Source organism: Odontesthes bonariensis, chromosome 8 (genome assembly GCF_027942865.1).
Source record: "Odontesthes bonariensis isolate fOdoBon6 chromosome 8, fOdoBon6.hap1, whole genome shotgun sequence".
NCBI lineage: Eukaryota > Metazoa > Chordata > Actinopteri > Atheriniformes > Atherinopsidae > Odontesthes > Odontesthes bonariensis.
Window position 1 is genome coordinate 3,625,728 of NC_134513.1, and position 71,052 is coordinate 3,696,779.

Below are 71,052 nucleotides of genomic sequence, written 5' to 3' on the forward strand. Positions count from 1 at the left end.
TTCGATTTTTTATCACGATCTTCCATCCAAAAAAAAAAAAAAAAGACCAATTACAGTAGAGTTAAGTCGACATGCTGAACCACAGAAGAGCTAAGGAGTAAAAGAAAGAATTTGGCAATCAACACATTGTAATTCAACTGTAAGCCAATTCAAGATGAAAAATAATGATCTAAATGACATCTGACACAGTGAGAGTGAAGCAACCGGAACTAGAAAAACGAACCACTGATGACGACTTGACTCCACCTGTAAGAAAGCCCATGTTGTTTGGTTATTTTCAGTTAAATACATTAATTACCTCCGCCAAGGAGGTTATGTGATCACCCGAGTCTGTTGGTTGTCTGTCTGGATGTTCGTCTGTTCGTGCTGCAATCTTGCGACCTGCCACAAGGTGGCGCGACCTGGCGGAGGTCTGCACTCTCTGAGTGCATTTCTAGTTTATATTGTGTTTTACGGTGAGTTTTCATACGTCCAACGTTCATGAACGCACCATAGACGTTCCGATGTTCCTGAATGTACCGCACCTGTGCGTGAGACGATGTCGCTGTAAAGTTTCGTTTCTCCTCCCGATGCAGCAGTGAACAGCTTGTAATTTTCCCTTTGCTGTTTTCACCTAACATTAGCCTGTACACCCTGGGTTTATTGTGTGTAAATGCCAAATAAATCCACCACAAACTGGACATCTGTATCCGTGTCTTTTAACAGACACACACACCATACACCAGCATTAAAAAAATAAAAAATAAAAAAAAATAAATAAATAATCATTGCGCTGATTGGCAAAGGCGATCTATACGGTTTCTCTAATTTGGTAGATCGCCTGCGATTCTCCACTCTTCCTTGCCAGTCACAATTTTATATCGTCAGATCGCGCACCCCTAATCAGAAGCCTATGAGGCCAATGGCAACACCTTTAAGCCTGCACCTGTTGAGGTGGTCAACTGTGGCTTTGGGCAGAGGCATTCCTCTGTTCTTTCTCCAAATGTACCTTTAGGAATTGTGGCCAGAAAGTCCAACCTTGGTCTCATCAGACCAGAACACACTTTCCCACAAGCTTTGGGGGGACTTGATGTATTTCTTTTGGAAATCAGTCTTGAACCCCCCCCCCCAGGACCAGGACTTCCTGCAGCTGCTTCGGTGCTGCTGTAGGTCTCCTGGCAGCCTCTCTGACCAGTTTTCGTCTCGTCTTTTCATCAGGTATCCAGTTATTTTTGCAGTGTCACTGTTGTTCCATGTTTTGTCCACTTTTTGATGACCATCTTCGGTATATCCGATGCTGTGGAAAGGTTTTGTTGCACCCTTCTCCTGACTTTCAGCCATGAGATCAGTTGATGCTCTGTGAGCTCTCTGTGAAACTTGAGGTAACTGAGTAAAATGTCAGGAAAAATCCAACAGAATTGTTTATTTTTCAGTTGAATTGTAAAGGTTATAGGTCACAATAAAGGTGGGAAATGTTTTGAAATGATTTATCGCAGTCTCATTTTTCAACATGACAAAAACCTGCTATTTTACTCCACTTCTTACATCCACTGTTTTTGTGAACTTTACTTCTTCCTCAGCATAAGTGTGGTTTATAAATCTGAAACCCAGGCTGTGAAACAGAACAAGAGGATTCTTACTTTTATCTGAGGAGAGTAATTACAATTATGTGCTTCAAGAAGAATTTGTCCTATTCTGAGTTTCAGAAGTCAAACAGAAACGTGCACCAGATACCTGAGAATACAGACGCTTTGGTTACTGCAGTGCGTGTGATAATAGCTCATTTGTTCATTCAGTGGGACAGCTTTTCTTCATCACTGAGTGACTGGATATCGGCCTCCTCTTTGCCAACTGAAAAACAAGCAGACCACTTCATACAACCACACAAATAGCTTAAAGTAGGAGTGGGTTTTCTTTCTTTCTTTGCAAAGTGGTTGCAGTAGTTAAATCGATCTTAATTATCTTTATGCAAGTAATTCCACTTAATGAGCTACATCATGCACAACTGCTACCTTTTTCTCCAACTCTATTAATCAATATTTCCACTAAAGACCTTTCCTTCACTAATTTCCACAAATGTCTTCCATTCGTTTCTCAAAAATAATGTAATGCTGGATATTGTCAGCCAACGCTATCGTGTGCTGAAACGCAGGACAGCACGAGCTGTTTCCTGCACTTTGGTGACAGGAGCTTCATTTCTGGACTCCTGGAAGGCGTGTCTGCAGATGAAATCATAGCTGACGTTAATAGGTAAACAAAGTCCATTAAAACCCTGACATGTTTCATTTCCCTGAGCTTTTTGGCCTTACTGGCTGGGCTGTAAGCTTTGTTTAAGATGGGGGGAGTGGGGGTGTTCTGTGATGGGATGCGAGGAGAGAGACCACTGCAGGTAATTACACTCCACACACTTAGAATCTGGGGGGGAAGCCAGAGTCCCTCTCCTTTTTTCTACAATCAATACCCTCAAAGGAGATGGTGAACGAGCGAGAAACTGAGCGGGCTCCTATATGGAGCATTAATTATTTAACAGTACACGTGTGGGCAGGTGGGAGCACAAAAATGTGGCCAAACGCTCACATTTAAGGAATCAGACGCACCTGGGAAATACCAGGAGGCTTTAAGGGGTCCATGAAGTGAAAACAGGGGCTCTGCTCTGCAAAGGGAGTGGGCGGAGGACATTCACTTTGGCTTAATCGAATAGAAAAATACTTTATTCATCCAACAATGGGGGAAATTCAAAATCCCAAAAATTCATAATCCAGCAATCTGTGCCAAAATAAAATTAAGAATATCGTGGCCACGTGACGGGAGAGTTGTGCCAGATCTGATTTATTTAAAGAAAAAAAGACCCTGATGGGAACTAATCTCTATCAAAAGTCCTTTATTTGGTTGCTCGAGACAGAGAATACTAGCTTTGAGCTTTATAGGACTTGTGTTTTGTATGTATAAAGTGTGTAAAATGTATCCATTGCTTGTATTTATAAAATTTTGACCACTTCCATGAATTAGAACATTTTTAATGACTTATTTGTTTTAATGTCCCATTGGCTCGTGTTTCTTCCAACTAAATGCGTGAAGCCCAGAACTGTTCCTCCTCCAACCGGTTAGATAGACCGTCTTCTTCTTCTTAAACAGTATCTGACCCGGGACCCGCACTCGCCTGCAGCTGCATCTACAACACAAACTACGGCTGGATACAGGGTGTACACAGGTATAAACAAGTTAAATTTAAGACTTTTTAAGACCTTTTAATACCACTTCTAAATGAAATTTAAGACCAAACGTACGATGGAAATACCAAGTATTTCCAAGTAAACACACTGACAGTAAAACGGTAAAATGACAAATGACGGTTGAGTTTAAGAATATCGACTAAATGTGTGTCATGCGAAAAGATCACAAAAATGTCATCACTGTCCTAAATTAAATTTATTACAATATTTTCAGAACATTTAAGTCCCATGAACAAATGCTTATAAAATCAATTAAATATATATTTTTTAAAAATACTGTTCCTTTAGAGCAAAAACAAAAACACACAAATATTTAAGACCCATGCAATCTGAATTTAAGACAATTTAATACTTTTTAAGGTCTTATTTTCAGGAAAATCGATTTACGACTTTTTAAGACTTTTTAAGGACCCGCGGCCACCCTGTGGATATCGGGGTGAACTCTGGCCTTTCCAAAATAAGGTCTTCGCTGTGAGGGGCAGTTTCTAGATGATGTCGAGTCTGCTTCCAAAAGTCCCCTGAGCATTTTTCTAAGAATTCTTTTAATCTTGTTCTTTTCGGACAAACTGTGACACCTTCGTGAGTAACTGCCAAGTTATGGTTTTTGTTTCTCCATTTGTCTTTTACAAAGGGAAAGCAAAAAGTAGAGAGATTATTTTCCTTAAACTAAGTGGAGAAGTGAAGCTTGGGCTGAGGAGGAAATAATAGTCTTTCTCTGACATCAGTTTGTACCACGTTAGATTTATGAGGATACAAATTGTTTCCAATCCTCATTAAAACCGCCACAGATTATCTTCAGACAAGGTCTCACAGGAGTTACCAGGACTCCTGGTCAACTTGAAGTCCTTCGATTTAATTAAAATCAATCAAACTGTTCCAGCAGACATGCAGTTCTCTGGGAATTTGTTCAATATCTATGAAGCATTGAAGCTAAAAGCAGCTTCAAGTTTATTTAGAACTGAAGAAAATCTGTTCCAGATGACCCACGACGCCATGAAGAAGAGATGTGAAATGTATTTCAGCCCTAAACCATTTAAAGCTTCATAAAACCAACAGCAGCATTTTCCAATCAACTCTGAAAACAGACCGAGGCTTCAGAAGTGGTGCGATACGATCCACAATTCTGGTCTGGGAGCTTGATGACAGCATTCTCAATCAGCTGCAGCCGTCTGATCGATCATTTAGGGAAGATAATACATACAAACTACAGTAATCAAGTCTACTAAAGATGAATGCAGGACCCAGCCTCCTAAATCATTCTAAGATGCTGTGATTTCATCTCCACTCAGATCTGAGTCCATAATTACACCCAGATTTCTGACTTGGGTTAAGATCTTGAACATTAAAGAAGGAGCTTGAGCTCAGATATTCAAAGACAACCATCTCTTTGTTTAACTGAAGGAATTTCTGGAACATCCAGCTGCAGCACTTGTATGACATTTCAGGTTGGAAACAAATAGCCTGCGGGGCGCAATCACAGATTAAAAACAGCAGATCACACAGTGTTCGTATGAATAGATATAGGATGGCACTTCAGCGGTGCCTCCACATGAATCCCAGATAGAAAGCCATTGTTTCCCCTCTCAGCTGAAACAGTAATCTGTCTTGGACCGCCTCACAAACAGACCAAGATAAGGGGTGTGTGGGGGGGGGGGGGCTATTGCAGTAATGTCAGTCTTCAACCAAACGGATAAACCTGGATGGCAGGCTTTTTGCTCAAGATAAGGATGTTAAAGCCAAAGATCTGCGAGAAGAATGAAGAAAGAATCTAAACAGCTACACTTTAAAGCTAAGCTAACTGATGCTAACTGTAGTTCTGCATGCTTTAATCTCTTTAAAAACTGTGGAATGAGCTCCCTCTTCATATCCGCCTGGCTCCCACCTTAGCTGTTTTTAAAACAGATCTTAAAACCCATCTTTATGCCCAGGCTTTTATTTCTTTATGATCCTAGTCTTTTAATCTCATCTGAGTCTTATCTATTTATTTTTAACCCCTTCTCTTTTATCCTTCTTATGTTTTGACATTCTTGTTGCCTTCTGTTATTCCATTAGTTTAGCTTTACTTTATTGTAACTTTTTTATTGTGTGTTTTATGGGTGTCTTCTAGTCTTATTGTCTGTGTTGTTCATGTTCCTCAAGGCGTTCCTGTTAGGCCTTCCTGTTAGCACTTTGGTCAGCTGTTATTGTTGTTTTAAAAGTGCATTATAAATAAACTTTGACTTGACTTGACTTGACTTTAGCTAATGTCACGGAAGTTTTGGCCTTTATGTGTGCGGGTGGGCAAAGTTTTTTGCGGGTTATGTAACCGTGGGCTCCCGGACTGAGCGGGGTGTGGCGTTCCAGACAAACCTGCCACAAATCATTGTCGTGTTTCATCTCATCAGCGCTTTGAAGCGTGAGGCGCCAGCAGGAGAAGCGAGATAATTCAGCTAAATTCTGCAAGGGAAATTACAACTGTGTGGAAGCAGGTGCGTGGAAAATTACCCCCTCCCACCTCAGGCACAAACAGGACAGCAGACAAAAGCACGTATGCCAAAACGCCCGTACACCTGTACATAAAACACTGAAGCAGCTTTCTTTTTGTTTTCGTGCGTCTTTCAGATGCACAAATCCTCAGTGACACAGATCCACGCATGATCCCGCCACAATGCAGCGAGCAAGCAGGCAGAAGGTAATTTTCTTTCTGTTTGTTCGACAGAGGAAAGGGGAGGGGAAGGTAGGAGTCGAGTGTGAAGGGGGGAGTGGGGTGTAAATCTAACATACAGGCCCCGTGGCAGAGCCCCCAGGATCAAATTCAATTCTGGCAAGATACACATTAAGCCCCGTCAATCACAGAAGTGTCCTTGGAATGTGGCAGAATGGCGATGAGAGCAGCAGGGGAGTCTCTTCCACGATAGCAGGGATGAACCCTCTTAAATCTGTTCAGGCACAAACGAACACTCACATCATCCTGTAGGGTCTCCACACGGAGCTCCACTTGCATATACCGACACGGAACTGCATTTGCTTTCAATAAAATTACATTTCCCCTTCCTCAGGCTGTGTGTAGATGAAGTTTAAGCATCATTACACCATCCAAAAATATTATACAACAGCTATACTGGGCTGTGGCTCAGACCTCCTCCAAAGCAGATACTCGTTTCCTAAGCTACCTATGAGTTATATCATCTTTTGTTCCATTTAAAGTTTTTCTTTTTGCATTCAATGTCTGCATAAAAACAAAGACAATAAACCAAAAAAAACAGCACTAAACTGATTTAGCATCACGGTCTTAGAGCAATGAAACAAAAGGGACAGTTACCAAACTAAATACATGGGGTGGAGCCTAAAAACGTACACTGCATTACAAAAACATGACTCCACTGCAGGTGTGGTGTGGTTTTTCAGCCCGCAGGTTTGTATGTTCTGCTGAAACATCACATTTCACACAAGTCCTACAAGCACAGTATCAAAAAAGAACCCAATTTACACAAAAATATTCAACAAATACTTCATTGTATAATTGTAAATTAATTTTGTAGGATTAAAAGGTGATTTGACATTGAAACTTTTTCCATCAGTGGGACTGTAATCAGGTGTTTTAGAGGGGTAAGATACCCGTTTTCTTTTTGGGATCAAGCAATAGTGGTTGTGTATTTGGATTGGTCAAGGACTATATGTGCAGAAGAAATGGAAAGTGTCGGGGGCAAAATCAAGGTAGATTTAAGAGTCGCTCAGAGAAATTTGTTGATGCTCTTAAGCATGGAAAAGGGAACAAAACCATTTTTAAAGTCAAACAGACTTCATAGAAGTGAAAGAGGATGTGGACTGCCAATAAACGCCCTAGTAGCAGTTGACCAACAGAAATCCCTCCAACGACCAAGAGTAGCTGTTAAGCGTCTCTAACTTTGACTTATGTTGATAAATCCACCATCAGGACAAAACTGAACAAGAATAGTTTGTAAATAGGCAGGAAAGCCTTTGGAAAAAGAAGTTTTATGGACAGATAACAAAAGAAAAAAACTTAACTGAGGAGTGTTTTTGGAAAGAGGAAACTAGAGACTAAAACACAGTGGTGGTAGTGTCATGATCTGGGCCCCATTTTGCTGCATCTGACACATCACAGAACGATGAACTCTGGATCTTACCTAAAAATCTGTCCATGAAATGAATGCTAAGGAGAAATTTGCTCGTACAGAAAGACATTTATCCATGACCATTAAACCGTTTTTCCAACACAGAAAACGGTTAAATGGCCATTAAAATGTAAAGGGCCGTGTATACTCTCGCAGCAGTGTGTCGCAGTGAGCTTGTCGCAGACACGACGCAGTTATTTTTGATTTATGCCCAATTTTGAAGCGCGGTCTGCGCTATGTTAATCCCACGCCACAACGCAAGAGGGACAATCACTAACAAGCTAGGATTGTGGGTGTGGTGGGTGGCGTGTTTCTCTTCCAGTTACGGAGGTCATTCAACAACAATGGCGACTGGACGAATGCGCACTTTGATTGAGATGCAGCTGATCGATCTAGAAATAGAAGAAATATTGCTACTACTGGAGCTGGCAGAGAGGGAAAGAATCGTCACGGTTAGCATGCTTAGCGTCACCATTAGCCGGTTAGCAAACCGGAAATACGCATAGTGTAGAGCGGATGTAGAGTTGACCAATCAGAGGCCTCCTTTCTCTCCTCCCTGCGACGATATCTGCGGCACTGTCTGCGTTGAGTTACAATTTTGGGGAGGCGCACCAGAGTGTCTGCGTAAGGGGGGGGCATGTCTGCGTTAACTGCGACACACACGCAGACGACCTGGTTTCCGACCATAAACCGCCCTTAATGTTTTGATAGTCTTCATCAAACAGACACATTGTGGGCATATCTATCAGTATCAACGAGTGAATGGGCTAAAATTTCTTCAATTTAACCTCACTTATATGTCAATGTATGTTTTTGATTCATATTTGTATCCGATTTCTCCTTTTAGGATGTGTGAGGTCTCATTTATGCAGAAATTGAAAGAAAAACCTAAAAACTACTGTATCATACAACACCAAAAATCCCCATCCTCTATCTTATTTCACTCTGAGCAGACAGGAAAATGGCATGCTGTGTGACTCGCAGCTTGAGTTAATTCGGGCTGCAGTGGAAGCGACAGTTAGCCTATTTACTTTTATTCTGGACTTGTGCTAATTATCTTAACTACACAAGTAATTATCTTTCACATCAAAGGACCTTGCTCTGAGCCCTGCTGATCCCCCCCCCCACCCCCCACCCCCCACACACACACAAACACACAAACACACACACAACCAGCCAGCCCCCGACATACACCACCATCATCACGTTTTCCGGAGCCAGCTGAATCATGACATTAGCGGATAATTAGACGATCGCCTGACTGGGTTTGATGAGGGCGACATGTGACGACGAGGAGACGTCTGCCAGCTCGAGGATCCAGAGAGTTATCAGACCCAGATTTAACGGCAACTTTTAAATATCACATGTTCAGCTGCAGCCTGCATTTTACAGATTGACAACCTTCTTTGGCATCATCCGCACAGAGCGGAGCAGTTTCTGATCAGACTCCACTCTGATCAATTGAATAATGTAGCTGCCATTTTGATTGTTGCCCAAAGGCCATGACCTCAAAGCAGAGCTTCGTGACTGGGAATTTACAGTCCATATCTGTGTGCATATGCTTTTACTCCCTTCATCTGCTACATCCGCCAATGCCTCTGGGCTCCTGTTTCTGCAAACAGGCAATAATCAGGTCATCTGGCATCAGGCGCGAATCCTTCATTAACTGTATAACGGTAATCTCTGCAGAAAACACGTGACTGCAGAGGAAGATTTTCACGAACCGCATTTAAATTCCTTTGAAGTTGTTTGTTTTGCTCACCTTGGAAACACACTATTTCTACTTCTCCTCTGTGGTGAGAAGTAAACGCACCCCATAAATATTTATCTACCTTGGGCCTGTGCTATTCTGGCCCAGCGTTTTCAACGTATCCACTGGAGATCGGGCCTATCAGGGACCCGCCACGAGAGAGACGGAAAAAGAGGAAGAGAGGGAGGAAAAAAGAGAAAAAAAGAAAAAGGATCATATTTTTGAGTGCGTTCCAAAATGGAAAGTGGATGGTTTGTGAGATGTTTAATGCAGGAGGATCGGGCCACGGTTCAGAGTCACCTCACACACCTTCGAACTTTCACTCACACGAGTCTCGGCTGCATTTTTTAAGAGTTTCGGCTCACGTGGGAAGGTTCTTTTTTGGTCTAAACTTTTGGGTGAAAACATGAAAAGATGACTCAACGCGATGCTCCTCGATACAATTCAGCTGGTATTTAAATCCAAAGAACTAAAGCGTGGATTGATGGGTATGTATATATTAATAAAGAGCTGAAATACACTCAGTACAGTTTGCACAATGACACAATAAATTCAACCGCTCACAAAAACATACTCATGGTAAGGTTAGATACTGAAAGTGGACATGAAGTGATGGCTTTGAGCTTTAATTCTGGGGAGTTTCAGCCCTTTAATATGTAAAACCCTCTTTTTTAGGCACTTGTATGCATCTGATTATGAATCAACTTTTGGTTTCTTAGAGTCATCTGTAAAAAGATTGCCTTTCCAGATCTTAGAGCTCCTTTGACCTGATGTTGCAGGTTCACAACAACAGCTTCGGACTCCAGATAGTAAATAATGAATATTGGAAAACTGAACGTACACACAGCTATGAACAGTGGAGTATGCATCTGTGTGGGAGCGATCCCGGTGACACCTCCATGCAGGCGGGTTGGATTATACATCCAGGGCCCTATCACACGCACACACTCACCTGTTAACTGCTCCACAGGCTTCCGTAGCATCCGAGCCCTCCACCTGGATGTCATTGCCGCCCGCAGCACCCTAATGAGAGCCCCTAAACTCAGTCAAAGTCATCTGATGACACTGATGTGGGGAGATTGATATTCACGCTTGACTTGGCGTCCTCTCCACTTGACTGCTGTGTTTACCTCCCCACACAATTAGTATCTGTTGAAGACAGACAGACAGAGAGGGGATGTAGACAGGGGTATGCTGTGTGTCTGTGTGACTACATTAACTCCAATTGTTTATGAAGATGGGAGATGTCTTTCAAACTGGCTTGAAGGTGGCTTTCAATTCCACAGAAGCATTACTAGCTCATTTAATCCTCATAAAGCCGCTTTACCTCTCCGAATGTTGTAAATAAAAGTTGTATTGGCTTAAGTAAAATGCATATTTCAACAGATTTCTGCCAATTGTGCATCAGAGATGTGCTTTGGCCTGTTAGTACGCACTCACCATTGACGCCAAAAAGGCTAACTTGAGGTTTAACACCTGCTCACACAGCGCAGGTGCCTCTCCGTTGACTCATTTTCACCTGGAAATTAGCATATAAACAAATTAAATACTAAAGAGGGCAATCGTCTGCCCACTCTCTGTGATAAAATAGCATTATTGTGGGGTTTGAGGTGGTTGGTTGACTGGCAATAGCAGACGTTTGGCCTGGGTGAGGCATCAAATCAACGGCCAACCCTTCCAACGGATTTAGCAATAATTGACATTCTATCTTATCAACACAAAAAAAGGGTTTTCACACTGAATGTAAATGCCTACCTGAGAGGAGGAATGTGCAGGGCTGAAGAGGGCAGGTGGACACTCAGGTGGCTGGGTTTATTAACGACGTCTTGGCAAACATGGAAGAGATATTGTCGAGTGGAGCAACAGCGCCTCCGTGTTGACAGAAACAAAATGGCGGCCTTTTTCCTGGGTAACGGTTGGGGAACAAACGGTCCTGTTAGCTCGAGACCAACCGCGACGTACTTCTTCTTCGTTAATGCTTTAATTGGACAGACAATGTTGTATTTCAACCTACAACGTTTATTTTTAGGGTATATTTTCAGTTGTAACTGTGAAAACAACTTTTTTTTTAGTCTATTATTCACAACTGAAGGAGTCACTTGATTCGCCATTTTGCACCTTGCCTGCTTTTAAACGTTTGGATCAATAAACACAGTGAAAGGGGTTGATAAATCTGTCTGTGATTCTTTTTGTAGAACAGTTTAATACACTGCTCATCTCAAAACTAATGTAGATGGAGAAGAAGAGAAGCTATGCTTACTCAATTATCCTTTAGCAGACTAATAATCCCATCCATTGGTAAAGGAGACAGAATCGAGGAGAGGCCACTAATGGAGGACCAGAACCTCAATTTGAGTTGATTAACAATTATTTTTACATGTCATTAAAGTACAAAAATATCCAAAATGACTACTTCTTTCACTCCGTTTCTAAAATTTTAGCCAACTCTATGGAGTGGATTAATTCTGAGGTCAGGAAGCAAGCAGAAGACCTAAAGTAATTCACACAAAAATACCTTAAATGTCCACACAGCTTCAAACACAACCACTTACTGAGTCAGAACACAGCTATATAGACTATAATTGTGTTAGTCCTCTATCTGGTTGTTTTACTTCTGTTAGACGACCAACAATCTTGCTCCAACATGATCCATTTTAAGGGCTTTAGGCAATACTTTAGTGCTTAAACTAAATTTAACACTTCTTAATCATCTTTAGACTGAATTTGATCTGCTGAAACTCAATAATTACACCTATCAGTCCCCATCAGCATTGCAGCATGCCAGATAAAGAAAGGAAAACAAGCACAAATGTTAATATTTGTATTTTAATTTTTGCTTTGCTACAAAAAAGTCCCAGCAATATCTTTTGACCCCATTAAAAAAAAACAAAAAAACACTTAGGTACAAAATGAGGTTTACCAAAAACTACCCAGAAAAAATAGGGAATCGTATAAAAATGAAATGCTTTGAAGTCTACAGCTACAAAAAAAGTTAGAAAAAGGGCTACTTAAAAAAAAAAAGGCAAGTATCCACCACAAAATGTGCCATTTTACAACAATCGGCTTGTAAGTCTGTCCTCTAATATAAAGTAACGGAAATACTTTACAATAATATCGCAGGCACATCTCCTCACAGCTACGGCAAAACGAAAGTAACAGTCAAAGTATCACATAAAAATACACTTCACTTTTTTTTCTTTTTTGGCAACAATTTCTCACATCAACAAGGAAAAAAAAAAGAAACAAAAAGAAAAATCGGCAAAAACTTCCAGGTAGCAACATTTTTGGTTTTTTGGGGGGAAACATACTGTATACTGTGTATTCAAATGATATAAATATATATGAACAAAAATAGACTAAAACTTATCAATACAAAGGATTAATGCAAAATAAAAGCTTACAGTATAAACTTTAATAACTTAAACAATAAAAAAAGGAATACTTTCATACTTTTCAGGGAAAAAAAAAGAAAAACATAAACCTCGAGCCCTCTTTTACTTATTTCATCTTTTCTTCTTGATCATACAGCACTCACACCCTCATGTCAAGAAGTATAAATACTCAGAAAAAAGCTGAACAAATACCCATGTTTGTCCAAACTACAAAATAAGTTAGTGTCAGGCAACTATACAGATTATATACAGTTTAAATACAAAGGAGGGGATTAGTAAATTAGGTCGATTTGAGAACGTAAATGTGATCCCAGCTGAGGTTGCATTTTTTTATTTAATTTTTTTAAAGAGATTCAAGCTGGAAAACTTCTCAGCCTAAATTCAACAGTTGGTGTCCCGACACCCCTGACAGACTCACTAAGGCTACCAAAACATCAGGAAATTGGTCATTCACACGTTTGCCTTGAAAGGATAAAGTAGAAGTGGCCGTCGCGGTGGTTGGAGTGAGCGCTGGCGGCAGAGACAAATGGAGGCTTCTCTCGGCACAGTCACAAGCCTGGAGGCGGAGGGGGAAAACAGACACATTCACTCCTGACGCCACCTGGTTCGGCAGGTGCCCAGTAAACATTTCAGTCTCCTGAAAGGGGGATGAGGTGGGCGACGGGTGTTGCGATGCCATTTTGGAACGGTTGAGGTAAAAATCTGCATGTGAGGGTGGAGAGTTGGTCGTCGTGGTCAGTCCACGTCGCTGAGGTCGCTGACCGGCTCGTCCTGCACAATGCTCAGGTGGTTCATGGCACGGCTGAAGGCGATCTGCACAGCCTTACGGATGCTGGACGTGCGTCCTTCCATCATTTTGATCTTGTCGATGGTCTTGTCTATCCCAAGAGGTACCATCTTGGATCTAGGAAGCCACTGCCTGCAGGGATAACAAACATCACTGGAATAGCAGCTAGAACACGAGCCAAAACTTATTCTTACACGAGCATTATTTCTAAAGAGCGAGTGTCTAAATGTTTGTTTTTTTAGAGATAAACATTTATCAATCCCAAAAAAATGTGTTCAGCCAGTTAAAAAGTAGGACTATGACTATGAAAAACATCTGCTCATCTTTAATTTGATGGCTGCAACATGTGGACAGGGGCAACGAAAGGCTGGAAATAAAGAAATGATCCTACAAATAAACAGCTGCAGGAACATGTTGCAAAGACTTGGCTTAGTAACATGATTGGGTGTAAAAAGAGCTCCTTAAAGAGGCAGAGTCTCTTAAAGTAAAGATGGGGAGAGGTTCAGCAATCTGATAAACACAAGTCTAGGAAATGTTATTCTAACTTTAAATATTCCACCATCTGTTTATCGACAATATTGGACTCTCTGCATTAAAAACAGACTTGATTCTGTCCTGGAAATCCCTGCAGGGGCTCAGGAACACTTCTCCAGCTCACCGAAACGTCCACACATGCAGGTTAAAGCTCCGCTGGGCAAAGAAGAAGCCGCATGTGAACACGATCCAGCAACTCTGCCGTCTTTCTATGGACCAAAGCTCGTTTAAAATGGACTGAGGCAGAGTGGGAAACTGTTCTGTGGTCTAATGAGAGGAGGGACCATCTGGCCTGTTGCTCGGTTACTCAAGATGAGCCAATATCTTCAATGGAACAGCTAAATGTCTCACTGTCAACATTTATTTATAAGCTGCAGCTCTCTGCTTTTCTTTACATCTTAGACTGAATCCCATGGAGGTTGGATTTCACTTCAGACGCCCTTCTATTACAGCCGAAAACCTGCTTTGTCCATAAAATACTTCAGGCAATGTTAAATAAATTGCTTGTTTGGTTAAGAATCAATGTCCAACGTTCATCCTCACAGAAAAGAGAGAAAAGCAGCACATCTTATTTAATTTGCTATGACGAGACGTAATAAATAAATCAGCGACTTAACAAACCGATTATTTCAAAGGAACGCTTGTTTCTATTTTCGACCGTGCAAACGCACACACACAGGGGACAGCTCGGTGTGCTAATTAATTACTGATCCATATCAGAGATCTATTTATATATGAATGTATATTGACTCGTCTGACATCCTTTCACAACATTTTGATGGGAGTTCAGGGGAAAATATCAAGTGCCTCTTGAGGCGAGAGCCATTTGTTGTCTCTTGACAATTGATGTTTCGCAGCCAGAGGAGAATAATGATCAGCTGACGAAGGGCTGACAGCTTTACCCTTGTAGAAGCTCGTGTCAGCTTAAATCACTCTGGCAGACGGCACTCACCAGCTGCGCTTGTTGTCGAAGAAGAGGACGAGGTAGAGTTTCTCTTCGGCCTTGTACTGCATCTGCTCTCCGATGCGGAGCACGTCCATGGGCGGAATGGGAATCGACACCCCGTTGTGCTGGCAACCAACACGTGGCATGTGGGGGTCGACGATCTGCCCGCAGCAGGGGAGGCAAAAAAAAAGGCGAGTTACACGTGTGTGTTTGCACGGCGAGCATGCATACATGTAGTAAAGCAAATCTAGTAGTCAGAGGATTCCTTTTTCTCATTTCCCATTCAAGCAGAGATCAAATTGCTGGTTTAGAGTGAAAGGCTGCCACCTAGAGGACAAACTGAACACTCAAAAAAAAAAAAAAAAAAAAAAAAAAAGGCAGGCAATCTGTTCACTTGCCTCCTAAGGGAACAACTGTAATCAAACTACTGCTAGAACCTGTTGAACAAGACTGTTCCAATTAAGTTTCAGTGTCCCAAACTCAAAAAAGTGGCATTAAAACGTCAGAGTAAAAAGACTCTGCCGCACACACTCACCAAGGCAGGGTAGGAAGGGTATCCACTACATTTGGCCCAAACTAGCTTAAGGGGTTCCAATGCAACTGTTGCAGCGCTAGCAGGCATCCAAATATTGCTGTTGCCAACCTCTATGGGAGCGGGAACAACAAACAAGTTATGCTTGTGTTTACACACACAGAAACACATTTCAAAAGCCGTGCTGTAAGTGCAGGATCACACAGCAAATCAGGGTGGGAAATTAACTTACAGAGCCACAGTGAAAGACGGATATTAAAATTCACCGGCCACTTTGACCATTTACGCAGCCAAATGTGAGCTTTAGACCGCAGGAGGGCGTCCAGATGCTGACTGGTTCTGTGCCATGGTGGCAGGGAGAGCACAAAGACACACCAGTCACTGCCAAAACTCACATGGACTTGGCTTGAAGCTGCTGTTAAATTTCCAACCCTGCTTTTTATGCATGTATGAGTACCAGATGTCCACAAGTTGTGTTAAGTTCAAAGTTTTCCCATTAGTTTAACAGATACTACATGCTTTTCATAGCTTAAATGAACCTGCGGACATCTGTGCAAAGCTAGTTAGTTCATTACTTACTGCTTATACTGAATAAAACAAACTACAATCAGGTTTGTACTTGGCAAATATGCGGTTTTCATCAAATCCCTCATCAGCAATAAGGCATCCTTTAGCTGACATGCCTTTCAGTCACCTCTGAATGTGAGTTTTACTGTTTACCTGCAGCGATGCGCGCAGCTTTTGCAAAGTTCCCCGTTTCGATACAGGCGATTAATTCGCTCTTATCGTCCACAGTGTTTCTCCGGACCAAAGCGGGTTTTCCCTTTCCACATTTTGGAAGACTGAGAATGGTGCTGAAAGCGGAAAAAAAAAAAAACAGGCACAACTTTAACGTCCGTGTTTGTGGTGCCGTGAGGCTGGAACAGGATGTGTTGCCATGTGCCGGCGTGCTGGTCAGACCGCTGACAGAACAGGACAAACAGAGCGAACACTAAACATTTATGTTACCCGGTGCTTCCCGGCAGGCTGCTGCAGGAGGATATGGAGGACTCAGAGGCACAGCGTCTCCTTGGCTCCACGGGCCTGCTGCTTCGACCGGTCTGTTCTCGCTCCTTCTCCTCCTCCAGAAAACCTCTCGACAGGCCTGAGAAAGAGCAAAGCGGAGACGCAAATCCAATTACAAAAAGAACACAACAGTCTGATCCAAAAGCTGCACTCTGAACTCCAGCAGCTGCTGTCACAGGAAATGATGGTGGTGGTCCAGCTCCGGCTCGTGTGGGCCGATCTCTGAGCTGTTAGAAAACCTGAGAAGGTATGCCATGTTGGAGGCTGTGTGGCTCCACTGCTGCTAACCACTACCACATATTCTGGGATTGTCCCACAGTAAAAGTCTTCTGGAGGGATGTCCAGGCCTCTTTAAGCAGTCTTTAACATACAAATACCCCTGAGTTTTGATGTCCTATACCTGGGTCACGTTCCTTTTTTGAAAATGTAGGAGAGCGATAAAGCTGCTACAAATACTCTTGGTAGCAAGTAGGAAAACAATTACAAGAAGATGGTTAAGCCCGACTCAGCCTACCTTAAATTACTGGTTTGGAATTACTCTGGAGATATTTAGGATGGAAAAATTGACCTACCAAATAAGTATCCAAAAGGACAAATTTTATCAAATCTGGAACAACTGGATTTCATTCATTGCCCCCACGAAAGCAGACTTCATTAGAGGTAATATTGCTTTGTAATTTACTCATTTTATCTGTGACTGATTATCGATGTTTATCTCTAAGACAGCAGCGGCAGGGAACCCCTCCCCCATGTTTTCTGTCCATAGTTTTGTAACCGTTCTTCCTTCCATTAAGTTATATCAGAATTCTCTATAAGTGAACTTGTGAGCCTCCTCTGGCTCTCCTTATCTTGGGCAATTTATCGACACGGGCTTTAAACGGTTAACTGTGTTTCCACCGATGCTACTCCTGTGCAGGTCTCTATGTTATCATAGGAGAATGGGTTCTGCATGGGACAATCAAAGTCTGACCCACAATCTGAGACTGTACGCTCCATGGTCTCATATGCCCCGATGAACTGTGAACTCATGTTCTGGATTTAAAACAAGAAAAACTGGAATGTCATATGTTTTTAACTTGACTAGTGAAGTCATGCAGATGTATTCTCATGTCCATTCCAAATAGACATACAATTTAAAAAATAAAAAAAAAAGAAGAGGAGTAAACGAGTGTCTGTTGTTGCTTGGTGCAGCAACTGTACGGACATTAAGGGTGGGCAAAAAAAATCTATTCATGTACATATGGCGATTTTTTTATGGGATGATTTTAAAAATCGATTTTTCTCCCCTGAATCGATTATAGATATATTACCCTTGTCCTGTCCAGCATTATGGCAGCAGAATTGTAATCTGAATACCGTTTATGTTAAACACATTTGCTATGCCAAGGGAAGCTTTATCGATTATATTACATCATATCCGTGTCCAGATAAACTTCATCAATTCATCACATTAAGTTATGTTAAAACTAGCCCACATTTGTGCTGTGTGGACATTTCAACTCATTTTGTAACTGTAAACTTTAAAAAATGCCTCTTTTTGTCTCAGTTGAAATAAATGTCAGCTGCTGGACTGACTGACACAGACTGATGTGCGTTGTTTATGGAAACGACATTCATTCTAGAAGTGTATGATTCAACTTGTTTGTTTTTTTAAGGAGGAAGAAAATTGCAATTACTGATTATATCGAATCGCAATTATCAAGATTCGTGATACAAATCGAATCGTGACCAAAGCACATCGTCCCACCCCTAACGGACATGTGAAGCCGTTTAGTCAGAGCCTCGAACAAATGAAAGCAGGAAACTCTTCAGGTGACTAATGTGGTGAAAACACTTTTCAGAGTCATAGACAGCTAACTCAAAGCCAGCTGCGTTTTCTCTGCACGCCTCTTACCGGTGTCGAGTCTTTTCACGGGAGACTCTCCCCCCTCCGCCCGCTCCGCCTCTCCTTCTCCACCCTCCTCGTCCCCGTCTCGGCCGTCGCCGTGCTTCCTCTTCTTGCTGTGCAGCAGCGTCTCCAGCCGCGGAATGACCACCGACAGGAAGGATTTGGAGCCCAGCTGCGTGCCGTCCTCATCCTCCTCCTCCTCGCCCTCTTTTCTGTCGACCCCGTCGGGCTCCTCCTCTTCGCTCCTCGGGAGCTTGTGCGGGCTGGCCGTCTTCGACTTGCGGAAGAGCACGGAGGTCCGGCGGTTAACCGTGCCCGTGGGCTCCGCCAGCGTGGACGTGGCCACCACGCTCACGTCTCCGTCCAACAAGGCGTTCTGGAGGTTGTCACGCGAGTGGCCGTTGAGGCGCGGGGCGGAGGAGATCAGGTCTGGCATTTCGCCGTCCAGCTTAACGCGCTTGCTGCGAGTCTTGTCTTCGCAGTCTGGGGCGGCGTCGATCGGTTTGAGGGTGGGGGGCCCGGGGTCTGTGTCCGTGTGGATGAGGGGAGGCATGGCGTCCGACGGCTCCAGCTTAGGAGGAAGAGACTTGTCTCCTGTGGAGGTGGAGACCATAAAAGAGGACAAAAATCAATGATTTCGATGAAATACCCAGCATTCATTCAGTGTGATTTCTGTAGAACATCAACAATTCAACCACAGATATCAGCAGAATAGGGAAAAAAGATGCCACTTTGTACCATTAGTACATTGTAGTATTTAGGCTGTGTTCGAAACCGCCTACATCTCCTAATACTCCTGCTTCTCCTACTAACTTTAACTTTTTTTAAGTTCCCGGATGCATACTAGATTCTCTGAAATGTTGGGTATGCATCATGAGGTTACTACTCACACTCAAACTACCCAAGATGCAACGTAACGTGACGTCGCCGATCGTCATTTCCTGTCAAAACGGCAGTTTCAAGCTAGCTACAACGAGGGTAGGTTCACTTCCTGTTTTCAAAACAAAAGCACCAATTGTATGGTAACGGCTTTCCCTGTGATAAAAGGCAACGGCTATTTTATTTTGTGAAAATAACCGGAAGTGCGTTGCTCACTGCGGCTAGCTTTAGTAGCGCCGAATTCGTGGGAACAAAATTGTAAACAGCCGGTATTTTGTCAGGTTTTCAACACGTTGGGGATCTAAACGACTACTTTCTCGCCTGAAAATGTTTCAAATGTTGCTAAAGTTTACAGAGTTTAGAGCTTAAGAGCAATCAGCTTCAGGCCGGCTGATTTCAGCTCGGGCAGGAGCGAAATGCATTGTGGGTAAACGCTCTGCATACTGTCTGATCCATGAGTATGCAAGTATGCGCTTTCAAACACAGCCAATGTCAGAAGTCCTTACTTTCACCTCTAACCATGAAACTGTGCTCAGCAACAAAGATACAAAATGAAAACATGGGTCTTTCGACAGCTTTTTGGGGGTAAAGACCCTGAAATCTGACGCAGCAGTTGCATTATTCTCTTCTTGACTGAGTAAAAAGCTCAGCTTCTACATAAAAATGCCAACTCGCTGCATGAATGCGTTGCTGAGCTGCTTCTGCTAACCGGCTTCGTCTTTTTCTTGGCAACTAAACATGAAATGTCGTCCATTTAAAAAGGCAAACATGTGACCGCATCCAGTAAAAGTCATTACTTCCACACTTTGGTCACGTTTTGGCAACAATCCTGACACTCCAGCAGTCATCATAAAGGTGAAACCAAGCAGTGTTCAGTGTACACTGGGGCATGTTTATAAGAGAAATATGACTTTTTCTTTCTTTTTTCCCCCGACTCGCTCGTTTTAATTCTTCTTCCTCTAAGTCAGACACAATCGATCTGTATTATGAGCGTGTTTACAAAGGTTAGCAGGGTCTGAAGGAGGTTTTATTTCAATCACATCTCCACTGTTTTTCTAAATCTATCTGCATTATTATACTGCTTTTTTTTTTTTTTTTTTGATTTGATTTGATTTGATTTCAGATGTTCAAGGGAGATCAACAGCCTCCAAGTCAACAAAACAAAATCATATAAGCAAAATCCCACTTAACACACCTGAAAAGGAGTGGGAAGAAGCATAGCTTATTGAATCCCACCCCTACACATTCAAAATATAATACATATTACTTGTACGCACCTCCATGTAAAATCAAAACTATACCATACATGTTATACATGCATATCCAAATAATACAAAAAGAAAGAGATAGAGAGAAAAACAAGAAAAAAAATAATAATAATAATTAAAAAAAAAAATAATAATAAAAATCACAGCATGTTTTCACTCGTGTATCTCTGAAAAACGGTCTGTTTATACATTGCATTGGAAGTATGAACCTCCCAGACCCCTCAGCTCATCTGGATCCGGTCTTCTATCAGTTCCCAGAGTCAGAACCAGACATGGAGGAGCTGCATTCAGCTTCTATGCTCCACATGTCTGGAACAAACTCCCACAAAGCCTCAGATCAGCTGAAACACTCAGTGTGTTTAAGTCCAGGCTGAAGACACACCTATTTTCAGCTGCATCTGAATAAAGCTCCAAAGCTCAGTACGTTATTTTTTATCAGTTACATTGAAGAATAACTTTTTATTCGTTTCATGTGTTCCATACAAGTCTAGATATCTGCTCCAGGTGGAACAACTAGTGTAGAAAAAAACGGGATTTATCATCCCAGTAAATAATCCCCATAATGTAAAACTGCTGGTGGTTATCAAACCAAACTTTCTCAAGTTCAAAGAACCCAAAAACAAAAGACAGATGTTATCTTCACAACAGTTTAAGGTGTTATAGTCGTCTTATGAGACTGTACCGTCTGACCTTTAACCCTAATGCCTGATGGGGGACATTTTTCTCCACTTGGGGTGAACTCCCTCCTCTAATTTCACAATGGAAATAGTGATACTCATCATATTTGGTCCAGTTGTGCATTTTTGACAATTTTCATATACAATTATTCATTGTGTAGAAAAAAAACTCCTTAATTTCTGAAAAGGGACATTTTTGTCCCCTTTTAATACAACCTAAAAACATCATATGTTAATATTATTTCCATTTTTTTTTCATAAATCTTTTCTTCCACTTCAGTTCTGATCATAACCACCAAGTTTTCAATTATTTTCAAAAAATAACCCTTTAAATACCAGTGTATATGAGGTAAACACCAATTTCTGTTAAAAAACACACACAAAAACTGCTGTAATTTCAATGTATGCAATGCAAAGTTAAATATTCTATGGGGGGTTATTAGGTCTGGATTATGTCATTGATGAGCTACAACATCAGTTTTTACAGCTTTTTAGTTTTTCTGCAATGGCAGATTACAGAAACGGCTCCCATAGACATCCTTTTAAAAGGGGACAAAAATGTCCCCTTTCAGAAATTAAGGTATGAGGGTTAATATGTGTGAGGCAATTAAGAGGTTGTTGTTAGCTTCGTTAGAGGGGACCATAGTGTGTCTTCTGAGTAAGGTCAGTCTGACCTATGATTCAGGATGTTAAGGACGTGTGATATCCGTTACAATCACAGTCTCAGGATCTTTCTAAGAGGCTTTAATGCCTCTCTGGAGTGACTTGTCCAACTTACCCTCATCATCTGGGATGTGCCCATTGGACTTCAGCCTGTCCTCTCGCGGTTTACCCAGGTCTGGGATGGAGGGAGCCGACGAAGCCGACGCCAACGAGGAGGCAGAGCAGTGATGGTGCGAGGGCAGGACTTTCTTGAGGCTGATTTCGCTGCGCACATCGTTGATGGTCTTTTTGAGCAGCTTGAGGCGTTTGCTTCGGGAGGGACTGGACTTCATGGCACAGGTCAGATCAAACTTCTCCAGGAGCTGCTGCAGCTGCTTGTCCAGAGACAGCTTCTCCCGATTGGCTGGCACCAGCAAGCGATCCACTAAAGAGACGATTAACACAGCGAGGAGGTCAGCACGTTTGATTTGAGATGCTTTCAGTAGCGGTGACTCATTACACGAGCTGGTTTTCGCTCCGTTTCTTACCGTCTTCCCAAGAGAAGGCCGACCCCGCTTTGAGTTCAGGGGCCTCAGCCAGATGCATGCCGCTCTCTGTGTCGAAGCCGATTTTTTCCACATCCCGTCGGGCCTTTCGGAGCAACACCCCGCCCTGGTCTCTGAGCCGAACGGCGGCCCGGTAAAAATAGGTGTCCTTTGAGTTGTATTTCATGCAGTTATCAATAATCAGGTTGAAGTCGGCCTCAAACTGGTCAAAGTTGTTATAGCCCTGGGCATCAATGCGCTGTCGCATAGCGGAGAAGTCCATGGGGTGCTTAATGTGGTCGAGGTAGTCGGGCACCTGCATTACACATGATAACACTTAATAAATACTTAAACAAGTCTCATAAAACTGAAGAAGATCACAGATATGTAACAAAGCAGTGAGATAAAAACTGCGCCCAACGTGGGGCTCGAACCCACGACCCTGAGATTAAGAGTCTCATGCTCTACCGACTGAGCTAGCCGGGCTTGTGTGTGGGTGAACTCTTTGCCCGTCTTAGTTTCACCATCTATCTGTGGACTCTGATCTCAGATGACACATTCCACACAGAAGGAAGCGACGCCGTTTACACGAGGAGGCGGCAGCTCTGATTTATAACCTGAGCGGCTGCGGCTGGAGAAAAGATAAATGTGTGTCGACACGTGGTAACAGGTGAGGCTGGGATCATTCGCCCTGTGAAAGCAGCAGTTTTTAAGGCCCATTTTCACTGAGTATTAAGCAAGAGGTCGACTGGAGTTTAAGGACGATAGTTCTTTCCCAGTTTTAGTACAATTCAAGTTCTTTTTGCATAACTCGCATGGAAAACCCAATTGAAGATTGCATGAGTAAGACTTTTAACAGCTTTTAACAGGTTTCTCTGCAGTTTTAGAAGAACACAATCGCAAATAAAGGATTAAGTTTAAAGTTTGCAATTCTTCAGATAATCATTTATGACCCAATTCATTACATTAAACAACGCCGACATGATCTGTAGGACTTGAATATGTCTCATCAGCAGATTCACTGTGCTGAAGTTGCCATAACAACAAGAGGAAGCGGCACAAACACAACAGCTTCCAACTTTAAATGAATACAACTGTCTCTCAGGCTAAATTCCAACACATTTCAATCCACAAGAAACAGGACATTTTGCAGCATTTAGGCACAGCGTTCACACTTAAACAGAATATGCGTCCGCGGTAGATCACCTCGTTGATGTCGACAGGCTGGGTGAAGATCCTGGCCTGGTCTTTAGCTTGGAGCTGATCCAGGAGAGCTCTGAGCAAAATACTGAAGGGCGTCAGCTGCATCTCCAGAAGCGTCTCCTGGAGTTTGATCTACAACACACAACCCAGAAGAAAACAAACAACGAGAAAAATCAGGCATTTTCACTCAGAATCCAGGACCAGTCACGACTCCGACTCTCTGTCCTACCTCTTCCCTCTTTAGCTTCTCTCTCTTGCGGATTAGCTCCAGCAGCAGTCGGGCTCTCTCCAGGTCATGCCGGAGGCGGTGCCACTCCTTCAGCTGCTCCTTTAAGGACCTGCTTTCCTCCTCCTTCTGCCTCTAAAAACAAAAACATCGCATGCGTGGTGGAAAATTGTCCGATTACAAATCAAGAAGCGGATCTATCTGTGCAGATAGTACCACTACGTTACAGCACAGGCATCTGTATTTACAGCTGTAGGTTAGCATGTGGCACAGAGAGAATCCGTGTTAACACACACACGACTGACATGTTAACACATGTTAACATTGGAAAGCTGTTGAGTGACGGATGAACACACCGGCTGCGTGTTCTTCTGTGACTGCAGGCTCGTCTGCAGGCGTCTGATCAGAGGCTGCCCATTCCTGGATTTCCTCTTCAGTGTCCAGTAATTCAGGACCAGGTCCACGAATGCTTTCTTCTTCTGTATCGACACCTGGTTCAGGATGGTTTGTAACCTGGGCAACAAGCATGAGGAGAGAAGAGCCACTCAGAGAGATACCAAGAACACTATAACATCCTGAATATCCCCCACAGATTAAAGGCCAGAACTGCCACGACTAAATGTTCTATGAAGAGAGGAAAATCTAGAATCAGAAAGTATCTCCCATAATTCAGTTAGTAAGCGTACCTGTGAGCAGGAAACGTAGGCACAACTACCGGAGCTGCAGCCTCACTCTCATCTTCAGACTCAGGCTTCTTGCTCTTACTCTTCTTTTTCTGTTTTCCTTTCGGCTGACCCTTTTCGTCCCCCCTCCCTTTATCGCCCCTCTTGCAAAGCCCGTTCCTCGGTGTGGCATCGTCATAGATGGACAGCGGCCGCCTCACGCAGCCGTTGGGCGTGTGGACGCCACAGTACGCCGTCTTCTTCACGGAGAAGGTGGACTCCCCCGTTTCGGTGACCTCTTTGATGGGCTCCATCTTCATGAAGAGGCCCGCCTTTTGGGCGCAGCTGACGTGGAAGGCGGTGTAACAGTTGGCTTTGTGGCACTGGATGCAGGCCCCGACGCCCTTCTCCTTGCAGATGTAGCAGGTGAGCTTCCAGCGGGCCGGAGGAATGTGACTGACACCGTCGATGGGTTCTATGAAGGTGGTATTGGAGAAGCCGACCTCCGGCACCCACAGGGCGCACACCACGTGGCCCCAGCGGTCATCGTCCGTCTTTTTCACCGCTCCGCCCTTGTTGGGGCAGAGTATACAATGTGCCTGCTGGGTGGAGGAGTGGAGGCAGTGTCTGCAGTGCCACTGGCCCTCAGGAATGTAGGGCACGCCGTAACACTCTTGGTGCACGGCCACGTTGCACATGTCACAGAACAGGATGGCGTTGCTGTTGTGGCACTCCCCGTCCATGCAGATGCAGCAGACGGCGTCCTCGTCGATGGGCGTCTGCTTCTCACTGGCCTGATCCAGACTCTCCAGGTGCAGTTCTTTCTCAAAGCGGTCGATCAGGAACTCAAAGACGTTGTGAGACACCGAACTGACCCCCTCGGCTCGACGTTTTTCGTTGACCAAATCCAGCCAGGCGTAATCTTCCTCGTCCATGTCGTATTCCGTCTCCTCATCGAGCTCTTCCTCCGTCTTATCCGCGTACTTAAAATAAGCAGCCGGGCGCTTAGGGACCGCTGGAAGGTTGTATTCCACAGTTCGGAACTTGGGGTCTGGAAGCTTTGGGCCAACATGGCCGCTGGTGTGATGCCCGCCTCCCTCTCCGTGGCTGGCGATGCCGAGTGCAGCATTTCTCTTCTCCTGGTTGTTTTTTAGTCTCACCGACCTCAGGAGGACCTGCTGCTGGGGTCTGTCAGCGTTCTCCTTTTTGCTGGTGGACTCCACCATCTCCTGAACCATGGGGTCATCGTCCGACACCACGTCCAGCCGGTCGTATATGCTGAGCCGGTGGAGGTGGCCGTCCAGCTCGAACTCCACCATTCGCTGCGCCTGGGCATAAGTCAGGATCTGCTTGTTCGGGGAGGGCTTGATAGGAGACGGCGGCCTCTGCGGCACCGCAGGCCGGTGCTGCCGAGATTTCTTCTTCATCTTGACGCTCCGTGTTGCTGTGGACGCAAAAGCAGGGGCGAAAAGTAAGTTAAACCAAGGATAAACTGCATTTTCCAATTGAAGCTCTATTTAAGGAGTCAAAATAGATTCATAGTTACAGTATTTTGGACACAACTCAATAGTAGAACAAACATACAATTACAGTGAGACACCTTATATTCAATCTAAATATAAACACAATTGTAACCTGTAAGTAAGACAGAAAACAGAATGTTTTCAAATAATAACATAAATCATAGCTGGTTACTAAGATGCGCTTTCCCACTGACAACCGAGCTAAGCTAATTAAATGCCATGTTCTCTGAGGCAAAACCCATAAAAAGTGTGTTCTTCACTCGTTTGCATGCATTATACAGCACTTTAATAACTTTAAAGTCCTGACAGACTGTAAAAAAAAGCAGCTCAAACATCTGTTATTTTAGTAAACTGTAACGTGGGGGATTTGTCAATGACCTGAGACATTTAAATGCGGTGGGAGGCGGCCACACTGGGCAAACAGAACAGGACCGCGCAGGAGTAAACAGTTGCCCATTTCGTTTAGAGAAGCTTCAAACTCACACTCAAAGTCGCCCCAAGGTGCTAACAATAACATTAGCTAACCGGCTAACTAGCAAGAGAAGCTAAACGGAGCTAAATGGCGTCAAACAAAACATAGGCTCACTAAAACAACGCTTGGGAATTCATACCTAATGTGTTGCTTGCAGCAAACGCAAACTTTTAAAAACATGACTCCTAAAAGGCGAATAAAGCCAAAGCACGTACCTGGGTTAAAATAACAGTTTTGCTAGTAGCTAGCCAGCAGCGTTACAAAGCAACGGCGCTACACGGCCTGTCGAAGGGTTCCGATTCTGTGCAAAATGTTGGCATCCAGCGAGCTGTTCATATATCAGAAAGAAGCCTGCTTGGTGCCTGCGGAAGCTCCGACTCTGGATTGTGCAGAGAAGACACGACAGTGTGCTTTGAGGGCCATTCAAAGGCTGGAGTTAGCTAGCCGCAGCCGTGCAGAGGCAGGCAGGAGCAGCAGCATCCCCCAACACAACAATGCGTTTAACCAGCAGACAACTCCCACCCGTACGCACAACTCAACGTGTGACGCTGGAGGTCATGTTTGCGAGTCGTAGATTTCGCACCAAAGAGTCCATCTGTCATAGAATCAATGCATTTTCCCTCTGACGGTTCCTGCTAGCTGTACACAAACAAAGCTCCATATGAAGCGCAGTGTGTGTGGAAGTTTTTCTGTGCCATCAGAGTTTGAATACGAATTTCTAATGTTGATTTTTTTTACAGCATCAAAATCAGACTTTGAATTTGAAAAACCAACAGTGGAAAAAAAAAATTCAATGTAAAAAAATTCAACTTCCAAAAAAAAAATCAGTGTAAAAAATTCAACTTAAAAAAAAATTCATAGGAAAAAAATTCCAAAAATTCAGTGGAAAAAAATTCAACTTCAAAAAATTCATTGGAAAAAAATTCAGTGGAAAAAAATTCAACTTCCAAAAATTCAGTGGAAAAAAATTCAGTGGAAAAAAATTCAACTTCAAAAAAATTCAGTGGAAAAAAATTCAACTTCCAAAAATTCAGTGGAAAAAAATCAACTTAAAAAAATTCAACAAAGAGCTGTCTGGGCGCAGCTGGGTGTTTTGACTCCACCGACTGGAGTCAAAACAGGATATGAGTTTCCTACGGGCATATCTGACTGTTATAGCGGTTCCTCTTTAGTAACAGAGTGCAGCTCTGGCTCAGGGCACCAACAAAGTATTGCCTAACCCCACCCTAATGGCAGGTGTAACACCAACTTCTGTCGCCCGTAACATTTTTTTTATCCAATTACTATTTTCCATCTGCACTTCTTTAATTGCTGATGTTGGATTTCAGAATCAGGTTCCGTAAAAGTCCAAAATAAAAAAAAAATAGATGAAAACAAATTGACACAAAGTCAAAAAAGTTTGTGCTTTATAAACTTGACTTGTACCACTCTTTTTTGTGATAATCACAGCTATTAAATTATGTGCCCTGACTGTGATATGTAAACATATTAAGTTCTTTAATAGTATTTGAAAAAAATATATAAAATTTGTGACTATTATTTAAAAAAAACTGTTTTTTATATTTGTAGCTGTTTAAAACTAAAGTCCGTGAACGCAACACCCGTCAGAATCTCCGAAGTCATTGATTTATAACTCCGTAGTAACATGTATGTATTTTCCAAGTGACGTTCAATAAAATTTGCTTTTATAGTTGTACAGATAATTGTTATTTTAGTCGTCGCAGTCTACAAATATGAAATATTAATTTAACGGGACGTTTAACAGTGAGTGTCTATCCTTGTTGTTTATGAAGAATAATAATGGGCGGCTGAAACTTTTCATTTTCACAAGTTAGTTTTTTTGTTGCTTTTTTGTGCTTTTTTTTTCCCCAATGAGTGGAATTTAAGAATAAAGTGTGAAGTTGTGTAACTTGACGCTTAAATCCATTACCCGCTTCCCCATGCTGAGGACCCGGAGCAGCCCGGTGACATCATTAAAAACATGTTCCTTCCGTCCGACGCTGTGTGGAGCTGCTTCGTTGGTCCGAACGCGAACTGCCAGCGAAACCAGGAGACAAAAGCAACAAAGTGAACCCCCCTCCGGATCAATCAAATGTGTCATATTTAACCGTTTAGGAGCCGAAACCCTGTGATCCCACCGTCATACTTTAACAGTAAGTATGCCGGGCTCGTAATAAATGTCTGAAGAGGCCATAATGCGTGCGGGACGTCGTGGTGAGTGATTCTGTGATTCGGATCCCGTGTGGTTCCAGCACGGCTGGGTTCTGCCTCGCCAGGTTAGCTTGTATGTCCTGTGTGTGGCCTAGCTGGCAGCTAACCAGCTAGCAGCTAACAAGCTAGCAGCTAACCAGCTGGCAGCTAACCAGCTAGCAGCTAACCAACTAGCTGGCAGCTAACCAGCTAGCAGTCGCGGTGTGGTCCGAAATTTACCAAACGCCTTTCGCAGTCCACGTTGATATTAACGGAGCAGCTATATGATGTATCACAGTTGCTAACATTTCTTCTACAAATCCACTTGCCAGAAGTTTTTTTTTTTACCTGTGTGGCGTTTTTTTTGTGTGTTTATTAGCTTTGCGGCTAACACCAGTCAGCATCAGGATAGCCACCGAGGTGTTTACTGGTGATGCAGCCTTAACTGTCACGAATTATGTTATTATAAGGTGGACTGTGCGGTGGGATGTGGGCAGCACACGTTTTATTATCAAAGCAGAGTTTGTTTATTGTGGTTAAGTGAAAACCAGTCGTGTGGGCGGTCATTTAAAGCGGTGTGTTGGGTGAAGATGAGGGCTAGTGGCTATTTTCTGCTGTCCTCTCGCATCTTCCTGACTAGCACGTAAAAGCCAAACCCGGAAAACTGTCCGTCAGCGCACACTTAGGAAACTACCATTTTAATTTAGAAACGCATTAAATAACCTTATTATACGACTGTTTTAAGTCTGCTACACATACACAGCTACAGTGAGGTGAATTACCGGCTGCTTCCAATATTTGTTTCCGTTTGTTTTAGTATTAAATACGAGTTGGACCGGTTTGCGTGTACCTTTAGCTCATGTCGTTTGACCAGGTATATCTCGCATGTTCTCTGTTTGCCCATACTATGAATTAATAATGAAACGCACTGTTAACAGCCCCATTATGTATGGCACATGTGTGGTGCTATATTTGCTGGTATTAACATGAAGATAATTATATAAAAAAGGTAGAAATCTTGGAATTTAGACTGAAAATAGTTTGCATATTCGCCCAGTAACCTGTTTAATGTGAGCACATTGCTAAGACTGATGTAACAGAACCTTATAACCTTGTTATAAAGGCTTATTTTATGTATGTGTTAAATGTATTGGATTTCAGGCGGACCCAATAACCCAAGCCACTTGCTTGGGTTAGCAGATCGTTTTGATAATTTTGTTTGTGGTCAGTAAGATCCGGTTGTTACAACATGTGGGTTTGTTCTTGACTCTGAATGTTGTTTCAGCTGCTGTTTATTCAGTGTTTTTATGTCTGTGTTTGAGAGTTTACTCCCTCTGTGCCTTTTTTGTTGTTGTTGTTTTTATACTTTTATGAGGCTTCTTGTGGTGCTTGTTTTTAGGATTATACATCAAAAGCTTAACTCTGGTCATGGTGTGAAAATAAACCACAACAATTACACATTGTGAAATGCTGCCTATAAGTTTTGTCCTTGTAGGAACAAAGTTAGGCAAATGTAGAATCAAACTTTTTTTTTTTTTACAAAGAATTACCTATTTTCTAATTTCAGTGATTACATTGCTTTTTAGATTTTGTTTTTCTGTGTTTCAGTGTAATGTAGACATTTCTATACAATAATATACTTTGGAATGCATTGTTTTTATAATACGAAGGCGTACACAGGTCCAATTTAATTGAGTTACATCAACATTTAATTTCCCTCTGGCATAAAGTATTTTTGAATTGAATAAAGATGTATTATTGACCTGGTGACCCATAAATATTTTGACATCCTTGTGCTGTTTTTAAATGGGGTAATGATGTCAGAACACCTTGCAACAAATATCCTTGATTTGTTGCTTTTGGGTAGAAAAGTTCAAATCCAGCCTCACACTCGTCTCTTAACTGTGTTCATATTTATTCTTATAAGCACAATTGTTCCAGTAAATAGGAATAGGAGGTATAGGATTTTAGATTTGGGACGATTGTATAATATAAAAGCTATGAAGCCATTTTTGTGGGCCAAGGGCTTACAAAAGGTTGTGTAAGTTAATTTTTCCCCAAGTACTGGAAGGACTGGCTGAACCTGCACCTGTAAATGAGATGGCATAGCTATGCAGACACTAACGTTGTGCAGAGGTGGTGCTTCTGCACCTTAGAAATCCAGAAGTAGGTTTATTTCAGCAAGTTTCTCAAATGAAAACCTGATTTTTGTAAGCACTGATGGTGAAACATCTAATTAAAGATGGATTTTACAGCATGTTTTGACCCAACCTCACGTCGGAGCATCTTAGCTTTTCACCCGCTCTACGGAATCTTGTTATCTGTTTTGCATAATTCAAAAATCTTATCTGATCCGTGTCATTCGTCTGCAGGTGGTGTGCAGAGAAGTGGGACGACTTCGAGTTCTAAATGGAGAAGGATAAGCAGGCTCTCTGTGTCCCGGACTGCAACGCGCACATCACAACACCCGCTTGAGAGCCGCTGTATGGATGCCTACACCCTGAAAAAGAAGTGACTCCCACCTAACGACGCAGACCTGTCTATTACACAGAAACCCTTGGGTTGCTGCCATGGATGGGGAGGAAGAGTTTTCTCACATGAGCGGGGATATGGTTCGTGAATCTAATGGCTCCATGGAAAGTAAAAGAAGAGAAGCGAAAGGGACCTGCCTGACCATTGAGGGGCAGGACGGTTACGTGTTCAAATCCTACAGCATCAACCCTCACGATGCTGCCGACACAAGGTCGCCCGCTTGCTCCTCAACACTGGATAAAGACTCCCCCCCCTGTTTCCATTTATCTTCTCAGGACGACAGACAGCTGGAGTTGGATGATACGTGCATCACTGGTCCAGCTTCTCCCAGCGCCGACATTGAGGGAAACGCGGAGAGCGAGCAGTACGAAAACGGCAACGAGTCGAGCGAACATGTCAACGATATCGAGGATGCAAACGGGATGGAAGAGGAAACGCAGGATGATGAAAGCCTACCGTTTGGTAGCTCAATTGGCCCTTTTGTAACTAAAGACGGTGACGATTACAGTAATTTACTAAGTGGATACACGAGCACCCTTTATGATGTTGCCATGGACGCCGTCACTCAGAGTCTTCTGTCGTCTATGAGGAGTCACGCGAACCCGAGGAAAAAATCTCCCGCGTGGAATCATTTCTGCATATCGCCTCGAGACAGTACCAAAGCAATCTGTTTATACTGCATGAAAGAGTTCAGTCGGGGCAAGAACGAAAAAGACCTCAGCACGAGTTGCTTAATGAGGCATGTAAGAAGGGCTCACCCCACTGTGCTTTTGCAAGACGGAGCAGACACCTCCTCAAATAACCTGCCTCTCTCTTTTGCCTCATCTTTGATACCTCCCTCCCCAAACTCACCAAAAAACGGAGACTTGAATAACAGCATTCTGACTTCTGCCTCCAAGAACACTTCGCCGTCCACCTCCTCAGCAGAAAACTCAGACCCGTCATCCAAAGAAGTGTTGCCCAAAGTCGAACCAAAACTCAACCCGCTCGCCAACGCGGACGCTTTTTGCAGCATGCTCTCATCCTCACATTCCAGCGAGAACAACGTCGTTGAAGACGTGTCGGACGGGGCGCCCGAGCGCCTTCCAGGGACCCCGAAAGGCTCCAGCTCCCGTCGCAGGTCAGCCGTGTGGAAGCACTTCTACCTGTCGCCGGCGGATAATTCCAAAGCAGTATGCATCCATTGCATGAACGAATTCAGTAGGGGGAAAAATGGAAAGGATCTAGGGACTAGCTGCCTAATTCGTCATATGTGGAGGGCCCACAAAGAAGTTGTGATTGAGGAAAACGGACAGGGCAATCACATTCCCCCACCATATACAAACCCCCCCTCCCTGTTGTCCCGCATACAGCTGCAGGATTCACCAGAAGTTAGAAAAGAGTCGCCCCTCCTTCCATCCTCACCGGAAACCATATCGGATGAACTACCCCAAAGCATGGAGGACAGCATGGATATTAAGCAGGAATGTGAGGAAATGATGCACCTCTCAGGGCAGGACTCCTTCCTCAACCTGGCCCTCAAAGCTCAGGGGGAGGATACGCCCCTGACGTCCTCGCCCTGCGACCTCTTCGAGGGCCCGAGCCTCGATAACGATCATTCAGTTTTTCAGCAAAACAAAAAGATCATGAAACGGGTGAAATCTGAGGTGTGGCACCATTTCATAGTGTCCCCGGTCGACCAGTTAAAAGCACTGTGCCGTTACTGTCCGTGTGTCATTAGTCGGGGGAAGCGGGGCGACTTTGGAACGAGCTGCCTGATGAGGCACCTCATGAGACGCCACCCGGACGTTCTCAAAAACCAAAAAAGCACAGACGACAAGGAACTGTCCCCTCATCCCTTCTCCAACCTCCCCACCACCACGGATGCAGTTTCAGCCAAAGAAACTGAGAGCCCTGCCACTGAGAAAAAACCACAAACCCTGCCTGTTTTCAGCAAAAAGACGTCAAAACTGTGGAACCATTTCTCCATTTCGCCCGACGACCCTACGAAGGTGGTTTGTTTGCACTGTAGCCGCACAATTAGCAGAGGCAAAAAGACTACGAACCTCGGCACCAGCTGCCTCTTCAGGCACATGCAGAGGTTTCACGGACACGTTCTCGAAAGCAACACAATCTCAGGTGATGCGCCGTCTGCTGGAATTCGTGTGAAACAAGAAGTCATGGAGACTTCCGTGTATGAAACTGAGCAACACTGTGAGAGGTTTGACGAACACCACCCGGTTGCCAAAAAAATAACCAAACTTATTGCAGAAATGCTCGCACTGGATCTTCAGCCATCAGCTTTGGTGGAGAACGCTGGACTGAACAGACTGCTCGAGTACCTCCAGCCTCAGTATTCTTTGCCACCTTCTTCTTACTTTACCAGCACTGCCATACCAGACATGTACGAAAGGGTGAAGGATGTCGTGCTGACCCATCTGAAAGAGGCTGAAGGAGGCGTTGTCCACTTCACGACGAGTATTTGGGTCAGCAGCCAGACGAGGGAATACCTGACCCTTACTGCCCACTGGGCAACATACGAGTCCAGCGTCAGACCCCACGGTCAAGACTTTCACTGTTCCGCTCTCCTAAGTGTCTCACAAATAGACTGTGATCAAGATATGCATGACATCCCAAAGCAGCTGGAGTACCTGTGGGACTCGTGGATCACCTCGTCAGGGCTGAAAAGGGGCTTCACTGTGACGGATAGTACCACCATCAGACACACCCTGGAGGAGCATGGCCACGCCACCATGCAGTGCTTTGGACACACCATAGACCTCATCGTAAGCGAAGCCATAAAAAGCCAGAGGATGGTTCAGAACCTTCTGAGCATTGCGCGGAAGATCTGCGAACGCGTGCACCGCTCGGCGCAGGCGAAGGAGAAGCTGGCCGAGCTGCAGAGGGTCCACCTGCTGCCGGAGAACCAGCTGATTCAGGACGTTCCGTCCAAGTGGAGGACCTCCTTTTTCATGCTGGAGCGGCTGGTGGAGCAGAAAAACGCCATCGACGAGCTGTCGATCGAGTGCAACTTCAGGGAAATGATCAGCTGCGACCAGTGGGAGGTGATGCTGTCGGTCTGCAACGCACTGAAACCTTTCGAAGTGGCCTGCAGGGAGATGAGCAACCGCACTGCCACCCTGGGACAAGTGATACCACTCATCCACATCCTCAACAGGAAGATAGACCTGCTGTTCGACGAGACCGTGGGCATCGACAACATGCTCAAGTCTCTACAAGAAGCCATGGTGAGCAGGATGTCTGCCACTCTGCGGGACCCCCGATACGCCTGGGCGACCATGTTGGACCCGAGATACAAAACGTCATTGTTCACGGAGGAAGAAGCCGAGCAATGTAAACTGGATCTGATCCAAGAGCTGGAGTTGTCCTCTTCTACCTCAGTAAAGTCTCAGCTGCCCAACGGCTGCGGCGAGGCTCCAGTTTCATCCAGCGCCTCCCCCCCAAAACAGGGCAACCTCTGGTCCTTGATGGCCGACGTCAGGCAGGTGAAAGTCGAGGAGAAGCCAAAGTCCTCAGAGGCGGCGGTGCTGGAGTACCTTGAGGAAGACATTCTGGATCAAAGCTGTGACCCCCTCGACTATTGGAACCTGAAAAAGTTACTGTGGCCCCATCTTGCCAAAGTAGCCGCCCGTTACGTGGGTTGCCCTCCCAGCATCGTCCCAGCAGAGACACTGTTCAGCACTGCTAGTGTTAACTGTGCCCTAAATCAGCCCAGGCCCATGCTGGACAACATGGAGGGCCTGCTGTTCCTTAAGGTGAACCTCCCTTTGATTTATTTTCAGTACTGATGATCATAAAGCATTAACTTGAAAACCCTTCTATCAAGGACCAAGTTGCATAGCTGTGAAACGGGAGGTGTTCTGTTGAGCATAATGTAAAATATCAATTTATACACTGATTTCTCTCAATGCAAAGGCCAGATTGAGCTTTTATTGTATTGTGTACTACTGTTAAACACTTTGGAGCTGTTGTAATGAAACGTTTCAGTAAGAAGTGTATCAGGGAGGGAGGGTTTTTTAGCTGTAGGGGTTGGTGATAATGTGTTTGCTTGTAAACGGATGTTTTCTTGGTTTCTGTCTACTCTCTCCTTGTGCCTTATCCAAAACTACTTCAGGTCAAAATGCTGTAAATATTACTGAAATTGTGCAGATCATGTCAGGACGCTTCTGTCTCTCTCTTTTCCTTCTTCCCATCTTCTTTTTGTTTAATGGATTGAAAATAGATGCAGAGTTTTTTTGTTTATTTTTCCTTAATGAAAAACATGGCCCAAAAATAAATGCTGTGACTGAAAGATGTTTTAAGTTAATGTTATTTAATTTTCATTGTGAATTTGTGGCTCACGGTACTGTCACCTAGAAATAGACCTTTTCTTTTTTTTTTTTTTACTTGCTGAAATGTTTTAATAAGACCATGTATATTATTGCTGTATTTTCAGAACGAGGGGGGTTGTTTGGAATATACATTTTGTCTCTTAAGCACAATTTTAAGTTTATGTCCAGGGGATTAAATTATGGGTTTATTATTGATTAAAACAATTGTACTGTACATTTTTATATGAAATGACTTCTGAACCTAATTTGATAAATGTTTTAGAATTGAGACTGGATTCATGCAAATTTTGTCGTCATTTGTAAATAAAGGTTTTCCTTATACAAAGCGGAGCGTTTTTTTCCCCTAATAGTCTTTTATTGTACAAAACGTAGAGCCTTGAAGCATTTACATGCAAGATTCCAGATTATTTCAGGTTTAAAAAGTGTTCCCATTTGACTAATTTATTCATTAAAGCTACCTGTAGCACATACAGTTTGTATTCTGATGTAAACAACAACATCCATCTGCTGGAACAGCACATTTCAGATGATAAATATTGGAATGTGACAGCCAGAGAAATCCGTCCCGATCCCTCCTTGTGTACTGCTTTTAACAGCAGCGTTACCTTCGGTCTTCCATTAAGGTTTGTCTTGCAGCAGTCTGTTAGTCTTTCTTTCCATGAGCACAGTTTTGCTCTCTAAGTGCACGCTAACGGGAGGGAAGGGAAGCAGGTTGAAGGCGATGCTGCTGTAAGCTTCGATGAACACCAGAGGCTGATGAGAGTCCCGGAGCTGCTGGATCCGGGTGGCGTTGGCCTCCATCAGCAGGTGCGAGTACATTTTAATCTCAGGACTCCAGGGACTCAAGTCTTCTCGTTTGTCGTATCTGTTGGGTTAAAAATAGCGAATGAAAGCGTTACAAAACTTTAAATAATAGGGGGCATGCGGAGATGAAAAGAAAAGCCACTGACCTCCAGTTTCTGTTTTGCTCTAAGAAACGTGAGACTCCTGTTTCAGCGGCAAAGGTGTCGATATGGACTGAAACCTCTGAGGAAACAAAGCATGGTTTTTGAGAACTGGTGTGTGTACAGCACAGTCCAACTCTTGAACCACCTTTCTTTCCTTTGCTTTATGAAGTAAATATAAAGCTAAACTTAATTTAAATCTTTTAAAGTGGTCTTGAGCAATAGTTCTACAGGATTTCTAAAGTTTTTCTTTGGATATTTGCTGCTTTTTTCACTCCTTTTCAGTCCACTCCTTGTTGGTTCAGACAGACTGTGGTGAGATCACTCTTTAACGACGTCTGGATGAAAAACACCGGTTTGAAACATGCTTTTATCGTAGAGTATTAATCTTAAATAATATTTAAGTACGGGAGTCAAGTCTGCAAACTATGAGGCTGTTTGGTCAGTGAATCATATTACATCTCAGAGCTAAATCAGATTAAGTGTTCCTGGCCCAAAAATCAAGTAATGACAAGAGTTTATATCACATGCATATGATGAACTGGTTGGTGCTTTCCAAATACAGCTGATACATATTATACAGCACTGTGCACAAGGCTGGAGCCCCCCATCATTTCTTTATGATATTATTTTCTGTAAACATATAAAGTAGCCTTCAGCAACAGTTCTCCAAACTTTCTGAAGGTTTTTTAGTTCTTTAAACATTTTCTGCTTGTTTTAAGCCACTTAACTCTGAGCTATGAACCATTCAGGCAGGAAAAAGGCTCCTAACTCAAGGGATGAACCAGTGTTGTGTCCACACAGAACAGACAACTTAGCAAAGAAGCCGCTTTAAATTTAGATCTTTAGGCACTTTGTTCCCAGCAGCCTGTCACAGAGACACATCATTTTTCCCATTTCTTTAGCTGCATGTGTGAAAAACAGCAAAGATAACACAGTGTGACAGACAGAAAACAGGATTTCTGCAGCAACAAGGTGATTCCCAAAGAGCTGTCAGCTGAAAACCAAAGAAGAGCTTTGGGATGTCCTTCAAGAAGCCTGGAGAACTATTCCTGAAGACTCCTTAAAGAAAGGACAGAAAGCTCGTCTGAGAGGGTTCAGGCTGTGTTGAAGCTCCTTAGAATTATATAAAGTCTGTTTTTTGCCTGATATATTTCTGTTTTTATTTCAATAAACTGCTGCACCTCTCTCCTTTTTTCCTGTAAATATACAGAGAAATGAGGGTTGGCTTAAGGCTGCGGCTACACGAAAACGTTTTTCACTGTAAACGATACTTTTTCTTATCGTTTCGCTGTCGCGGCCACACGGAGCCGGCGTTCCCACTACCCCAAAACGATAGTTTTTGAAAACGGGTTCCAGAGTGGGAAAGTTTGAAAACGGCCTCGTTTCGTTTCCATTGTTACAGCTAAAACGTTTTTGCGTCAGTCAAACGTTGACGCTGTGAGCCAATTTTAACACTTCTCTATTGTCTCACAGCGTGGCGTGACACAGTGGCGTGTGTACTGCATCGTTTCATCGTTTTCATCCGTTTTCGTCTGGACCTGAGTCTTTACAGCAGCGCGTTTCCGTGTGGTCGCAAGAATTTTCGTACCCGTTTTAAAAAAAAAACTTGTTTCGTTTTCGTGTAGCTGTAGCCTAAGACTGCTGCACAGCCCATAAAGTCAGTTCACTGGGATCTTCCTGCAGATACAAACGAGCTGGGAGTGATTCTGACCTGCTGTGGCTGGCAACAGCCTGTGTAGCTCCTGCATTCCTCTGCCTCCAGGGTAGTTGTGGTGAGAAACGTAGAGACAAATGCTAGAGTACATCATGTTGATCAGCAGCTGGCCAAACACGATTGCAGAACCCAGCTTGTACATCCAAGACTTCTGGTAGTTGCACAATCTGAAGCACACAGGAGGGAAAAAGAGGAAAAGATCAATTTGCTCCTCTTCCAGTGCTCATTTTTACTCTAAATGTCATATTGAGATTTGATGTTTCCACTTACATGAAAGAACAGCCACGTGCTGCCACCAAACTGAGAACTGGGAAAGTGTATATGATGAAACGCAGCTCCTTGTGGGGCATCAGTGAATAGAGGAGAATGAAGCCGACGGTGGGAAGGAGCAGCAGCCTCATTCGCCTGTCGAGAAGGCCGAGGGGCACAAAGAGCAGCGTGCAGCCCAGGGCCCGAGGTACCGCCGAGTAAAAGTACCACAGGAAGGGAGAGGTTTAATGGAGAAAGGAGTCAAAGAGAAGTAAAGACTGGATACATTGGACAGGCAGCTCGACTTTTAAAGCCAATTTCAGACAGCAAAACATAAAAATAAATGTCTTTTTTTCCACTGAAAGGATATTCCCCAGTTGGAGCTTTTATTAAGAATCGTGTTGTACCACAACACCTGCCCCTCAGGCCACAGAAGCTTCCTCCAAAAGACGGTGTCAACAGCCACTGTCAGAGCTGCAGAACACGGAAAGCCGCAGCCATCTTATTGCATGGATCAGTGGAGGCATCCATCATTCATAGTGAAGATATTATTCAGAGTACATACTGTAAACTCAAGCACTAACCCAGGGACAAGACACCAGCAGGGGCAGCATAGTAAAGCAGCCGCAGCACTCCCAGCTTCCTGCTCAGCAGCGACATCAGCAGCATGAGACCCAGGAAGATGCAGAGCTCCGACCGGAACACAATGATGCCCAAAGCGGAGAGCCCAATGAACCGGCCGTGCTTCTGAGCCATCCACGAAGTGACCGCTATGAGAACTGGGAACACATGTTTAAGGACAAACATAAGACAAAAGCACAACAAATTCAATCCATAATAGTCACGATCAACACATCTTACCGATTGGCAGTGCAAACACATTTGGGAGCGTCCTCGTGCTGTAGAACATAAGATGAAACTGGGACGCACAGATCAGGGAGAAAAGACCCGCAACAGTGGAGCCAAACTGCTTCCTCACCTCTCTCTGCATGTGCCACAAGGCACCGACGACACATAACCCCAGGGAAGCTCGGACTGCACAAAAACAACACATTAAACATCTGCTTTAAGTGTCCACAGATAAAGCAAAACTTACTCTGACGCATCAGTGAGTTGCATCTCATCTCTTGGTTTTATCTACCTATAAGCTGAGCGTAGAATTTTGGTGCATCAAGCAGAGAGGACAGAAAAACAACAGGGGAGCAAAGTGTGGCGAGGAACAGGGGGCCAAGAAAGGTACGAGGCACCACACCGGGGAATGCATGATGGTCATACTGAAAGACAGGAGAAGCATTTTACTGCCTCGCAACACGAGAACATCACAGAGGACACAACTTTTTTACCAAAAAACTGGATGCAAACACAAAATTTTAATTGGTACAAATATATATTTCTCTTTAAACGTCAGAAAACATGTAAAGCATGAGGGCAATATCCACAAGTATCATAATGTGGGTGGCAAATATTTATCTGGGTCGCTGTAATGTATTAAATCTACATTTAACAGAATTGTATTGCCATTAACCCTCTTTGGGAACGTTATAAATATCAATTCTCAAAGTAACCGAGCTGCTAAAACTGTGAATCTTTGAATCTTTAATGTTACGGGCTTGTTTTTGTTTGTATATGATTTGTACTCAGTTATTTAATGTGCACTAGCTTCCGAGCACATCAACTAGCTGCATGTAACACCTGCTTACCTCGTCAAAGTCAAGTCTGTGATACAAAATATCGTGTGTCGCTTGTAAATTAAAACTTTCTTCAACTTTAGTAAACGGACAAACTAATAAATGCAACAGAGCCACAGAAATTAAAAGAAGCAGAAGTGGCAGACCCCAAACACTCCTCTTTTCAGCCATGACAGCCGAAGAAACTCTTTTCACTTCCGGTCAACACCGGAAGTGAACTTAACGGTACGTTTCAAAGGTTTCAAATAGTAAGATTTTATCTTTATTTTACAATAAACGGCGTTGATACTTTAAAAATTCAACCAAACACTCAACACGAAATGAAAAACTCAATAATTTTGCATGTAGCTGTTTTGCTTCTTGAATTTTCCACGTGAGGACGGGTTATATGTCCCGAGCGTGGCGGCCTAGGATTGGCTATTTACTTGATTGACAGGCGCCACAGCCAATCATTACAAGCCACAATCAGACTAAGAGGCTGACGCGGAAAACTAGAACCACAACCATTTTTTTTCCATCAACCGGCATGTAAATATTACTGTACTGCGCTTTGCATAAATAATGCTATCTTTGATTTAATGTTGAGAACAGTTAGTTTGGTTGTCTCCGACCGTTGCAGCTCTTTAGTTTTAGTTGAAAGCTTGCTTCCGGGTGCCTCTTGATATGAAAGTGTGACTGAATTTGTCTACTGAGATGCTGTCCACTGGTCCAGAGCTGCGGCTTCTCCGGCTATTGTCCTGTTTTGCTGTTCTTTTACTTTTTCACGTCGGCGACGCGAAGAGGGACTTAAAAAGTGCCTGCACCACCTGCCAGCAAATCACTGACAACTTCAGCAAGGTGAGAGCGTTTCCAACCTTCTCACCCTAATATTATATCTATCCTGCTCCATTTAAGGGCACCAATCCACAAGTCAGTAACTAAATTCAGTGTTTTCTGTGTCTTTCTGTGCAAGTTTGACTCTGGTTTTGTGTCTTTAGGGCTTTGACAGAACAGTGAAGCAGAACTTTGGTGGAGGCAACACCGCCTGGGAGGAGAGGAAACTGTCCAAGTATGAGACAAGGTGACCTGGCTCGTCCTGTCCAGTCCAAACTTCGGGTCAACCTGCCACAGAGCGCTGTTTGCTTTGTGCCACGGCTTATCACAATTTAAAAAGAGCTCCATGCATGCGTTTGGCAAAAAAAGTAGCAGAGATTTGCACACACATAGTCACCTCAGATATCACCCGTTTCCTGTTGTTCTGTCATGTCTTCCCTTTGGCTTCTGTGTCCTCACAAGTGTCTGTCCTCCATCTTTGTGTGCAGTGAGATCCGGCTGGTGGAGATCCTGGAGGGGCTGTGTGAAAGCAGCAGCTTTGAATGCAACCACATGGTAGAAGAACACGAGGAGCATTTTGAGACTTGGTGGTTCAAGAGGTGGGACGTTGTCAAAATTAACCTGACCTTGTGTTACAGTTAAAGACGCAGAGTTTGATTATCAAAGGGACAGTTCGCCTCTTCTGACATGAAGCTGTGTAACATCCCATATCAGCAGCATCATTTCTGAACATCTTCTTACCCCCTGCTGCGTCCTGTGAGCAGAGTTCCAGCCTCGTTTTGGTGTTGATGAAGCTAGTTGGCTGGGGTTTAAAAAATAAAGCGTTTTGCTTCTCAAAACAATATGCGTTCAAAAGAGTAATACATTTGCATCACAAAATCATCCGTCCAGAAAGTCAGACCTCACAATCGCTTGGTCCTATTTTCTCTCCCTTCGTATCACTGCCTGCTGTGCAGACCGAGCAGCAAACAGCGTAACAGGCGCGGCTGTCGGCAGGTGGCTGAACGCAGTGATATGAAGGGAGGCAAAAATACCGCCAAGCGATGTGAGGTCTGACTTTTTCCTGGAGAACCATTTTGTGATGCAAATGTATTACTCTGTTGAACGCATATTGTTCTGAGAAGCAAAACGCTTTATTTTTTAAACCCCAGCCAACTAGCCGGACTACCTTCATCAACACCAAAACGAGGCTGGAACTCTGCTCACAGGACGCAGCAGGGGGTAAGAAGATGTTCAGAAATGATGTTGCTGATATGGGATGTCACACAGCTTCATGTCAGAAGAGGCGAACTATCCCTTTAATGAGCCCATGTTGAATAAGATGTTCCACTTAAAGCCAGTTATTTACATTTCTCACTGACCTTTGCCAGACAACTTGCAGTTGTGATGCAACTTTTACACAATCAGGATTCTGAATGTTGTCAGATGCCGCTCAGAATGATTTGTGTCATATGTGGTGAACCTCGTCTCTTCCTGGTTTGTTTCCTGTTGAAACGCAGGAAATCGAAACATCCTGATCTGCATAAATGGTTCTGCATAGACACCATCAAAGTATGCTGTCCGACGGGAACATTTGGACCCGACTGTAACGGTGAGGAAAGTGTCTTGATACACAGAAAAATGTTCCAGTTACAGTTTAACTAGTAAAAAGTGAAGACTTCACATGAGCAAATCCACCTATTTTCAGCCCGAGTGAGTGACTTAATTCTCTCTTTTTCTCTCTGAAGCCTGTGTGGGAGGCTCCGAGAGACCTTGTCACGGAAACGGGATGTGCGACGGTGACGGGTCGCGCGCAGGGGACGGGAAGTGCACCTGCGACCACGGTTATAAAGGAGACTTCTGTTTAGACTGCACCGACGGCCATTTCAGCGAAGTGAGGAACGACACCTTCTCTTTGTGCACAGGTAAAACAGCAGCTGCTGACGTATCCTCACTACAGAAACCAACAGGAAGGGAGATGATTGAGTAAATCTGTGGGGCTTCACATCCTCCAACAGAATGCCACTCGTCCTGCAAGACCTGCACTGGGGGAACCAATCAGGACTGTGACGAGTGCAAGGAGGGCTGGGAGGAGGATGACCAAGAGGCTTGTGTCGGTAGGACGAACACGCTGCCTGTAGCCGTGATGTGAATCCTGACAAACTAGTTTACATGTAAACCTTTTAAAGGTAGTAGAGAGCTAAAACAAAGATTATCGATCCACCCAAGTCTGTAAAATGATGTACGATGGGAATGATTTTTATGGATTTTAGAGTGGAAATAACTCAGTTAAAGTCGTGATTTGATACTAAATTATAATGTGCTGTGCATGAAATCTGAGCCATCCCCTCATTTATTTACGTATTACACTGAAAACACATCAGCTCTTCCCCTAATTTCTCTGTATATTTACAGGAAAAAAGGAGAGAAAGTGTTGAAACTATTTCTGAAGATCACTTAAGCTGCTTGGATGCAAAATATAAAGAAATAAGAGGCATCTCATGACCAAAATGCTTCAAAAACCACATAAAATACTTAATATGGCTGTCACAATCATACAAATGTAGTTGGAAATTAATTGTTATACAAGAAATTATAATTAAATGTCTGTTTCTGTTCATTTCAGGCCACTATTGGGGGTAAATTAATGTAAAAAAAAAATCAAATCATTTTTTGTTGCTCGTCTGACTCCAAATCTGAGGGAATTTTATTCCTGTTTCCTGATATAAAGTCCTGTTTTTCACATTCACTGGAGGAGAATGTGTGACAGGCTGCTGGGAACAAAGTGCCTAAAGATCTAAAATTAAAACGGCTTCTTTGCTAAGTTATCTGTTCAGTGTGGACACAGCACTGGTTCATCCCTTGAGTTAGGAGCCTTTTTCCTGCCTGAATGGTTCACAGGTCAGAGTTAAGTGGCTTAAAACAAGCAGAAAATGTTTAAAGAACAACTGAAAAACCTTCAGAAAGTCTGGAGAACTGTTGCTGAAGGCTACTTTATATGTTTACAGAAAATAATATCATAAAGAAATGACGGGGGGCTCCAGCCTTGTGCACAGTGCTGTATAAAATGTATCAGCTGTATTTGGAAAGCACCAACCAGTTCATCATATGCATGTGATATAAACTCTTGTCATTACTTGATTTTTATCAAGATCTCACCGCACTCTGATGTATTCCAGATGTGAACGAGTGCTCTGAAGACCCTTCGCCGTGCAAAGAGAATCAATACTGCCTCAACACTGAAGGCTCCTACTCCTGCAAGGGTAACGAGACGCATACGAGACGTCACATCTCACACTTACAGGGTCCAGAATTGGATAAGAACTTATTGTGCATGTGTGCGTTTGTCCCTGACAGTTTGTGACAAAGCGTGCGCCGGCTGCACAGGACCAGGTGCTGAGAAGTGCCAGGCTTGTGCCAGTGGGTACGAAGAGGCCGAGGGCACCTGTACAGGTAGGGTGGATGAGTAAATGGTCTCAAAAAGCACTTGCATCCCATGAGATCGTCCCCTCTGATTTGACTAGATTTGCGACGATGTATAGAAGGAACTGTAGTGTGGAAATGTTTCCGTCTTAACCCAAAATGTGCCCCAGGTTTAGTTGGACAGATGTGCATCGTGGATGTTAAATCGCATGAAATGAGACATTCCAACACTTGACTTTTATAAAATTATTCAGGCGAGGACTTTATGAGCATTATCGGTGATTCATCCCTTTAAAGTTCACATCATGGCTGCCGTGGTTTATGATGACAGGCGAGGAAAAAGAAGGCCAGAAAGCAAGATATGCATGATACAGAGTTCCAATCTGAGGGGAGTAAAGGGGAACAGAGGGTTGCACTGACCTTCCATCCTTCAGAGAAGATATCACAAGCTGTAATCCAAGGCTTATTTTCCACCACGTTATTTATTTTCAGTGGTTTCTCCAACAATCCTGCAATGAACAGAAAAGAAAAAACAATTTTTTTTTCCCTCGTTAGTTTGATCAGTAAGTGATCCACCCAGCTAAAAACCTTGAAATGAAGCCACGGTGTCTGTTTGTTTTTTTAAATGAAGAAAGTCCTCATTCAGGCTGATGAAACATTCACCACCAGATGTCACCAAATCCTTCACAACACTCTTACAACCGAGCATCATTTGGGGTGTGAAGAAAGCACATATTACATACTGATCGATCAGACAGTATGCAGAGCGTTTACCCACAATGCATTTCGCTCCTGCCCGAGCCGAAATCAGCCGGCCTGAAGCTGATTTCCCTTAAGCTCTAAACTCTGTAAACTTTAGCAACATTTGAAACATTTTCAGGTGAGAAAGTAGTCGTTTAGATCCCCAACGTGTTGAAAACCTGACAAAATACCGGCTGTTTACAATTTTGTTTCCACGAATTCGGCGCTACTAAAGCTAGCCGCAGTGAGCAACCCACTTCCGGTTATTTTCACAAAATAAAATACCCGTTGCCTTTTATCATAGGGAAAGCCATTACCATACAATTGGTGCTTTTGTTTTGAAAACAGGAAGTGAACCTACCCTCGTTGTAGCTAGCTTGAAACTGCCGTTTTGACAGGAAATGACGATCGGCGACGTCACGTTACGTTGCATCTTGGGTAGTTTGAGTATAAGTAGTAACCTCATGATGCATACCCAACATTTCGGAGAATCTAGTATGCATCCGGGAACTTCTCGCTTACTCAAACTCGCATACTAACTCAGAAAGTTAGTAGGAGTAGTAGGAGAAGTATGCGTTTTCGAACACAGATGTCTGCTTGGCTTTTCCAGATATCGATGAGTGCTCTCAGGCGGAGCCGGCGTGCACAAAGGAGCACCAGCGGTGTGTCAACAATAAAGGCAGCTACGTCTGCATCTGCTCCGCCGGCTACGAGGAACAAGATGGCGAGTGTGTTCAAACCCAAGGTGAGCGTCGCTGCTCGTATTTACCCAGATCTAAACTATCTGCATTACTGACGCATGCTCTCTTTATGTTAGATTCAGCAGAGGAGTTGGAAGCATCCCAGGTGATCACAACAGCACACGGGGAACTTTGATGCCAAAACTGCGACCAGCAGGAGCAACGCCCTCGTTAAACCGTGGACCACATGCACTTAGGACACCAGCTGCTCTCAAAATCCATCAAGTCGGTGTGAAAGGACAGAAAACGGGACATTTTATGCTCTTTTTTTGATGTTGTATGGTTTTAGAAATTCAAATAGTTTCAATAAAGGTGAATTATGTTAAAAAGTTTTGGTTGCAATGCTCTCAGATGACCACACGATGGCACTGTCGCCCTTTGAATCACTTTGGACACTCAAGCCTCCATCTGTGAACGATGGTGATTGTGACAGAAATTGATCCAGAGAGGACGACATGGTGTTTCTCACAGTTTTAATATCTTAATTCCCCCTCGTGTTTCTGTTTTTTTTTTTTCTGACGGCTGCAGTATTCTGTGACTTCATATCTGCATGTTCAAGATTGGGCAACTTTCACCCTGATTGATCTGCTAATTTTTGATGTGGAAGCTTCTTTTTTTTTTCTTTTTTTGGTTCATAACATTTTTGTAACCCAGGTCTGACTTTGCAGTAAGGCGTCGTAGCTTCCTGTGAGGTGATGTCAGTTGTTTTGACTCCACGAGCCTGCTTAAGGGGGAGAAACAGCTAGTTGAGACCTGTCTGAGCTGGTGGTGAGGCAGCTGAGATGCAGTCAAACCACAGCACCCCCCCTCACACACATTGTTCCACTCTGGATGCGTTTTCCAGGGAGGATGAGCAGAGGTTGCTTCTCCCATTTCCATAATCTTATGTACATCTTTTTAAAAGCCGTCTTTCCTGACCTGATGAAACAGAAGATACAAATCACATGTCTTTATAAGCCCAATAAACACCAGACAAGGAGGAAAAGCCTCTGAGGTATTAATCTTATCAGCAGCTGTGTTATTTTGTAAGAGACTGGTAAGATGTGAGTCAGCATAATGGATTATACAGGAGTTGGTGTAACTAATACTGATGCTACAACACCCATCTTGGTGAATTTAGCCTTTAACAGATCCATATTTCATATATTTCATCCCCTGAAAACAGTTTGTCCTCCACTGCTTCAGTCGGGGCTGAAGTGGGGAAAGTTTAGGGATCACGTTGCAGCACACTGATGCAGAGTGATGGGGAGCGGTGAGTAATCACAACAGATTCACTGGGCTTTTCTTATTGGCTGCACGCAGAGGCAACGCAGCAGCGGAGATTTCAAGATTCAGTCTGGAGTAAACTCGTTTGTGCACCCGCCTTATCTGCCTGACACGCAAAGTGGAGCCACACGAGGTTTAATTGGGCTGCAAATGAACAGAAATAATAACTATTCTGTGTTAAAAGTGGCTGATTGTACTGTACAGCACATCCCTGCAGGAGGTGAGCCAGTCAAACAGCTTCGTTTCATGGCTATGTCACATGTTGCTGTGAAACCGGGCTGGTTTGGTGATTGGTTCAGACCATGGAGCTGCATGGCGTACAGCTACAAAGGTGTAAAAATGTCACCCACTTCTTAATAGTTGCATTTAAATACCTTAACAATTAAAGCCCAGCGTTTATGGATGCAGTGACTATTTGTCTATGAAAATAATAGAAAAAACCTTTGACTTAAAGGTGACCAAACTAAAAATAAACATGCCGGTTTCTGGTTTATGCAGTACAAAAAGGTCCAAAACGTCAAAAAAATGTAGTTCGTCATGGATTTATTCCAAGTTTGCAGGTAAAACCAAACATGGCAGCGTCACAGGATCCCTTCCTGCCTCTCCTGCTCTGATTCCCGCACTTTTCTGCCTGATTGCCTCACCGGTTCACCCACTGATTGACTGACGACTGGTAAAAACAAACATGTGACCACCCATGTGTGTCCAGAGCTCCCTAAAACCCATGCATTTATGTGTGAAACACCCATTTCCACAAACAAAAAAATAATTAAATTAATTACTAACCAATTTATCCTAAACAACTAAAATGAAACAAAAATACTAATTATCAACCAAAAAATGAGCAAATAATAGAAAATAAATATAAATTCTAAGACTTAACTAAAAATAGAGAAATAGCTCCTACAATGGGACTTAAATGCGATCTAGGAAACACACTGTGGTTCTGTTTCATCACCTCATGGGTCTTATCTGCTGAGCGAATGCAACGAAAGAACCCATAAAGGTGCGTTGTCCTTCAGAGAGCTCGAACTCCTCGGTCCGAACTTTACATCCAATCTCCTGCCACTGAAATACTGAGAAAGAAAGAAAAGTTGGATTTCTCCTTAGTAAACAGACCTTTGGACAAAGCTTTTGCATCATCTGCCTAAGCTCAGATCTATTCATGCAAGAAGCAGGCTGAAACGCTTATTTTGCTTCAGTTTGGTCTGTAACACCAACAGCTGATGTTTGCAGGTTATTATTATGAAAGTGTAAAGATGAATGATCCTGAAACCCCTTCAGACCCTGCGTCCATTGGAATGGACATATTTCTGTCTCTAAACCAATAAATACTCTGTAATTGAATGATGCCAGCAGTGCTGGTTACTGACTGGATCCTGATTATCCAATCACAATCATTTGATGACTTTGAGCTCTGAGAGAGTGACGGACATCAGACAGGACGAGCATGGCTGCAGAGAGGGAAGAGTAAGGCCCATTTTCAATCAAAAATATCAATTTATGTTCATGCTGGCCAAATAAATTTGCTCTCAGTGTAATTGTAACAGTTACAAGTGATAATATTTAAAGTTATTTTGAATATATATCATATATAAATATGTCAGGTCAGGTCCTCTCAGTCTTTAGGCCAGTTCAAATCCGGACTGAAAACACATCTCTTTTCCCTGGCCTTCCACTAGCTGAAATGGAGTTCACCTTGGCTTGCTACTTTTATTGTTACTGTTACTGTTATTGTTATTTTATTGCTAATTTTATCTCAAATTTTATTTTTATCTGTGATGAAGCCATTCTTATTGCTTTTATTGATGACTCTCTTGTGATGCAGTTGCTGTTGTGAAGCACTTTGGTCAGCTGAGGCTGTTTTAATGTGCTATACAAATAAATTTTGAATTTGAATTTGAATATCATTAATTCATAGGATTTTTTCAAAGTTTGATGTCCATTGCAATGGACATCAGGAGTTGGGCGGGTTCAGCTAACACTCACATGTTTAGTGTCAGTGTATAAAGAAACAAAATACCTGTAAGCTTTTCATTTTCATACAGTTTACTAAAGGAAAAACAGATTTTTCAGATAATCTTAACTACAGTCACACATCTATTGTGATCATGTGTCAGATTGAATCATTTCTGTATCTTCTTGCAGGTTTTCCTGCTGATGACCTCACTGCTGTTCCCTGCCAAGCTGTGACACCCCATCAAGTTCATGTGCATCTTAAAAACTGTACACAGACTGAAAACCATGCAAACATCCACTCCCAGATGTTTAGCTCATACCTGATTGGTTACCATGTGGAAAAACTTTTCCTTATGTTTTTATGACATTTTACGCCCATTTTGTCGTGGCGTCCATTGGAATGGACATGAAAAAATACTATTAAAAACATGAGTTACCAATTTTTATTTTTTTTGCACTTTGTTTTTATGTTGGAGAGGAGTCACAATCAGTTTGAAGCAAAAATAAATGCAGGTCTGTAGCTTTCAAACAGGGAGGCCTTAAAAAAGAGCAGGGAAACAGGAGCTAAATAATGTGCCTGTATTATAATATATATGAGGAAATGCAGAATGAGACTTTATTCTGGTAAACTCAACATGAAAATCATCTTACAGCCTTGTTGATGATCTTAATTCTTTATGAAGCGTACACATTAAAACGTCCCTCAGTGATCTGGTGTTTCACATGTGCACATGTGTGCATGTGTCCTCCTTTGAATTCAACATTTAGCATCTCTTAACTTTAAGAAAAAGGTTGTAGAAAGGAGGACGCCTTCATTTCTTTAAAGAAAGAGGGGGATCAAAGTCACCTCACTGTCTCCTCTCATTCCTGACGGCTGTAGGAGATCAGAGGCCACGAGCCTAATCTCATCACACTGTTATGCAGGCTCACATGCACACCTGCACACATGCACACCTGCCTGAGAGATGGGCGCTGGCTTTAAGATCAAACAGAGGTGGGTAACATCAGTCTGCCTGCCTGTAAAATCTCTGCACAGCAGGGATGGTGTCAGCCACTCCCCGTCTCCTCCTGCCCTCCTCTTCATCTCCCTACTGGTCCCCTGAGAAGTACGCCTCTGAAAAAAGCTGCGGAACCAGTGGATAGTACAAAAGGAAGCATTGGAAAGGTGTCCTTCGAGACACTCCTGCCAGAACACATCCCATCTGTGTCAGATTCCCTCCCATAAACAGCACCAACAACTGTGTTATTTATGTTATAAAAGGGACTGTTTTCCTCCGTCTTTCATTCACAGCGAAGCAGCCGAGCCACATATAACACGCTGAATAATTGAACATGTTTGGATTGATTCTAACCTGTTATCGAGCAGAACGGTCCCAGGTAGAATATCGTTTTTTACACAGGAAAGCAAAACGCCGGTGTTGTTGAATGTTTTGGCTAATCTATTATTTCTGTGCTGCGTCAGGCACATGTTGTCGTGAGAAAAGATCTCTCACTGTCTGAATAATTCAGAAATAGCTTGTGTTTTTCTGTTTGTTCCCATCAAAGTGGACTAAACATACTCAGGATGAATCCTAAAACACCTCCCGTGGAGCGATGTTTGATCGTAGCTGCAATAATCCCATTTCAACACGCCTACTTAAAACTGGGAGTACAGTTCAGTTACTCTTTGTGTGCAGCACTCCAGCTTCAAATTCACAGCAAACTGTTGTGGTACTTTTTACCAGACTATTATCAACAGAATGCACTGGAAAAAATCTCTTACCAAAAGTCTTACCAAGTATATTTGTCTCATTTCTAGTCAAAATATCTCATTACACTTAATATCAGACACAACTGCCTAACAAGTACCATTCCAGCCAGATATAGGGACTTGTTTTAATACAATACATCTGGATTATCTTGTTAAGTGAAAAAGTCTTGAAAACAAATTGTTTTGAGTCACATATCATATGAAACAAGCTTTTTTTTTTCATTTGAAGAGGTTTTTAAGCTAATTTCGAGATCACTTTTTATCTCAAAAGTCCCAAATATCACATTTTATTTCAAGAAATCTTGACTAGCCGATTTTCACTAGTTCCATTGGCAGATTTTTTGCTCATTTCAAGCAAAAAAGTCTTGTATTTGCTGTTTTTTTTGCTTATTTTTGGAGGGGCATTTTTCCCAGTGTGTGCAACATATAGTTAGCATAAAAATAAGAAAAAGGAATAGGAGAAAAATTGTGCTCAATAACCATAAAAGGAAGTTCTTGACAAGCAAACTCTGGGAAACAGGATGGATGAGACAGCTGACGGGATAGGATTTGTTTTTGAGTCAGTGGGGTACAGCTTGATACGCACAGGAAGGTAGCTAATGAAATGAACTGACCCATAAGTGTCCAACTTATTGAGACTCGGGTAGATGAATAAGAAGTTAAATAGCACTAACTTTGGTATTGAAGCTATATATTTACCTTGGTTGTTTGCCTATTAGCTATAGAGAGCTTGACATCATTCATTAAGTTTTGTTTTGTTTTGTGAGCAGATATTCAGTGACATTGGCAACACGGTCGTGTTTTATGTGCACTGACAAGGCAGGTTTATTTGTCGAGCACAATTCAAAGTGCTTTACAGCTACATAAAACCACAAGAAGGCAAATAAAATCATTAAAACATTAAAAATAATAATTAATTAATTAAATAAAAAGCAAAGAGTGCAGATGAAACACTTTCAGGTGTCATATGCACAGCTAAATAGAACTGTTTTCAGCCTGGATTTAAACATTGTCAGAGTTGAGGCCTGTCTCACATCTTCTGGAAGGCTGTTCCAGATTTTAGGAGCATCAAACTGAAACGCAGCTTCAGCTTGTTTAGTCCTGACTCTGGGCCCCAGCAGGAGACCCCTCCCTGAGGTTCTCAGAGCCCCAGTTGGTTCATACGGCTCTAACATGTCAGAGATGTACTTTGGAGTGTAGATACACTGACCAGTCAAATATTATGAGGAAACAAACCTGCCATACATAACGGTGATGATAAACCTTTATTCAGATTTTAAAAGTACATACTCACTGGAAAAAAATGTCCCTCCAAAAATAAGTAAAAAAACAACAAATAAAAGACGTTTTTGCTTGAAATAAGCAAAAAAATCTGCCAATGGAACTAGTGAAAATTGGCTTGTTAAGATTTCTTGAAATAAGATGTGATATTTGGGACTTTTGAGATAAAAGTGATCTTGAAATTAGCTTAAAAACCTCTTCAAATGAAAAAAAAAAAGCTTGTTTCGTATGAAATCCGACTCAAAACAATTTGTTTTCAAGACTTTTTCATTTAACAAGATATTCCAGATGTATTGTCTTCAAACAAGTCCCTATATCTGGCTGAAATGGTACTTGTTAGGCAGTTGTGTCTGATATTAAGTGTAATGAGATACTCAATGAGACAAATATACTTGGTAAGATTTAGATTTTTCCAGTGCTGTATGCATCACTGTCTGGATATAAAAAAGAAAGCACCTCTCAGGGTCATTTGAGTTTCAGGAGTCACCAACAATGCAGGTCAGTGAGTTCTTATGTCATGCACACAACATAGATTTCCAATTTCCCTTCCTTAACCAGTGGCAGGCGGCTCCAGCTGCAGCCCCAGCTGTTCCACCGTCCTCCATCTAATGCTTTCACTTCCCGCCAAGGTCTGCATTTCATAACGCATCCAGGACCGATGTTGGTTTGAGTTTCTCGTTTCGGCACATTGAAAAGTTAGATATCCGAGCTCCAGCTCGGTCGGCCCTGCAGCGTTTCCAATTTGTCTGGCTTAACGGTTGGCGGCTGAGTGTCCAGCTGGGTGAAAGGAAGGCAAACCCAACCACATCAGAGAGGGCAGCAAGTTTAAGGAGTGCCTGACATCAGAGGCGGTGCAGACCGCTGACAGACAACAAAAGCACATGGTGCCACATCTGGCTACTAGTTTAGCATCCAGTTTCCCTCAGTGTACCTCCACACTGTGATTATATCTGTCCCACTGTCTTACAAAAGGAACAATGATGGTTGTCGGCCAAAAATAGGCGATTGTGAGATGTAGCTGCTGGTGAATAGAACCAGTGAGTGGGTTGTCCTGGCATCTGACTGGAGGAGATAATGCTGCTATCGGCTCAGCGTCGGTGCAGTTCTTCTCGGCTTTCTCGGTAACCCCGTCGGTGTCCTCACAGTCACCTCACAGCAGCTGGAGCATGTGCTTCACAGCTGAGGTTTACTGGCAGAAGAAAACCACCACAGAGTCATGAGAAAAGAGCAGGGTGCCCCTCCAACCGCGGAGCGTGTGCGCACATGCATGCGTGGACACACAAAAACAGTTTTAGGGATTCATCTCGCTGCACGAAAAAAGGCTGGCCGGCATTTTGGAATAAACTAAAGTCGAGCTTCGACAAAAGGAACGCTCAGTGGTTTGATGAGCTGCCCTGGAAGGGTCACGGGGTTAAAAACACCAAAAAATCAAAGAAGAGATACTGGAGTTACACTGGAAAAACTCTAAATCTTACCAAGTATATTTGTCTCATTTAGTATCTCATTACACTTAATATAAGACACAACTGCCTAACAAGTACTATTTCAGCCAGATATAGGAACTTGTTTTAATACAATACATCTGGAATATCTCGTTAAATGAAAAAGTCTTGAAAACAAATTGTTTTTAGTCATATTTCACATGAAACAAGCTTTTTTTTTCATTTGAAGAGGTTTTTAAGCTAATTTCAAGATCACTTTTAACTCAAAAGTCCTAAATATCACATTTTATTTCAAGCAAAAACGTCTTTTATTTGTTGTTTTTTTATTTATTTTTGGAGGGGCATTTTTTCCAGTGTGTCTACTTTTCCTCCAGAAAATGAGAACGTTACCCACAACTACCATGTTGACTTCTTCTCATTGGCAGGATTTGTGATTAGAAGGTTTGAAACACCTACATTACAGATCTGAAAGCCAACTGAGAGAAACTGAGAGACTGTTTTACCTGAACATGAACACACTTAAAGCACAAAGATCGTTTTTTTTTAGGGTAGAAAGTGGAAAACAGACAAAACAAACAAGCAAATAAAACAGAAACCAAGTGAATGGTTTTGCTTTGTTCCATGTTTTGGGCTTTGGATTTGCAGAAAACAGCTGGATATCTTTCAAAAAAGTGTTTGCCCAACAAATAACAGCTGCAGTGGACATCCACAACAGGAAAATGGAGTAAGCTTTTCTTCAGGAATCACTTTAATCTCTGGGAATATGGGTGATATTCTGTCATATGTGGGAAATCTCCTGTTTATTCTTTTGCCTGTTCAGACCAGAAACAGCTGGTTCGTGAGTCACTGTGCACAGTTGTTTCCATTCAAATTAATGTGCATCAAGTCCTCTTTGAAACTGTCTATAAGTGAGCTTTCCATGTCGTGCACATTCGTGGATATTTTGATCATTTCTATGCACATTTTTTCAATGCAAATCATGGACATCCAGCTGTGTTCATGTGTTCCCAGCTGTGAAAAAGCACAGCCATGTTGGAAAATAGGTTGAGCATCATTTTGACCACGCTCTTGCTCTTTGGTCAAACCATTGAGGATTTCTGCTGTCTAAATTTGACAGAATTATAAGCGATTTGGACGTTTGTTTTTCCTAAAGATGAGTTCAAACCTTAAAAAATGTCCCCGATGGCCTGCACTGGAAAAAATCTAAATCTTACCAAGTATATTTGTCTCATTGACTATCTCATTACACTTAATATAAGACAAAACTGCCTAACAAGTACCATTTCAGCCAGATATAGGGACTTGTTTTAATACAATACATCTGGAATATCTTGTTAAATGAAAAAGTCTTGAAAACAAATTGTTTTGAGTCATATTTCACATGAAACAAGCTTTTTTTGACATTTGAAGAGGTTTTTAAGCTAATTTCAAGATCACTTTTATCTCAAAAGTCCTAAATATCACATCTTATTTCAAGAAATCTTGACAAGCCGATTTTCACTAGTTCCATTGGCAGATTTTTTTGCTTATTTCAGGCAAAAAAAGTTTTGCATTTGTTGTTTTTTTACTTATTTTTGGAGGGGCATTTTTTCCAGTGTGTTGCATTACAGTTGTGTCTGCCCAGCTTCTACTTCCCGTAACTTCCTTATATTTTGTACATTTTTCTGTGTAAACATTTAACTTGGCTTAAAGGACACAGGCAATAGACATAATTGACTTTTAAACTGCTGACGCCCAGATTTGGTTTGTATTTGTAATTTTCAGATGAATCCCTCTGGATTAGTCGAACAAAGATGAGTATTCTCATGAAGCAACTCTTGGCAGTTTCAGGCAGATGTGCAGCACCTGGATGGACAGATACTGGACCTGAAAGTCAAAGGAAACATTAGAAATCACACCTTCTGAAACGTGGACCTAAAGATAGTCGTATCAGTGATTGTGTGGGTGGAAGTGTAGCCCGCTCCACAGTGAGGTTGTGAAACTTTTCGCCATGAATCAGCAGTATTTTCTCCTTTTTTTTTTCTATTGTTAACCTATTTTAACACCTGCAGTAACATAAAACAAGCCGGCCTCCCACATCAAAGGCATACTTCTCTCTCACTGCTGGACCCAGCTTCAAAGTGTTTTTCCTTTTCTCTGAAACCAGCTGTAAAACCCCCGATGGGGGCGGAGACCAGTGTTCGTTTCTTCTCGTGGCCGTGTGTGGTTGCCATGGCACCCAGGTGGTGTTGACACTGGAGGGTGTAAACAAGGGAAACGGGAACAAGGTGGCGGCGCCGGGGGGGGGGGGGGTGAAGAGGTCGCACACAGGCTCAAACAGACAACGTGGAGTGTGGTGGGGGGGTGGATGAGCGAAGCTGCAAGGTCACGAGTTTGAATCCAAGTCAACCTGCGCTGTAGGCTGCGAAATATAAACAAACTCAACATTTTTCTGTTGTTATTTTGCACAAAAACAAGCTTTTTTTGACATTTGAAGAGGTTTTTAAGCTAATTTCAAGATCACTTTTATGTTAACAGTCCCAAATATCACATCTTATTTCAAGAAATCTTGACAAGCTGATTTTCACTAGTTCCATTGGCAGATTTTTTTGCTTATTTCAAGCAAAAACGTCTTTTCTTTGTTGTTTTTCTTACTTATTTTTGGAGGGGCATTTTTTCCAGTGTAGCTGCATTGTTTTGGTGAACACACACAGGGGTGAAGCAGCGATTTTAAATGTGGGGGGGCACATGAGCACCACATCAAGCCCATAGACACAACGCTGAAGTTGGCATCTGATTCACCAGCCTCCGATTCGCGAATTAAATGGATGGACATAAAGGGCCATTTCACTGCATTTTGATCGCCCTAAACTAGATCCTGTATGGAAACTACAATAGTTACACTGCTCAAATCTGGATGGAATTATTTTAAAGAGGCTGTAGATTCATTAAAACCTTGTTTGGGATTTGTGAAACCTTTTTCTGATTTGTGAAAATGCAGAACAGGGCATTTTACTGCCTTTTTTGTGTTCTCATCGCACTAAACTAGGTCCTGTATGGAAACTAGAATAGTTACACTGCTCAAATCTGGATAGAATTATTCTAAATAGGCTATAGATTCATTAAAACACATTTTATGATTTGTGAAAACTTTATTTGGTCACACATTTGGCCACCGACAGAGATGGGGTTGATTTTAGGGGTCGTAGAGCCGGATTCCTCTGCATTGACTTACTGGTACGTAACAACTTGACTTGAAAAATAAGTATATTTTCTGCTGCCTCTTCCTTTTTGGCGTCTCTGCCTCCTTCTTCTCTCTATTCTCTTCTCAATTTTATTCACTGTCAGCCATCGGTGAGTAACAGAAGCTCGTAAGTCTCACAGTATAGTTCGTCTCTGAAGTAATATCAAATTTCCCGCCCATGAAAACACACATTCTCTTGTTCTGTTGCACTATATAAATGTTTGTACGATATAAAGGCCAACAACAGCCTTCAATTAGAGGCAGGAGATGTTGGTGGAGGAGCAAAAACTGGGGATAAGTTTACTGATATTTGACCTCCTTATCCTGAAGTATATACACGCATTTCCCATTTAAGGCAGAAGCGTTGTACCTTCGTCGGATCACAACACTCTTATCAGCCAAACAACAGCCTGCTATATGAAAACACACAGTGATACGGCGCTGAGCTGACTGAGAGTGGATAGACTGAACCAAAACACTGAAGATAGGGGCCACACTGGAAAAAATGCCCCTCCAAAAATAAGTAAAAAAACAACAAATAAAAGACGTTTTTGCTTGAAATAAGTAAAAAAATCTGCCAATGGAACTAGTGAAAATCGGCTTGTCAAGATTTCTTGAAATAAGATGTGATATTTAGGACTTTTGAGATAAAAGTGATCTTGAAATCAGCTTAAAAACCTCTTCAAATGTAAAAAAAAGCTTGTTAAAACAATTTGTTTTCAAGACTTTTTAATTTAACAAGATATTCCAGATGTATTGTATTAAAACAAGTCCCTATATCTGGCTGAAATGGTGCTTGTTAGGCAGTTGTGTCTTATATTAAGTGTAATGAGATACTTTGACTAGAAATTAGACAAATATACTTGGTAAGACTTTGATTTTTCCAGTGCATATAGTAAAAATAATGCTCAAAACTGCACTTTTTGTCCTTGTTGCACTAACAATAAGGAAATATCTGATTTGTTTCACTCACTCTTTCTCATCTCTTGGGTATCTTCTGCCTCTCCACTTTTTCCCAGGATGTCAAAACTCTCCGAGTTATTTACGAGTCCAGTAGTGCTTCCTTTGCTTTCTCTTTTCCCTTTTGGATCTCATTTTGCTGTAATTTCCCTCTGAGATTGTGTGTGTTACACATTTATAGTTGAAGTGTTAAAGTCCAGTATGTGGTATTTGTTTTGTCGTGTTAAACGTGCTCAATCTGATAGATGATCAAACTTTATGAGGCAGTCAGTTAAAACACACAGCCTACAGCTGGGGCACCAAAACACTCTCACATCTTCCTCCAGTTTGCTAAACGTGACTCGGTCTGATCCTCGTTTTATTGGGTAGTTTCGTGGATGAGTTCCATCGCAGCATAATAAGAGAGGACATGAGTGTCTTATGAGCCTTGGAAACCACATGGCCACATGAAAGCAAAGAGGCAGCAACAACAACAGGCATCAGTTCCATTTTCCCTCCGTTATAAACGGCTGGATAAGAAACAGGCTTCTGTGTCACTCTGTGTGGAACTCATTTCCTGGCTGTTATCGCTTCATATGGCTTTTCTCTAGACTGGAACCTTGGAAAAGAGCGAGCAGCAATCACAGGAGGGCTCAGCAGCTTAGCCGTGCTGCTGACCACCCCACCGATGGCGGTTATGCAACAGACGGGGCTACTTTCGGTCAGCAGGAGGGGTGATTCACGTTCAGTTCCACAACCTTAGGGCAGAAACTAAATCCTTGCTTTGTGATTGCTGCTCTTGGGATATTTCTACTGGGTTTGAAGGAAAGAAAGTGCGTTTGTGCACTGAGGGCCGTGCTGATGAGTCTGCAGTCAGACAGAGCGACTGGGGAGGGAGGGCAGCACTGCTGGCTCTGCTAAGCCCTGCCTGTCACCTCTCTGTCCGCTCAGCACTTTCGGACATATATCTGCCATGTGGAGCTGCTGGGCCGGTGACATGCCACTCATTCCCCCGTGAACCCGGCTACACGCAAACTTCCCACACCCCTCTGTTCATGGTTCATTTTCAGCAATCCAACGAAGTTTAGACGGCAGGATCATCAGAACTGTAGCTTTGAACAATTAATGAGAAATGGATTCAAGACCAGCTCTGCTTTCTCTTCAATATTGTAATTAAAAAAAGGGTACAGAATTAAGAATAATTAAATGGATGTTACACGTTTCAGTCCAAATCCCTTTTTATCTTTATTTTTCTTTAAAAAATTAACAAACAAAATGTATGACTCCACAAGTAATATTATACTATGTATATATATATATATATATATTTATATATATATATATATATATATATATATATATATATATATATAGGGCAGGTGCGTTAACTCGTTATTATTGTGTTAACTCGCTAATTATCACGTTAAGTCACTAGTTATTTAACACCGATAAATATTTTATCGCGCATTAACGCAGTTGTTTTTTTAATTATTATTTTTTTTAAATTGATTTTTTTTAAATTTATTTAAAAAAAATGTTTTTTTTGTTTTTTTTAATTGTATTTTTAATTGTATTTTAATTTTTTTTAATTTATTTTATTATTGTAAAAGTCTGTTGCTAAATATATATATCTTTTTTGGGCTTTTGTGCCTTTAATGGATAGGAAAGTTCAGAGAGACAGGAAGCAGGGGGCAGAGAGAGGGGGAACAATACGCAGCACAGGGCCGTCTGATGTGGGACTCGAACCAGCTGCAGCGAGGACTATAGCCTCTGTACATGGGGCGCCTGCTCAACCCACTACGCCACGGACCACCCCTGTTTTATTATTTATTTTATTATTGTAAAAGTTTCTCGCTCACAGGCTTTTATTTTTGTAAAAGTCTGTTGCTCACAGGCTTTTATTCTGTAAAAGTCTGCTGCTGTCTGCTGTGGAACAGGAAAAGAAAGTAATCGGCGGATCCACCAAACATGGAGAAGGGTACGGAACTTTTACTCGGCCGTTTTCATGTTAAAGTTCTTCCAGACGGCGGAGTCGACAGAACCAAAGTCATCTGTAAACACTGCCAAGTTGAATTGTCTTCTCAGCGTAGTAGTTCCAGTCTAAAATATCACTTAAAGGCAAAACACACAACTGATAGCAGCAAGTCATTCAAATCATGTGATTAATTAGATTAAAAATTTTAATCATGGATGTGTGTTCACAGCTCCTGCTGAAAGGCAGGTTTTCTGATGAGCATCCTCCCTGTTTTCAACCTTCCAACACTAGGTGGCGTCCTGTGAGTAAGAGGCGATGTGGCAGCTCTCCCGCTGCGGCCCACACGCACCGAGCTAATGGCCAGAAACATCTGGACACAGCTGCCGACAGGAACGATCCAGCAGAGTGTTTTCCTGCAGGCGGCCTCTCCTGTTTTACTTTACAGTTTACAGAGCATCTTCCCCTCTGGACCTGAATCTATCTGTTGGTTAGGAGTTAGGTGAACGTTTCCCATTATAGTCTCGTGTGGTTTCTGCACGCCTTCCAGCTAATGGTGATGAGTCAGATAAGCCTTTTCTTGTTTGTGTTAAAAATGGAACTCCAAAGACACATAATCTGCTCTTTTTTTTATCCAAGCTATAAATAAATACATGCATATGAAGTATATGTGGATGGGGGGGTCAGAGCTGCAGCCGTGCACTGGAAAAAATCAAAGTCTCACCAAGTATATTTGTCTCATTTCTAGTCAAAATATCTCATTACACTTAATATAAGACACAACTGCCTAACAAGTACCATTTCAGCCAGATATAGGGACTTGTTTTAATACAATACATCTGGAATATCTTGTTAAGTGAAAAAGTCTTGAAAACAAATTGTTTTGAGTGGGATTTCATATGAAACAAGCTTTTTTTTTTACATTTGAAGAGGTTTTTAAGCTAATTTCAAGATCACTTTTAACTCAAAAGTCCTAAATATCACATTTTATTTCAAGAAATCTTGACAAGCCGATTTTCACTAGTTCCATTGGCAGATTTTTTTTGCTTATTTCAAGCAAAAACGTCTTTTATTTGTTGTTTTTTTTACTTGTTTTTGGAGGGGCATTTGTTCCAGTGTGTTTTCTTTATTTCCTGGTGTGCAGGGAACAGGCTTGTTGTGGCAGTTTGCTCTGACCCGGAGGTCAAACGACGGTGACATAACACTTTTCTTTTCCGGGTATTTCCCCCTTTCTCCAATCTGCTGTCGCTGCTCGAGTTGAATGAGGAAAAAAGAAGGGCTTCCGGCTTCTCGTTCCTTCACTGAAAATGTAAATGAAGCATGTGAACAAATGACTACACAGTGCGATCTGGCAGGTTTACATAATGCTGGAACCTGGTCAGGTTTCCCGTTGGCCAGGCAGCTCTGGCTTTGGCCTGCATCCTGTTTCTGAGCCTATTTAGCCCCGGCTGTGAATGGCTTCTGTAGCAAACAGCGTGGAAGTGTCTCTGATTGTGGAGTATGGGAGGCAGTGAGCGGCCCACTCACCAGCTTGCTTTAGCCCCCGCACACAGACATACAAATACACTTACACAGAAATGAGGGCTCTGGCAGCATGGGTGACGGATGCGCTGCCATTCAAAAAAACTAGGTGGAAAAATTCTTAATTGCAAAACTTGTACTCCAAAGTAAATTTGATTTGATTGATTATAAAGTACAAAAGGATAAAACGCACAGACTCACTCGAGTCTTTCCATCCTGCTCTCGCCCACACACTGACATGCTCTCACACATGTTTGTACGTGCCAACACTAAACTCCCAGATGGACTACAACCAGAGCAGGAATTACATAACAGAAGCCTGTTTCAAACTTTGAAACACGGAGAGCGTCAACGTGACACCAGAATGGAAAAGTTGCATAGAAGTACAAAACCAAGCTTCTGGAAACCGGATGAAAGCACCCCGATAATGTTGCTGGGGATCACATCCCTCGTGCACGTCTACGCCAACCTAAAGTCTGCACAATCCCTGGTTTGAACCTCTGCTGAGGCCTGTGGGGGTTCTGTTTGGGTCATCTGTAGAGAGGGGACCAAGTTACGAGGGATGGGAATTGATAAGATTTTTACGATTCCAATTCCATTTTCGATTCTGCTTAACGATTCGGTTCTTTGTCGGTTCCCTTATCGATTCTCATTTGGAGACAAAGGACAACAAACCGGTCGATTAGCGTCAACTTTGTTTAGTTTAGAAGTAACACGAGTCATGACCTTACAAACATCTATCATGGCCTGGGTAATTTAACTCTTCCCTGCTCTGGTGAAAAGAGAAGCTGGAGGTAGAGGTGAACTGGGGGTAGTACCACCAGCCTCTGGCTCTGAGCCAGTCAGGCTCTGTCTCTCATGATTTCATCTAAATGTAATGCCTGAGAAGGCATTCATTTAACCTTAACCGTTACTAACAGCAGGTTTTACAATCAGGCAAATGGTGCTAACATGATAGGCATTGTTTGTTAGTTAGTTACCTGCAGTGTTAGCCGAGGACATGCTAACGTTGCTAACGTTGCTGCTGGGTTCAGATTCACCAACGTTAGTCCGGAGCAGATCGAAAACGCGACATTCATTCATAGTTATTGCATGTTGGTAGTATTTCCTCCCTTTAGTGAAATATTCACTTTGCAAGTTGCCCTGTTGTCGTCTTTTTTAGGGACGTGTAATCAAACTTTCGAGCGTTTGTACCGCTTGGGCGCCATGTTTACTGTTGGCTGCTGGCTGCGCTGGACTCGCCATACAACGTTGCGCCCACTGGAATCGATGAGGGAATCGTTTGCAAAATCGCCAAACGATTCCAAGGAATTGAAACCCTGGGAACCGGTTCTCAACAAGAACCGGTTCTCGGTTCCCATCCCTACAAGTCACACATGTGCAAGTCTCAAGTAATTTTTTCTTGGGCAAGTCAAGTCAAATCAAGTCACCTTATTATTGCAGTTTTACCTGCAGAATCTGATCTTAATAAAGTGAAAACACAAAGATATAAGTAACTGTCAGTAAACATCATTGGCCAATGTGTCCAACCTGTCCACCCCGTATCATATCAAGCTAACGTTAGCTAACTACCGACTAGGCTAACAGGATAATATTAGCTAATTTGACGAGCACTTACTGGTCAGAATGAATCTTAAAATGACGAACAAAGTTCGAAGTTATGCTCGATACTTAACACTCAAGTCATTCAAGTCATCGTGTCTCAAGTCAAGTGCCGAGTCTTTAACTTCCAAGTCCGAGTCGAGTCTCAAGTCTTTTATTTTCTGTCAAGTCACAAGTCATCAAAACAGCGACTCGAGTCGACTTGAGTCCAGGTCACAGTGACTCGAGTCCCCATCTCTGGTCATTTGTCTCTGCGTCGGCCCTGTGATGGACAGGCGACCTTTGCCCTTTGTCCTATTCTTTGCCTCCAACCCGATTGCAACGAGCTCTTTGCAACCCTGAATTGGATTCCATGTGGCCCAAAGTCCAAACTATTTGTTTAATTTTGTAAAAACAGCAATGCTACAAGGGATTTTCCTCATGCTTCATTTCCCCCCAAAAATGAACAAATGTAGGCTCTTTTAAAAGCCTTCGATATAGTTAATATTTGGAATATTAAGGATATTTTCTGGGCAAACTGGGCAAAGTTCATGGTGTTTAGGTGGATTTTAGGCTTTGTTTTGCACATTATAATCATGTAAACCACCTCAGAGTTCAGATTATCTGTTTTATTATCACCACTTGAGCACAAGTGTGAACAAAACAACAACATGAAATGAGTTCCAAGATTTTATTCACCGGTAAAGCAAATCTGAAGCAATATTTTGAAAGGGCAGAAATGACTGCTTATTGTTTAGACTGGAAACAGCCATCAGAGGTGATCAATACAATCAATCCTAAGAGTCTGAATGAGGGAAACTGGACTTCTTTTCATTGGTTCTTGATGATATTTCACCTCTTGTCTAAACTAGTTGGTGGGAAGTTAACACTTTTAACATTGTAGGATTCACTGTGTCTCAAGCTTCATGTAAACCTAGAAAAAGGGCTGCAAAGTGTTGCCTGTTGTCCAAGGATTCTGTTAATTCATTCTTAGGCCAGAAATACACTTGCTTTTGATTATGGATGCACGTGTTTATCCCGGCTGCCTCTTTGTTTGGAGCATCCCTTGCGCACATCCCCAACAATTAGCGCTATGCGCTTGCAATTTTACGTGCCTGTGCTTGCAAAGCTCATTTTGTGTAAAAAGGGTCAATTGAAGGGTACATTTCTGTTATTTTGCCCCCACAGGGGTCTCACAATGAAACAAATTAACCCGGTAGCTGCAAAATACCCAAAATTTAATTTAACCCGTCAGCGGAACGAGCGGAAATGCCATTTCTCCTTTCCGCCGCTAATTCGACTGCGTCAGACCAGGCAGCGTTTTTCCGATCTTCTACTGTCCAGTAGTGAGCCTGTGTGAATTGTAGTCTCAGTTTCCTGATGTTAGCTGACAGGATCCCATCTTCTTCAAGCTTTGGCATGCTCAGACCAGCCGTATAAAAAAGATACTTTGTCTTCCTTTATTCTTAGAGAAGCTTTAAATGACTTGGAGGGAAATATGTGGCTGTAGATGCTTTGACTGATGGGCCGGGATGAATATTCTTCTTTTCTGTAGAAGACATAATTATTCTATATTTCACTTTTTGCTTTTCATGTTAACTGAATACATGCATCTGTAACCCTGTTTATTGTGCTACAAGCCAGAAAACTACTAATTAATTGATTAAAATATGAATCTAAATCAAACTTTTTTCTGGTTAAAACCATATTAAATGACAACATTAGTGTGTCAGAAACAAACAGATTTCAACCAAACGTTTTATTATAAAATGTCATCATGGAAAATGGAAAACAAGCCTTAATGAAGAAGTTATTTTACTGCTATACTTAATGTTACCACTAAATGGAAATAAACACAGAGACAGCTGTTAGAAGACTTTCTCCTTCTGATTTCTTTTTTATTTTAACACATATTCAGCGGCAGGATGTTTATTCACCAATTAGCCTCCTCAGGGAGCCTAATCAGTTACGTGTTATCGATCATTTTATTTACACATGCACAAAAGCTGTTAAAGACAATTATTTTCCCCCCATCGCTTTAGCGCCCCTATGCGCCCCACATATAGTGCAAACCCACTTTTTGCCCCACTGGGGAAGGTGAAACCTCCTCAAAGATGTTTTTTCCTGTTGAACATAATTGGCTTCGTTTTCGCTCTAAAACCATCCGTCTTCTCTGTCCAAAATGTGTCCATTACTGGCGTAAAAAGATCACTGGGGATCCGTATATCCATGTAACAGAGACTGAGAGACAATACAGCCTCTAAATAAGGCATTATCTGTCTTTATTTCACCAATACTTTAAGATGAATGAATTAACTATTTCCCTGTTAGCTCAGAGCTGCCAGTAGCTGAGTAGATGAACGTATTTTATGGCAGAAATAGAAATAGAATAGAAATAGGAAAATACTTTATTCATCCCCCAATGGGGTAAATTCAAATTAGTCAAGTAGCTAATTTTTTTTATAAATATTAATTAATTATATATTAATTAATTATTTATATTATATCAATAATATAAATATCATTAATAATTTATATTATTAATTATATTATTTATAATTATATTAATTATAAATAAGGTCCAGGTTTAAAAAAAACAAACTTCTCCTTTAAGTTTTTAAACTTTTGGGATTATCAAGACCTGGATGACTCTACAATCTATCTACGAATCATTAAATTGTCTCCATAATTCAGGGTCACAGGGTCAGTGTGGCCCACTGGCATGTCTTTTTGCTCCTCCATTGGACACAAGCCACTCTGTCTGGGTGCTAAAGAGCCAAAAAGGGGGGGGAATCCATGACTCATCCAGCATCACAACAACCTGGGAGACAGGTAAGTTTTAAACATCCGTTTTCTCTCTTGGTGGTGGCGCACATTTGCTCAAACATTTTGTTTACTTCCCTACCAAAGCCCCAAAATAAAGCAACTTAATTGAATTTTAAATCCAAAATCTGTTTTGTATGATGAAACCACCTATTATTTATCTATTCAACTCAATTCAATACATTTTTTATCATGTATTTTTTGTTACACAATACAAAAAAACAATCACCAGTTTTCAAGAATTTTTTTTTTTTAACCACAAACCAACTGTCATAACAGTTTTCTTTTAAATAATAAAGGTTTATTATTGCTATTATATAAATGTGAAGTAATTACTTCTGAATTTGAGAGAGTTTGCGTCGCCTTTGAAATTTTTTCTGGTGTTTAAATGCTTTTATATTTATTCACGGGTCAAAAATGACCCATAAGACAATCTTTGTACCCTAGTGGTGTACAGCCCACATGGAAACATAAACAAAAATAAACCATGGCTGTGTTCGAAACCGCCTACTATATACTACATACTACATACTCCATACTACATACTGCATACTCCATACTGCATACTGCATACTACATACTATATACTGCATACTACATACTGCATACTACATACTGCATACTACATACTACATACTGCATACTGCATACTCCATACTGCATACTACATACTACATACTACATACTGCATACTACATACTGCATACTACATACTGCATACTGCATACTACATACTGCATACTACATACTGCATACTGCATACTACATACTACATACTACATACTGCATACTGCATACTACATAATACATACTGCATACTACATACTACATACTGCATACTACATACTGCATACTACATACTGCATACTACATACTACATACTGCATACTACATACTGCATACTGCATACTACATAATACATACTGCATACTACATACTGCATACTACATACTGCATACTGCATACTACATACTGCATACTACATACTGCATACTGCATACTACATAATACATACTGCATACTACATACTACATACTGCATACTACATACTGCATACTACATACTGCATACTACATACTACATACTGCATACTACATACTGCATAATACATACTACATACTACATACTGCATACTACATACTACATACTGCATACTGCATACTACATAATACATACTGCATACTACATACTACATACTGCATACTACATACTGCATACTACATACTACATACTGCATACTACATACTGCATACTACATACTACATACTGCATACTACATACTGCATACTACATAATACATACTGCATACTACATACTGCATACTACATACTGCATACTACATACTGCATACTGCATACTACATACTACATACTGCATACTGCATACTACATACTACATACTGCATACTACATACTACATACTACATACTGCATACTACATACTGCATACTGCATACTACATACTACATACTGCATACTACATAATACATACTGCATACTACATACTGCATACTGCATACTACATACTGCATACTACATTCTACATACTGCATACTACATACTCATCGATCAGACAGTATGCAGAGCGTTTACCCACAATGCATTTCGCTCCTGCCCGAGCTGAAATCAGCCGGCCTGAAGCTGATTTCCCTTAAGCTCTTAACTCTGTAAACTTTAGCAACATTTGAAACATTTTCAGGTGAGAAAGTAGTCGTTTAGATCCCCAACGTGTTGAAAACCTGACAAAATACCGGCTGTTTACAATTTTGTTCCCACGAATTCGGCGCTACTAAAGCTAGCCGCAGTGAGCAATGCACTTCCGGTTATTTTCACAAAATAAAATACCCGTTGCCTTTTATCATAGGAAAAGCCATTACGATACAATTGGTGCTTTTGTTTTGAAAACAGGAAGTGAACCTACCCTCGTTGTAGCTAGCTTGAAACTGCCGTTTTGACAGGAAATGACGATCGGCGAAGTCACGTTACGTTGCATCTTGGGTAGTTTGAGTATGAGTAGTAACCTCATTTTGGCGAATCTAGTATGCATCCGGGAACTTAAATAAAGTTAAAGTTAGTGGGAGTAGTGGGAGAAGTATGCGGTTTCGAACACAGCCGCAGACTTTTTCTAATGATTTTCCCTTTAGGAAAAGTCATAAAAATTCAAGTTGGAAAAAGATAGTTTAAGGTGTTTTTTCTACAGCTAAACATGGTAAGACAAAGGCAAAGAGAAGACAAAAGGAGGGTTAAGAGCATAACACTGTAAGGTGCTTTTTGAAGTGCATTTTCCCTCTTTGCCCCTCCCCCCCACCTGGCCACATCACACAGAAAGCAACACAATAGCCTTGTTGTGCCCGTACTGTTGCTCAAGAGGTAAAAACAAGGTTTTGTTGTCAGCCTTACAATGACCTCACATGCAAACAGAAATCTGAACAATCGCTCCTTTATAGAACCTGAAACTCCTTATAGCTCACAGTTAGGATGAAAGAGTCGGACCCCTGACTGCGGATCAGGGGGAATACACTTGGTTCCTCCGGACTGAACTGAATGCATCCTGTTTGAGCCTCTGAATCCCGCTCCGATGCGTCTCACATGAGACGCCATCTGACCTCAACAACTCATGTGACTTCAAAGTCTTAATCAGAAAGGTTAAAATGGTCTCAGCGATGAGGGGGGGAACACAAGAGCCACTCTGTCTGTCCCGTTGTCCTTGGCCTGCCGTTATTCTCCATTGATTTTAGTTTAATGTTTGATAGCCCTGACCGAGATCATAATTCAAGCAGTACTTAAAGGGTTAGGAAGGTCATTATCAATGCAAACGTGTAGAAAAAAGATTAATCTTACAAAAAAGATGATCAAGTTTCATCGTTTCTTAATGTTTGTGTCCCTAAATAACTGTTCTTATTAATCCTGTGTTCTGTTTTCTGAGAATTCCTCGTTTTCCAGTTATTTTTATTTATTTTTAAAAAAATCTTTTTATTGAGAAAAAGAAACAAGAGTAGTTTTTCTTTTTTTTTTAAACACACAGAACACCCCCCCCCCACCCCGACTGGACCAAAAATAATAATAAGAACAATAAGAAGGTTTTAGTAACAGGTCATTATAAATAGATACACCTGAATAAAATTAATTATAATATTAATTAATATATTATATAATATAATATAATATAATATAATATAATATATATTATATATATTATATAATATATTATATATACATATTAATAAAATTAACACAAATAAATGAAGAGGATTTCAATGAGGGATAGCATGACTACAGAGCTATAGTGTGCTATAGTGCGGGCTCAAGCCACAAGACTCTAAAGACTACTGACATCTTCTAGCTTAGTCTATCAGTGTTGTAGTGGCCATTTGTCCATAAAAAACAAATTAAACTTAAACCAAACAAAATCAAAAGGCCACTGATGCACCATGGGGGATGTGGTTTAACGCAGGCAAAAGAAGATGAATGTCCAAAATGAATTCTTGCATTTTCTGATGATTTATTTCCAAACAATAAAACAAACAAAAGAACAAAGAAAACCTGCTGCTCTCTCATTTTTCCCTGGTAAAAAAAAAACACTGGCCCACCCAGGTGCATGCTGGTACTCCAGGTGCCCAGTGTGACCCAATTACCGAAATATTCAAAACAAATAACGAACAGGGAATATTAGCAAAAAATCTAATCTTAACAAAACACTGAAATTAATCAAATAAAGTTACTCATAATTAGCTAATTCAATTTAGAAGTAGAACCAAAAAACAAAAACAAACTTTACAAATAGCTCCTACAAATGTGTTGGAAGTTCTTTAGGATTACTAAAGTATGACAGAAGAGGTTCCCATACTGACTGAAATTTGTCTGAGCCTCTTATTGCATATTTAATCTTCTCCAAACGTAAAAATAACATAACATCTTTTAGCCATTGTGCTGCAGTGGGTGGGATATTTGATTTCCAATTAAGTTTTCCAGTTATTTTAACCCTTAAAAATCAGCTTCCAACCGCAGGACAAAAAAAGTCTTTCTCAGAAAGATGAGTCAGCGTACGGGCGAACAACCGGAGGACCGATGAAGGGTTAACAGCGTCTGCTGCTGACAGGAAAACTTAGCAATGAGTGGTCAAACCTGCACCGAGGATCACTGGGAGAAGTCTCCCTGCAGTCACTGACATCTATACCACCAGATGCAGCCTGGAAAAAATGCCCCTGCAAAAATAAGTTAAAAAAAACAACAAATTAAAGACGTTTCTGCTTGAAATAAGCAAAAAAATCTGCCAATGGAACTGGTGAAAAATCGGCTTGTCAAGATTTCTTGAAATAAAATGTGATATTTAGGACTTTTGAGTTAAAAGTGATCTTGAAATTAGCTTAAACACCTCTTCAAATGTCAAAAACAGTTGACATCCAAGTTGAAATTCAACTCAAAACAATTTTTTTCCCAAGACTTTTTCATTTAACAAGATATTCCAGATGTATTGTCTTCAAACAAGTCCCTATATCTGGCTGAAATAGTACTTGTTAGGCAGTTGTGTTTTATATTAAGTGTAATGAGATATTTTGACGAGAAATAAGACAAAAATACTTGGTAAGACTTTGATTTTTTCCAGTGCAGGAGCAAGGCTGCCAGCATCAGATCCCAGACAGCCAGGCTCAAGAACAGTTTCTTCCCAGAAGCTGTGAGACTCGTAAACTCTGCCACATGGCAGAAACTGCCCCTCACTGTGTGTAATACCTGCTTATCTTTAACTGGCCTAAGTAGAAACGTATCCGTGCACGACCTAATGCACCTTTTACAACGTCTGCATGACTTGCTGCTCTCAGCTTCAGGAGTCGGTATGTGTGTGTCTCTCGGTGCTGTTTTGGAATGACATGAAAAATCCAGAAATCCTTGAGAACACGATCAGAGAAGTTATCAACTGATTTCTAGAACATGTGTGAATGAGCCTGAGATTACGAAGCATAATAAAAACAACTGATGGCTTTATTTTCTGGCATGATAACACACCCTTGTTGGGGTATTCGTAGGAAAACCTGATCAACAACGACTGCTTTGGGCCGGCAGACGCTGAACTGGAGGAAAGGGAAGAAGACATATAAGAATAAACAGGTAACCACAGACGTAAGTTTGGTCTTTACACTGGGAGAAATCTAAATCTTACCAAGTATATTTGTCTCATTGAGTATCTCATTACACTTAATATAAGACACAACTGCCTAACAAGTACCATTTCAGCCAGATATAGGGACTTGTTTTAATACAATACATCTGGAATATCTTGTTAAATGAAAAAGTCTTGAAAACAAATTGTTTTGAGTCATATTTCACATGAAACAAGCTCTTTTTTTTCATTTGAAGAGGTTTTTAAGCTAATTTCAAGATCACTTTTATCTCAAAAGTCCCAAATATCACATTTTATTTCAAGAAATCTTGACAAGCTGATTTTCACTAGTTCCATTGGCAGATTTTTTTGCTTATTTCAAGCAGAAACATCTTTCATTTGTTGTTTTTTTACTTATTTTTGGAGGGGCATTTTTTCCAGTGCAGGTTGTCAAACGCCCAAAATATTCCCATAAGAGCAGAGCGAACATTGAGCATTTCTGGTCTCATTTAAAACATCCACATCTGGCTAAA

General features: G+C 42.0%; 4 protein-coding genes and 1 non-coding gene across 9 annotated transcripts; 2 read left to right on the forward strand and 3 right to left on the reverse strand.

Moving 5' to 3' along the window:
- Positions 1 to 11,899: 11,899 nt before the first annotated feature.
- On the reverse strand, positions 11,900 to 27,025 carry brd1a (bromodomain containing 1a). Of its 3 annotated transcripts, XM_075471323.1 has the most exons (13): positions 26,534 to 27,024; positions 24,348 to 25,767; positions 24,018 to 24,174; positions 23,665 to 23,796; positions 23,439 to 23,567; positions 22,236 to 22,548; positions 21,824 to 22,132; positions 18,228 to 18,815; positions 16,277 to 16,412; positions 15,989 to 16,122; positions 15,272 to 15,381; positions 14,743 to 14,897; positions 11,900 to 13,388 (listed from the first exon to the last, which is right to left on the reverse strand). In XM_075471323.1, exons 2-13 carry the CDS (start codon positions 25,748 to 25,750, stop codon positions 13,205 to 13,207), a joined length of 3,750 nt encoding a protein of 1,249 aa, XP_075327438.1. In that variant the 5' UTR covers positions 25,751 to 25,767; positions 26,534 to 27,024; the 3' UTR covers positions 11,900 to 13,204. The 3 variants fall into 3 exon arrangements, with proteins under 3 accessions (XP_075327438.1, XP_075327440.1, XP_075327439.1); XM_075471325.1 differs by lacking the exon at positions 15,272 to 15,381 and having other exon boundaries at positions 13,292 to 13,388; positions 26,534 to 27,025; XM_075471324.1 differs by lacking the exon at positions 15,272 to 15,381 and having other exon boundaries at positions 13,295 to 14,897; positions 26,534 to 27,025.
- On the reverse strand, positions 22,646 to 22,718 carry trnak-cuu (transfer RNA lysine (anticodon CUU)). Its single transcript has one exon. It is a non-coding gene; the product is annotated as a tRNA-Lys (tRNA).
- A 1,299-nt stretch (positions 27,026 to 28,324) lies between the features above and the next one.
- zbed4 (zinc finger, BED-type containing 4) lies at positions 28,325 to 35,701 on the forward strand. 3 transcript variants are annotated; one of them, XM_075471327.1, is made up of 2 exons: positions 28,325 to 28,532; positions 30,881 to 35,701. In XM_075471327.1, exon 2 carries the CDS (start codon positions 31,079 to 31,081, stop codon positions 34,826 to 34,828), a length of 3,750 nt encoding a protein of 1,249 aa, XP_075327442.1. In that variant the 5' UTR covers positions 28,325 to 28,532; positions 30,881 to 31,078; the 3' UTR covers positions 34,829 to 35,701. The 3 variants fall into 3 exon arrangements, with proteins under 3 accessions (XP_075327442.1, XP_075327441.1, XP_075327446.1); XM_075471326.1 differs by having other exon boundaries at positions 28,325 to 28,471; XM_075471331.1 differs by lacking the exon at positions 28,325 to 28,532 and adding an exon at positions 28,551 to 28,594.
- On the reverse strand, positions 35,691 to 40,148 carry alg12 (ALG12 alpha-1,6-mannosyltransferase). Its single transcript, XM_075471332.1, has 9 exons — positions 39,982 to 40,148; positions 39,423 to 39,555; positions 39,143 to 39,316; positions 38,866 to 39,060; positions 38,651 to 38,755; positions 38,303 to 38,525; positions 38,030 to 38,199; positions 36,322 to 36,397; positions 35,691 to 36,236 (listed from the first exon to the last, which is right to left on the reverse strand). Exons 1-9 carry the CDS (start codon positions 40,138 to 40,140, stop codon positions 35,990 to 35,992), a joined length of 1,482 nt encoding a protein of 493 aa, XP_075327447.1. The 5' UTR covers positions 40,141 to 40,148; the 3' UTR covers positions 35,691 to 35,989.
- Positions 40,149 to 40,460: 312 nt separating this feature from the next.
- On the forward strand, positions 40,461 to 45,994 carry creld2 (CRELD disulfide isomerase 2). The gene is made up of 10 exons (XM_075472453.1): positions 40,461 to 40,806; positions 40,947 to 41,029; positions 41,271 to 41,381; positions 42,282 to 42,373; positions 42,510 to 42,686; positions 42,780 to 42,878; positions 43,941 to 44,024; positions 44,119 to 44,214; positions 45,536 to 45,670; positions 45,743 to 45,994. The coding sequence occupies exons 1-10, from the start codon at positions 40,663 to 40,665 to the stop codon at positions 45,799 to 45,801; spliced, it is 1,080 nt and encodes a 359-aa protein (XP_075328568.1). The 5' UTR covers positions 40,461 to 40,662; the 3' UTR covers positions 45,802 to 45,994.
- The last annotated feature ends 25,058 nt before the right edge of the window (positions 45,995 to 71,052 follow it).

Coding starts and splice junctions, on each gene's coding strand:
- brd1a (XM_075471323.1), bottom strand. CDS start 25,750: ATGAAGAAGAAATCTCGGCAGCACCGGCCTGCGGTGCCGCAGAGGCCG. Junction 23,568..23,664: donor AGAAGCTAAAGAGGGAAGAG/GTAGGACAGAGA, acceptor TGTGTGTTGTAG/ATCAAACTCCAGGAGACGCT. Junction 16,413..18,227: donor CGTGAAAAGACTCGACACCG/GTAAGAGGCGTG, acceptor GCTCTTTCTCAG/GCCTGTCGAGAGGTTTTCTG.
- zbed4 (XM_075471327.1), top strand. CDS start 31,079: ATGGATGGGGAGGAAGAGTTTTCTCACATGAGCGGGGATATGGTTCGT.
- alg12 (XM_075471332.1), bottom strand. CDS start 40,140: ATGGCTGAAAAGAGGAGTGTTTGGGGTCTGCCACTTCTGCTTCTTTTA. Junction 39,556..39,981: donor ACAGACTTGACTTTGACGAG/GTAAGCAGGTGT, acceptor CCTGTCTTTCAG/TATGACCATCATGCATTCCC. Junction 39,061..39,142: donor TGTGTTTGCACTGCCAATCG/GTAAGATGTGTT, acceptor ATGTGTTCCCAG/TTCTCATAGCGGTCACTTCG.
- creld2 (XM_075472453.1), top strand. CDS start 40,663: ATGCTGTCCACTGGTCCAGAGCTGCGGCTTCTCCGGCTATTGTCCTGT. Junction 41,030..41,270: donor CTGTCCAAGTATGAGACAAG/GTGACCTGGCTC, acceptor CTTTGTGTGCAG/TGAGATCCGGCTGGTGGAGA. Junction 41,382..42,281: donor GAGACTTGGTGGTTCAAGAG/GTGGGACGTTGT, acceptor GTTGAAACGCAG/GAAATCGAAACATCCTGATC.